At 36.4% G+C, this 65362-nt stretch overlaps 1 protein-coding gene across 1 annotated transcript; it reads left to right on the forward strand.

The window, feature by feature from the left end:
- Positions 1–3557: 3557 nt before the first annotated feature.
- On the forward strand, positions 3558–55565 carry DHX15 (DEAH-box helicase 15; the record flags this gene model as incomplete). The annotated part of the gene is made up of 13 exons (XM_034670961.1): positions 3558–4007; positions 8371–8564; positions 25518–25677; positions 27961–28179; positions 33290–33457; positions 40383–40469; positions 41910–42059; positions 42461–42569; positions 43067–43258; positions 46138–46260; positions 51396–51586; positions 53619–53788; positions 54988–55565. Coding segments are annotated over 13 exons (2331 nt in total), but the record flags the coding sequence as incomplete, so codon positions are not given.
- Positions 55566–65362: the final 9797 nt, after the last annotated feature.

Here is a 65362-nt window from a genome sequence, read left to right on the forward strand (position 1 = left end):
GGAGATAGCCAGCTAGAGAGGGAACACAAGCAGGGGGAGTGGGAGAGGAAGAAGCAGGCTCATAGCGGAGGAGCCTGATGTGGGGCTCGATCCCATAACGCCGGGATCACGCCCTGAGCCGAAGGCAGACGCTTAACGACTGCGCCACCCAGATGCCCCGATGAACGTTGTTTTTAAAAAGTCTTTGCATGTTTATTCACAGATACAAACTATAATATTTAATATCAGTGAGACGTTTCAGTATGGGTTGTTTTGTGCTTTGATTTTTATTTACTAAGAAATGTGTCATAAGCTAGCATAGATATGCATTATCCTTTTCATTGGCTGTATAATATTCCACTCATTAATGGGTATCATAACTTAACCTACCCAATTTTCTGTTCTTTGGTGTTTAGGTAGTTTCCCAATCTTTATTGTTTTACAAGTGAAAGGGATGGAGAACATCCGTATGTGTACATATTTGCACACTTATATTGTTAAAAGTTCCTGAAGTGAGATTGCTAGATAAAAGACAATGCGTTTTTAAAATATTCTGATTCTGATAACCAGTTTTTATATCTTCATTAGCAGTACTGTAGTGCCTGTTATTCCATGTAGAATTTTATCATGGTATTGTAAATTAAAGGGAAAAAACCTTCAGTGATAAGCAATATTTATGAGGCATTTACACTGTTCCCGGCACAGCTTTAAGCACGTTACATATATTAACTCATTTAATTCTTGAAATACTGCACAAGACCTATGAATAGCCACATTTTATAGACGAGGAAAGAAGTAACTGTGGTCATAGAGTTAGCTTAAGTGCTGAGCCGGGATTGAGCTGAGACAGTTAAGAAACATGTGCTTAACAACTGTGTCATAATTGTGTCTACCAGACGGAATTGTGGCTGTGTGATCAATAAAGCACTGCTTTTTACTCAGCTTTTAAGCATTATATCTCAATGAGTAAATCTTTTTAATAATAAAATTCCTATATAATGAAAGTACCTGTTTAAAAAAAGAAGACAGGCAGGGTGCCCGGGTGGTTCAGTGGTTTAAGCCCCCAACTCTTGATTTTGGCTCAGGTGATGATATCGGGGTTGTGGGATCCAGTCACGAGTTGGGCTCTGCGCTCAGCCAGAGTCTGCTTGTCCCTGTCTGTCTGTTTCCCTTAAATAAATAAATAACCTAAAAAAGAAAAAGAAAAAAATATGCACAGTAGTATACATGTTATTTATGAAGTAATGGGTTTGAGAGTGCCCACCGTAGCTTTTTTTTAATCCTCCCTCCGCCATTGAAAGTAGATAGTTTGAATCATAGGCAATATTTAAGGATGTTTGGATTTGCTTTCTGCATCCTTCCTGTTGCTTTATTTTAATCTCACACTATTTTATTAATACCTTTGTCCTTGCAGGTAGTAAATTGAGGCTTACATCTTGCCAGTGGCTATACAGCTGTGATCTCGGTGCTCCTTTTTTACTCTTTTTATCCCCGTTTCTCAGTCAGCAGTTAAATCTTTGTGTCCCTAGAGTGTATTTTATGCTCTCTGTGCTGTAGTTATTTTTGGTAATGAAGTTTCTGGTGAAGTAGGCCCTTGAAAAACATCCTTGTATAGATACTACTGTAACAAAGCAAAGTGTTAGATTTACTTTGATGATCACTGTCCATCCTCCGTATTTTATAACTCTGGGAAGGTTAGGTTCATATGTTAAATGCCTGGTGCTAGGAGTATAGAAGTTCATTAAAGTTCTGTTTTTGTCCTGTTGTCTCTTGATGGCCATGTAGTGGTCGTCTGTCCCCCCTCACTCCTAGAGTACTAGAAACATGAATCCTTTGCATTTAGACCAGGTGTTCTTTAAGGGTTCTTTTATGTCCGGTGACCTTTAAAGATACCTGGTCTTTGAACCATTTATGGCTACAGTGCTTCACACTTTGCTGGGCACACTTCTGTGTACCCTATTAGAAACTTTTTCATTCACGTTTGGGCAATATAAATAATTAATGAGCACCTTAGACCAGAGGCAGAATGAGATAAGCAAAGAAAGGATGGTTGACAGCATATTTCAGAGATAGGCCAGGAAGCTGTGAGTTCTGAGACTTGATTTTGTATGTTTATTAGGTTATCCTTCGGGTTTTTTCCCCTTTGACTTCCTTTCTCTTTGTGCACGTGGGATGAAAGGCTTCAATCCTAGCTTGTATGTCCTGTGATTCTATAGAAGGTGAACAGTGGGATGGGAGAAAGGAGGATCACCTTTCATTTATGTATTTTATATTTAAATGAAAAGTATGTATGTACGACTATAAGAAAGGATGTATATGAAAGGTGTGTGTGTGTGTTTATATACGTAATAAAGCTTTTCTTGAAATTCCTATGGAATACAATTATATTTTAGGAAGGACAGAATAAAATACAGTTGGTTTGCTTACCATTTCTGTGATTGGGGAACCATCCTAACTCCTGTTGGCTCTAGAGTTTTAGCTGTATCCTATCAAGGGTTTTGTGTTCTGCTGATGTGCTATTATAGAGAATGAATGGTTGTTCCTACTCAGCTACTGATAATTGGTGCATGGGAAATTTGTATGTCTTTTGTGTCTTATGGATAAGGAATAATGACGTGTTTAGTGGCTTGTCGTACAGCTGTATGTTGCCTTACTATTTCAAGTCTGGGTCCAAATACCTTGTGGCAGGTTTGCTGTAGGATGTGATCTGAAGTAAATTGGATTAGTAGATTAAATAAGCAGAGATTATTTAAAAATTATTAATGTATTAGGAATCATGTCTGGTAACTGGAAGTAGATACTAGAATTGAATACTTCAGGTTGACCTAGATTCAATATAGTGGCCATTGCATGATTTTAACATTTTAAAACAACTTACTGTTGTTCAGTGGAGCTTGTTTTTAATGGTTACATTTCACTTGATGGATGTCCAGAGTATATATAGGTTTACAAAGTTTTGCAGTTGCTCTTAAGGATATTATGCAGATGAAAACAAAAGAATGAAAGTGTTTTAATTCACTTTTTCTATAGGACAAATATATGCTTATTACAATTGGGGAAGTGCTGTAAAGTGTAATTTGAAAGCAAACTCACCTACAGTCTTTTAACTCATATTTGCACTACCGTTAGTGAAATAGAATTGTCTTTGTGTCCAGAAGCAGTTTTGAATTTTGAACATACCTCTTCCTGTAACTTGAAGGAGAATCTGGGGAAAATTGTGATGCCATCCTTTTTTTGCTTTATTTACTCCTACCTTTTCCCCACCTTGCCCTCAGTCTTTAACTTCTGATAAGTAGGAAGGGATTTTACTTTACCCAATCAAGTCCGAGTTCTCAGACTTGTGTTATCTCAGCTGGTGATTAAAGGTGTGGAAGGAGACTGTCCCTTAACAGAATTTGAGGTCTCATCAAAGAGGGAAAGATGTTTATGGGTGAGGCATGGAGAATTCTTCATAATAAGGTCTTTTTCGTTGTTGAGTTTTACATTGGTTTATTCATTTGTTTGTTGGACATTTCTGTTCTTTGTGACTATAACACTGCCAAGAACATTTTGCATAAAATTCAGAATCTGAATTCTAAATTTTTATTTTTAGGAAGGATCGAGATCGTGACCGGGATCGTGAAGATCGGTCTAAAGATCGAGACCGAGAACGTGATAGAGGAGATAGAGAGCGGGAGAGGGAGAAAGAAAAGGAGAAGGAATTGCGAGCTTCAACTAATGCTATGCTTATCAGTGCTGGATTACCACCTTTAAAAGCTTCCCATTCAGCTCACTCAACCCACTCTGCACATTCAACACATTCGACACATTCTGCTCATTCAACACACACCGGACATGCAGGACACACATCACTTCCACAGTGTATTAATCCATTTACCAACCTACCCCATACTCCTCGATACTATGATATTCTAAAGAAACGACTTCAGCTCCCTGTTTGGGAATACAAGGATAGGTTTACAGATATTCTGGTTAGACATCAGTCCTTTGTACTGGTTGGTGAGACTGGGTCTGGTAAAACAACACAGGTGAGTTATTATTGTATACCGTGGTACATACTGTATTAATGTTCGTGTTTACTAAATGTTGCTTATTTGATCCTGGTAGTCCTTCACATGTTCTGTCTGGTAGAACATCCTGAAGAATAGCTGCTTTGATGTTTAGCACTTCTTAGTGACACACACAGTGGGACTCTTGTAGGGAGTGCTTCTTTTCCTAGTCTGTTTGGTTAGCATGAAGTATGGCAGAATGATGCTTTCTGACCACTTTGACTCTGGGGTGGTATACATTTGGAGGTACAAGTTTTGTTTTCCATTGCTTGAGTGTAGAGATTTGAACCATTGGGGCAGTTTTGTTTTTGTTATTTTTGTTTTCTTTGTTTTGAACCATGTGAATATTATCCTTTTTTTTAAAAAAATGGAAGAGCTAAATAAAGTCTCTTTACCCATGACCTCCGCATCCATCTAGTTACACACCCCCCCAGACACATAGCAGTAAGTACTAGTGTCTTGTAATATCTCTAGGATATTTTTCAAAAATGGATAAGGCATTGTTTACTGGGCCCATGTTAGAGACCTCTAGGCTGCTTCTAATGGTTGTTTTTCATGAGCAAGTGGGTCCAATAGAGTTTACTACAGAATTTGAATTTTTACAAATCTGATATGTGAAAAATGGTGTTTCAGTGTAATTTTTAATTTGCATTTCCTGCTATGAGTGAGGTGTTACCATATTTTCGTATGCTTGAGCCTGACTACCAGTTCAGAATTTCTAAGAGATTACAAAAGTAGTAGTCCCTAGCCACAGATTTTCAGAAAATCTGGAAAGTCCAAGAAGTGTTGAAATGAATTTAATAACTCCTCTTACATGTAGAAATCATTATTATTGTATCGTATTTCTTCCTGACTTGTTTTCCATGTTTAGTACCTGTGATACATGTTTACAATTGAGCATACTGCATATGCAAGTTACTTTTTTTTTTTGTAAGTTACATATGCCACAAACCTATCAATTTGGGTATATCATGGAGACATTTTGAAGGCTGTAATGGCAACCAGAATAGAAAACTTGAAAACTTTAAGACTCAGTGAATATGGTTTTTCTTTATAAGTGAAAGAAAACTTAGTGTTGATGTTAGGAACCGAAACTGATAGGTTTATTTTTATCACCTTACGGAAATTTAAATAATATGTGAAAAGATGTAGCTTTAAACTTATTTTAAAGATTTAGTATTTTAAAGAATTATTTCAACTGGCTTATCTGCTTTGCATAGTATTTATTTAATTAGCAGTTGGATAAAGCTAGGCACTATGTCCTTTGTGTGTATTTGTTTCAAGAACACTACAAGAGGTTGTTAATCACCATTTTACAGATGAGCAAAATGAGCCTTAGATTCCTAAGAATCTTAAAGGTTTAGTGGGTTGCCTTTGGTTAGGTAGTAGATTTAGGTGAGCTCAGTATTTAAAGCTTTGTCTCTTTGTTTTATAGACAAAGTTATATTTATTTCATTCTGCTCTTCTGTGGTCTTACGTGGCTAACCTTACTTTGGAGATGAGTTTCTTTAGCAGCAGTTAATGTAGAAGGTCAAGTCAGTTCAAAATGAGAGGTTTGTGATTATTTGGATGAATATTGTGGTTTTTTTTGTTTGTTTTTGTGTACTTAGGATTGCAGGGCATTTGGGGAGTTCAGAAGGAAGCGGAGCAGCTTAAATAGTGAATTTCACCCAAATGTTTTTTTGGCATGCACCTGTTAAAATTTTTGACTGAAAACGATTAAGAGTAAGCCATTTCTGGTTATCTTTTTGTGCCTGTCAGAAAATGAGACCCTCCAAACAAAATCTAAAGTATTGACTCTAACTTTTGACTGAGACTCACGGTAAAAGTCATTATTTTACATTGCAACTTGGTATGTTCATACTATATCCATATATAAGAAACTAAATCCAGTTCAGGGTGAACGGAGGCACAAGTTCAGAGAAGAGAAAGCTTTGTATGCCCTGGCCAGCATAGGGGGTGTGTATGAAGAGGGAGATGGGGCAGGTGAGACTGGAACAGCAGGCTGAGCCTCGTATCATGCTGCAGATTGGGGAGCCATCAGAGCTTTTTGTTAGGGATTGTTACAAAAATGTCCTCTGTCTAGTGAGAATGTTGACAGACTACGTAGGAAGTCATAACAAAAATTTGACTCCGTATAAGGTAGTAGAATGGAGAATAAACAGTAGACTGGAGTTAGGATGTTAATACTACTGATGAGACATGGGAGGATTAATACGTGTTGGAGGAAGGTGTGAAATGGTTTTGGTTTTGAACTTGTTGAGTTTGGAATATCAATAAAATATTCATTCCTCAAGTGGAAATGACCACCAGGTTAGAATGGGAAACACAGTTAGGATTGTCGATGTATTATAGGTAAAATTAGTAGAAGTCAGGAGAATAAATGAGACCAGTCAGGATAATGTGTAAAATAAGACTAGAGGGCTGAGGATCAGTTTTTTGGGACGTAGCCTCAAATGGAGGAAGAGAAGAAGCTGAAAGGAAGGAATGATCCTTGGCTTGAAGGCCAGTACGCTGTGTATTTCAGTTCCTGCTTCCCTTCTTAATGCTGTTCTTAGAAATGTGGATAGATGCATTGACTGTGCCGTTTTCCAGATTCTGTCTGGAAACCATTGAACGTTCCTGAAACTTTTTCAGAGGTCCTGGAATTTTCTTTGTATACGTCCAACGAGACAAAAATAGTGCAACACATTCAAATTTGAAGCCGACAAGAGAATCCAACAGATTAGACATTAGAGATACGCAGAAATGCAAAACAGTGTACTCTTCCTGCTAATTTTTTCTTTTTCTTTGTTGTTTGGAAGATGTAATTATTTTTCGTAGAAAATATTTGTGTTAGCATAGAATGGGTTTTTATTGTTAGGAACTAATATTCTAAAAGGTTTTTAGTTTTAATTTCCTCATATAGTAAGTCTATTAGTTATTTGGCATCCTTGGTTATTTTAAGAGCATAAAGAAGTCCTGAAATCAAAAGTTCAGAAACTGCTGAATTAGCCAAAAATATTTATATCTTGCTTTTAAAGTGGGAGTAAGTTATCCATTTCTCTGGAGTGAATTTAAAAACTTTGAACATTCTTGCCTTGAGAATTCCAAAATAGTTTTAAATAGTTTTAACTGAATGGTAAATGTTTCTTTGAATTTCATTTTGTTTGGTCTTATAAAGTACATTTTGCGTTTGTAAGAGGCTTGCTGAAATGAAGATAAATATATAAAACTTTGCTGGAAAACCACTTAAACTTTGGTTTGGGGGTTTACAGACCTAGAGAGACCCTTCTCTTTTAGGGTGGTATTTATTTCTGTTCCTTTTAAGTCCTTTAAAGATAAGCATTGTTACCTTCTTAGAGAAGGGACATAGTCACCCCCTCCCCTTTCAGATACTCGTAAGTGAAAACAGTTATCCCCAAATTCCAGAAGTAACCTAACTAAAATGTAGTAATGGTATGGCAACCAGTATTCTTCTGGTGCCTTTGTACAAATTCTGTACCGGAACTCTCCTCCCCCACGCCCCGGCATTTTCTGTAGCGTTTGAGTTTGACAGGCTTTCGGATGCTTTGATGGAGAGCCATCATGACTTTAATGTAGTGAGTGGATTCCCATTTAATGTAGTGATTACTTAGATTTTTCCCATGGTTGTTATCCAGGTAAGTGAGTGAAGAGCCATGAAATTAGAGGTTCTGTTAGCTTCTATTGGTAATGGAACAAGGAGGCAATGCGCTGTCGTCATGGCAGCCAACCAACTTGTGCTTGTTGGTGTTTTTTCTTGCTTTTCTAGGTGCCATTGAATTTGAGATTGACAATTACTGAAATCGACTTTTAAGATGGCACCTAAGGTGTTCTTTTGTGCCTCCCTCTCCTGAAGGCCAAAGAATAGGGGTTAGATTCTGCTAGCTTACAAACCGAATTGGAATTGACTTAAAAGGCATAGGTCTATAACCACAAGGGGTTGTGATTTCTATTTTCACCTGCATTTTGTAATTCAAATTGTATAAGAATTTAATAATTTCTGAGAAAATTTGTGGAAACTCACATTTGTTATAAAGTAGAATTTTTCGTAAGTTGGGTTTTTTCCAGTGTATGTTTAATGATGGAACAGCTGACGCTGTAGAGCATGTTGAGCACAGCTCAGTGGACCTAGATTGCCGAGGAGTACACAGTGCGTCATGCGAGTGTGTGACCCCTCCTTGGGTTGGAGAGCTCATGATGTGAGTGTCTAGTCTTAATACTTTGGTGTGCCTAATTGATTTTTGTTTTAAATTATTGGAAAGCAATAAAATACTACATGTTAAATATACCTGATGTGCAGGCAGAGTAGAATTAATTTAAATGTGAAATTATTTGATAGATTCCTCAGTGGTGTGTGGAGTACATGCGATCATTACCAGGACCCAAGAGAGGAGTTGCCTGTACCCAGCCCAGGAGAGTGGCTGCAATGAGTGTGGCTCAGAGGGTTGCTGATGAAATGGATGTAATGTTGGGCCAGGAAGTTGGTTACTCCATCCGATTTGAAGACTGCAGTAGTGCAAAAACCATTCTTAAGTAAGTACTATCTTTAAAAATGCATACTTTGTTTCTCTACTTTTAGTTTTCTGCCACTAGATAGAGGGCTTTGCTAGGGGAGTTGGAAATCATCCAAATTTAGAATAGTCCAGAGAAGACCTTCTTAGACTTATTCACTGACTTTTTAAGATGGGTTCTCTTTCTTGATAGTAATATATATAGCTGTTTCAGTAAACAATGAGCTTCAAAGGTCAGGTTTTAGTTATTTGGTGCTGTAGCTTAGGTGAAATGTTATATCATTTAAATGTGATAGAAAAGTGATACATCTTAGTAAAAGATAGTTATTTTTAGAAAGAATGATGTGTGGGATGGGATAGAAATTATTTGGGAGATAGGGCTTTTAATGTTAATTATACAGTTATTATTGTACATATGTTAGGAGCTAAAAGGAGGACTCTTGTTGTGTAGTACACTCTTGGAGTCTCCTCAGAGTCCTTTACCATTTCATTTATAACTGTGGTGCACAATTGACTACCGCATTGAGCTTCTTCCTCATATTTTATCTGTCCTAATTGTTTTTCATCTTACACTTATATTCTGCGTAAGTTGTGAGACATGTTGCCTGATGGTAATTCTTTTGAAGATCTTCCCCTTTTGTTGCTTCTGTTTATTCTGTATATATGTGACATTTAAATCATTTTAAAAAAATGATTTCTTTATCATGATGTAATCTCCCTGAGGTTTTTAAAAGACAATTTTGGAACAAAATGTTACATGGGCAATGAAATGAGTCATTAATGGCAGAAATATATACAGTCTTATGGGAAAAATAACATAGGAATTTTCAAATGTATGCAGAAGTACAAAAGTATAATGAACTCCCATGTGTTTATCATGCATCTTCAACCATGGCCCATCTTGTTTCATTCATATCCAGACCTTTCCCTGTCCCATATAATTTGAAGCAAATGTTAAACATTATATACTTTGATCTTTAAATATTTCAGTGTACATAGGTCAAAGATACAGTTTTTTATATAGCTGTGATGTTCATAAGTTTAAAAACCTCCTTAATAAAACATCCAATCATTCTTCAAGTTTCATGTCAATTTTTTCTAGTTTCTTTGATAAGTATTATTAGAACTTCAGGTTAAAGAATTCAGTATCTTTTAATAGCAGCTGGACAATTACTTATTTAAATCAGCTTGTCTTTGACTTTAAGGCATGTTTTTGGTTTATATCTTAAGTTTCATTGAGTACATCTTTTTAGTTTAGTGATAATCATGTTCACTTGTAATTATATAATTGATGAAAGAATTACATAAAATCATAACTTATAGATTTCGTATTAATTTAAAATGCAGATAATGTCAAGGACTTGACAATAAAGGACAGATTTTACTCATCTTTAGAAGAAATAATTATTTTGACATTTGATTCACTAAGTATTGAATGTTTCTTGGCAAGCCACTGTTGAACAGGAAAAACGGAATTTGGAAATTGGGAGAGGAAAGTTACGTAATACTGGGTCAGAGTGTGTGTGTGTGTGTCCGTGTGTTAGGAAGTGGTAGGCTTTCAAAAGATGTATGCTTGTGAAAGATTTGGTTTAGTTAATAGGGAATGACAAGTAACATATAAATAGATTTGATAGATCAAAATGAATATGTTTTTCGCATTGTGATGTTTTCTTATGAAATGATTCCCAGAGGCTATAACTAAACTTTAAACAAAAAAGCCCACTTAATTCTGGACAGGGCAAGCTTACTGGAATATCTTCTAGAATCTGAAGAGCTAGAAGCTCACCTAATACTGTCTTTAAGTGATACTAAATCCTATTTAATAATATGGAACGAGTGATAGTTTTGATAGTAGGAATGCTGCGCCAAATGCAGTGTTGTTATGAATCCCTGGATGTATTTTGTGTAGTCATCTATCAGCTCATTTCTTGAGAACCCCAGATGTTAAAATCAGCTAGAACCTTAACTTAAGGAGAATCAGTTACATAGTTATTTGGGTAGAAGAGTGAATACCTAAGACAGCTATCAGTCTCCTCCTTTATTCTCATACATAGTTGACCTTTGAGCCACGTAGGGGGTAGGAGCAAACCTCCCCTCCCCCCGACAAATCTGTGTCTAACTTCTGACTTCCCCACAGGTTACCTACTAATAGCCTGCTATTCACTTCACCAGTAACAAACAGTTAACACATATTTTGTATGTCATGTATGTATTATCTACCATATTCTTAAAGTAAGGCAAGGGAAAAAATCATAAGAAAATAATTTATAGTCCTATACTGTATTTAGTGAAAAAAATCTGTGAATAAGTGGATCTGTGCAGTCATATCTGTGTTGTTCAAGGGTCAGGTGTGGATATAAAAATGTGTAAGAATCCATTATTTAGCCAGAAAAAAAAGGCTTCTAATTTTTACCAGAAAGAATGGTAAAGAGGACTGACTTCTGGAGATTCTGCCTGAGGGACTCAGAATTCAACCATACTCTTCCTGATTTCATTGTTGACAGTAAACAAATACTTTTTTACTAATTAAATTTGTTTGAGAGTACTTTAAATAGTGTATCCTTAAATCATCTCTATTTACATTTAGAGTCCAAAGATACTTTTTCTGGTGTTTGGAACACATATCCATAAAGTCTAGATTCTAGATCTAATATTGTGCTATTTTCAGAGAATTGGATCTGGTATAAGTTAGTGCACTCTGTTAGACTACCTTTAAAAACCTGTCCAGGGGCTCCTGGGTGGCTTAGTCATTAAGCGTCTGCCTTTGGCTCAGGTCATGATCCCAGCATTCTCGTTCTCGGATCGAGCCCCGTATTGGGGTTCCCTGCTCAGCGGGAAGGCTTCTTCTCCCTCTCCCACTCCCCCTGCTTGTGTTCCCTCTCTCACTGCCTCTCTGTCAAATAAGTAAAATAAACAAAATCTTAAAAAAAAAGACAAAACCCAAAAAACCTGTCTAGTCCCAGTAGACAACTTAGTTTCCAAGCTGCCACAGCTGTAAATCGTTTTTATATTTCATTTGTTGTGATTTTTGCCTGCTCCCATCACTTTTCTGAAGTATTGCTTTTGCAGTATGCTTAATGTTCCTTTTGCTGTTTTGGCTTGGAAATTACGGGAAAAAAAAAAAAACACCGAAAAACAAGTGAGATAGCTAAAGAAGAGCACACCAGTCAATGGAAGATGTTGCCAACTTTGTTTCTAGTTAGTGAAAAATATCTTAATTCACGTTAAGGAAAAAGAGATGATACACTGTTGCAGTGGATTTTAAGAAGCACTTTGGAGTTGTGACAGATTTTAAGAAATCTGTTCATTTATTTTGAGGGAGCTGATAATTTTTTTATGGAATAAAACAGTTTGATAGTCTTGAACTTTCAGGCAGCCATAATATCTGAAGTTGGTAATTTTGTACCTAATTCAGTTATTTCCTTTTTGTACCCTGTCCCCCAAGCTGCAAATTCTGAGATATTTGGATATTGAGGGAACCCAATAATTTACATAAGTAATGTTTAGTTAGTCGTATAGTTAATTGAGTGCCTTCTGTGTGTTGGACAGTGCTAGCTAGATAGAGTACTAAAAAGTAGATCTGGTTCTTGTCCCCATAAAGTAAATAAAATTTCACATTGTGATTAGGCTTCTGAAGGAGAATACTGGTGTTTGAATGAAGGCATGATTTGAAAATTCAGTTTAGACTGGAAAAGAGAAGATGGAATAAAGGCCTGACTTGAAAGGAATGGTTCTCCAGGGTAGGGATTGGGGTATGGCGAGCAGAGCTTTCTTGGCAGATGGAACAGCATTTTTTTTTTCTTCTTAAAGATTTTATTTATTTATTTGAGAGAGAGCGAGCGCAGTCACATGAGCGGGGAGAGGGAGAAGCAGACTCTGCTGAGCAGGGAGCCAGATGGCAGGGCTGGAGTCCAGGACCCTGGGATCGTGACCTGAGCTGAAAGCAGACACTTAACTGACTGAGCCACCCAGGCGCGCATGGAACAGCATTTTTAAAAACTTTTTTTCTGAAGGGGGAGGAAAAAGTACTTTTGAGAAGACAGTGCAGTTTGTGTATTCTTTAAAGTATCCAAATGATTGGGGCGCCTGGGTGGCTCAGTCATTAAGCCTCTTTCTTCAGCTCAGGTCATGATCCAGGGTCCTGGGATCCAGCCCCATGTTGGGCTCCCTGCTCAGCGGGAAGCCTGCTTCTCTCTCTCCCACTCCCCCTGCTTGTGTTCCCTCTCTCACTGTCTCTGTAAAATAAATAATAAAAAAATCTTTAAAAATAATAATAATAAAAATAAAGTATCCAGATGATTTGTGTAAGCCAGCATTTCCATGCCTGATCACTTGAGATGATACAGGACTGTTTATGGACAGTATGGATAATTAAAGATTGGTTTCTTTCTCTTGCCTAGTTGGAGTGTAAACTCTTTGGAAACAGAGTTTGTGTCTATATCTGTGTATTTGCCTTGTGCATGGAACTTCAAAAAAAAAAAAAAAAACCCAGAGATGGAAATGGCAACAGAGGAGTGTGAAATTTGTCACCTATACTGTAGACTGTGGGTGAATCTTCAACATAAATGTGAAAAACTGGTAGCTTTTTCATGAAAAGACATTTTCCCTGATTTCTTGGTGGAGAGGGTATGATGATAGGGTGATTTGGTGTATATAATTTATAATTTGCCTTCTATTCTGAATCTTCTGCTTTTGGGTGTCAGATTTATTTCAGTTTTGGGAACTGTTACAGGCTAAGGAATTTGGGGGTAATGTTTATGAAGCACAAGGTGTTGTAGCTCCTTTCTTCAAGGACCATTGTTTTGTAAGACCTGCACCATCCTGAGTTGTTTATTGTATATATAGCTTTAGGACAGGCTGCTGGAAAAATCAAGAAAAGCTAAGGACAGGACATAGTTTAAATCTATTATCAAGTGATAAGGAGAAATGAACAGAACTTGGGGTCTCAGGGTGTGATAAATCCCTTGTAAAGCTTGAGGGAGAAAAGTTTTGAACTAACCAGCCAAAGAAGTGCTGTTCTACATAACCTGAATCAGAAACTTCCTACATTTTTTAATCTTTAAAAGGCCAATCTTGACAAAAAGATGAAAGAAAATCTAAAAATATTTAATCAATGTGAGATTCCAGTACAAACTCTGCTACAGTAAGGAGTTGGCTGGTATAGGACCTTTAAGGTTGACACTGGGGAGGGTTTAGCAGGCATTGCTGTAGCAGGTTCCTGTAGCAGACACTTTGGGGCCTGAGTTAGAAGCACCAACTGCATAAGGACTACTTAGAGATTCCACAGTGGGTTTCCAAGAAGGCAACCTTGTTAAAAGGATGAGTTGAGAAGAGAATCAAAAGGAAGTATATTGACTACAGACTAAGATTACAGGGCTGAGAGTTGTGTCCCAGCTTTGGCACTTATTAGCTGTGATCTTGGCAATGTTAATTAACCTCCCTGTGCTTATTGCTTTTTCAGAAGATAGAGCTGATAATAACTACCTCATATGGTTGTTCTGAGATAAAATATGTTAATTTGTGTACAGCCCTTGGAGTAATTCCTATGGCCCAGCAAGTGCTAAGTCAACATTTCTACTTTTGCGGCCGCTGATGGTGGTAGATTTCCAGTTTGAGAAATTATTGGATCTTATTAACCAGTTAACCCAGTTAATTAAAAAGAGACATAAAAACAACTTAATAAAGTTCCTTTTAATGCAGCACTTGAATTACAGTTTGGGGGTTTTAACTTGAATTAAAACTTGGACATTACTTGTCACTATGAAATGAATGAATGAATCCAAATATTCTTTTCGGGCTAGAGGTAAGCTGTGGAAATAGGCCTGGTACTTTAAAGACCATTAATTATATAAACATTAATTATAAACTAATTTATTGAACATCTGTTGTATAGTAGGCTTTATTCTAATTCGAGTATAGCACTGGGATTAGATAAAGGTAGTTTTACTTAATCCTTAGAAAGGGGTGGTATAATAAAGAATAAATGTGGTTTTTACCACTTAAGCATTTCCTGTCAGACTGAAAACTCATCATCGACGCCTTAGAGTTAGAATTCTTTGGTTTTTGTTCATTCATAAAAGCTAACTTGATTTCCTAAAGGTATGTATATATTATTACGTTTGATCCTTGTGTTTATGCTTAAGGACTTGCAAGGGTTTAGTTATAGAATGCTCTTTATTTTGCTTAACGTCTTAAAAATATTAAACCTGTGCGTTCATACTAGCTTTCCGTAAATTCTGTTGTGAGGATGACAGGCATTTCCTTCAAAACTTGTGAAAACTTGAGGAATGGGCAGTGTATTTTGAAAAAGTAATTTAGTTGCCTTCTGTTAATTTTGTAGGCATTTCTTTTGCTTGATTATATAGCTAACTGAAACATACCACATGTGTTTTAGCTGTTTTCCCAAATAAAGATGTATGCTTTGAATGCTGATCTCAGAACTATGAGGCTGTCTATACAGGTTATAAGTAGGGTTTACTGTGTTGTTTTTTTTTTAAAGATTTTATTTATTTATTCGACAGAGATAGAGACAGCTAGCGAGAGAGGGAACACAAGCAGGGGGAGTGGGAGGAAGAAGCAGGCTCCTAGCAGAGGAGCCTGATGTGGGGCTCGATCCCATAACTCCGGGATCACGCCCTGAGCCGAAGGCAGACGCTTAACCGCTGTGCCACTCAGGTGCCCCAGGGTTTACTGTTTTGTTTGCTTTCTTTTTGTCCATTTTTTTGGTATTAGAAATGCATTGAAACATTGTAGATTCCAAATTACTCAAGGTAGTGTGGTACCTTTCCATGTGGCTCTTCACGTCTAGTAGTTCTTTATAACCAATAGTATGGATAGGTGGTTGTGATTGTACTAAGATTAGTGTTGTTTGAATATATCAAGTTGAACTTGACCCTATATAAATGTTTGCTTACCCCTTTACAAATGAAGGGAACATTAAGTACACAAAGGAACTGTTAGTATCACTAGTTCTTCTCTGGCTTCTTTGGGGACTTAAGCTGTGAAGCAATTAAGAACGTATTTTGATTCAATCACATGAATTACATAGATGATTTCACAGAGGAGAAGGTATTTCATCTGAGCTGAGAAGGGTGGAGGGACTTAGATAGGCACATTAACTCAGCTAGGTTTTAAGTAGAATAGAAGTTCCTAGGCTACCTTGGTTCACAGCGTCATGCTTAATGTCTCAGTAATTTTTCATGGAATCCTAGGCCTGAAGAAATGACTCAGAATTCCATTTATTTATTGGTTCGGTCCTAAAAACTTAGTATTTATTTCCTAACAGCTTAGTAGCCCTTTATTATTATTATTTTTAAAGATTTTTTATTATTTATTGGACAGAGACAGCGAAAGAGGGAGCACAAGCAGGGGGAGTGGGAGAGAGGGAAGCAGGCTTCCCGCTCAGCAGGGAGCCCGATGTAGTGGTGGATCCCAGGGTCCTGGGATCGTGACCTGAGCCGAAGGCAGACACTTAACGACTGAGCCACGGAGGCGCCCCCTTTGTAGCCCAATACCACACATACATTGGAAGAAAAATTTTATTTCATTTTTAAACCACCATTATCTACTAGTGTGATGTCGTTTTTTAAACTTTGGAGTTGGACTGGACACTGGCACCTTTATTTACTCTTCTACACTGATACTTGCCTTACATTTGCTTTTTATTAGAGTGGCTATCAAAAGTTGAGCCTTGCAAAGATAAATATCTTTGAAAGGAATATGCATAATGAAGTACCTCTGCTTGTAGTTCTGTGGTGTTACATGTTGAATATGGAAAACGATAATATAAATTGTTTTGAATCATAAGGCAAGAACATAATTATTATTCTCGGGAAATAGGGTATCATTTAACAAATTGAATCAATTTACTGCAGCAAGTGAAGTGACCTGTTTATACCCAAAGAAGGAAGTAGTTTACTCTTCTCTTGACTGGGTGTATAAATAGATGTTAAAGTTCTACAGTAATCTAAACTTGGACTGTGGTAGGGGATCATACATAAGCTGTCCTTTAGGAGATCTTAATATTGAACAACCAAATCTTGTTTTTTTTTAACTGCTGTGTCCACGTGGATCAGGTTTGTAAAGTTTTTTTTGACATTACTTCGTAGAACTATATAAACTGAGAAATAGAGTGCTAGCATTGTGGACCCTGAAGACTAAGTTAATGATGATTCCAAAAATAGCCAGATCACCTAAAGAGGTAAATAACTCCATTTTAAACTGACTTATGTGTACTTAGATGATCAGTTCTTTATTTTTGTACCTATGGCATATAGAAATAGCTAATACTGGAAGAAATTTTTGGAGGAAGGTAATTTGATGACTGTCAGTAGCTACTGAATAAGTATAATAGCATTCCCTGTCAGCATGTTTAAAAGTTGGTAATTGACCATTTCATGATGTTGGCATTGTTCAAGATGGGTAGGGTGTGGGTGTTCAGGTTTGACTGTATCTATAATAGTAGTGATGAAAAGAGCTGTATTTTATAAAGTCACTATACTATATATAGTTCTTTTCTCCTAATACAGTTCCTGGTAAGTGCAAGCTGTTTTAGCTTTGTCATTCTTCTGTTTCTTTTACTATTGTCGTTCAAAAAGTATTCCGATAGGGGCTGCTTTTATTTTTAAAAAAATTTTATTTTTAAGTAAGCCCCAACATGGGGCTCAAACTTAAAACCCTGAGATCAAGAGTTGGCGTGCTCTACCTACTGAGTCAGCCAGGTGCCCCGTCTACTGATAGGGGTTTTAAACAAAAATAGGTTATATAGTGGGGGGGGGGTGAATAAACATATATATTTTTTGGTTATGGTCTATTTTAGAAGTCTTGATCCACTGTAACTTAAAGAATACTAAATACTGTTTGTGCGGGCATTTTAATGTGTAGTTTTTCTTTAATAGAGGCACTCATATGACTTGATTGGATTGTAATGGGTTAACCTAACAGTTTTAGTGGTAAATAGTAAAAATTTATACGAACCTTAAACTTTTTTTAAATTGTAATTTAAAACCTGTACATTAATTCATCAGTTTTTAAATGTAGGATCAACACCATGTCTTCGAATATGGGCCCTTTGGAGTTCAATTAGGCAACTAAAATGTCTAGNCAAAGTTCAATTAGGCAACTAAAATGTCTAGATCTTATGTGGTATTTAAACTTCACACGTTTGCAGAATACACATGTGTTACTTTCCTGGAATTCAAGAGAATCTAATTTTTCAAAATTCTGGAATTCCAGACCCCTTTCACTTTTTTATAGTTAAGTCACACATTTGATAGTATGTGTGTGACTTATCTTTTTCGAGCTTTTCTAAAGCATGTAGTAGGAAATATATATACAATTCTTTTTTCTACGCTGAGAGCTTATCATGTCGAATATAATTATGTTGACACAACTGGTAGGGACAGAAATGTGGCTCTACCACAGTATGTTTTACAGAGGGTAAGGTTATCCCAAGGATTTATTAGGTAGAGGTTAGTTAAGAGCATAGTGTAGAATTCTATATTGAGTATTTGACAAGTGCCCTACAATTGGTATACTAGGTGCTCTAAATACATTCTTTTGTTTAATTTAAACAAAAGCCACCATATTCTCATTTTACAAATGGTGTATTAGAGAAGTTGATCTTGTTCAAGATCAGATGCGAAGATCAGGGGCTTGAACCTAGGTTTGTCTTGCAAATGGACATNTCTTAAAAAAAAAAAAAAGAATTCTATATTGAGTATTTGACAAGTGCCCAACAATTGGTATACCATATTCTCATTTTACAAATGGTGTATTAGAGAAGTTGATCTTGTTCAAGATCAGATGCGAAGATCAGGGGCTTGAACCTAGGTTTGTCTTGCAAATGGACATATTCTTAACCACTGTATGTGGTGTTACTCCTCATCTCCATGTACTACTTTTACGTGTAAATATTTGTAAAGTGTTCCTAGGTCATTTGGGAAGCGGTAAATCTAATTACTCAGATTAAACAATGCCAGTCATTTATAATAGATAACTTCGAAGCAGTTACCAAGAATTTCTTTGGGTCATGCTGAGTCAAGTTTTGGATTCTTTAGAAATGCAGTTTTGATTTAGCTGCATGTGCAGTTATGCCAGAATAAAGCCTATACTTTGAAAGGTAACCAAATCCTAACAGTATTGCACGAGCACTGCATAACTAGGATTTTCAGAGCAGGTTAACTTCTTTATTGTTATAGCAGTGTTGGTTCAAGACATGGTTGCTGGGGCGCCTGGGTGGCTCAGTCGTTAAATGTCTGCCTTCGGCTCAGATCATGATCCCAGGGGCCTGGGATTGAACCCCGCATCCTGCTCCCTGCTCAGCAGGAAGCCTGCTTCTCTCTCTCCCTCTGCCCCTGCTTGTGTTCCCTCTCTTGCTGTTCCTCTGTCAAATAAATAAGTAAAATCTTTAAAAAAAAAAAAAAAGACATGGTTGCTGATTTCACTTATATTTTTCTAGAACAGTAAATATAAAGTTGCCTTNGTAAAATCTTTAAAAAAAAAAAAAAAAGACATGGTTGCTGATTTCACTTATATTTTTCTAGAACAGTAAATATAAAGTTGCCTTATTCTTTTTAATGACTGTATAGTTTGTTTTATTCTATTGGGGGGGCACTCAGATTTGCAGTTTTTTCTGTTAAAAACACTGTCTGCCCTTAGTACCCTCCTAACAAAACCTTGTACACACATTTTTTCACACATGCACACATATATATATCTGAAATAAATTCCCTACAAATGAAATTGGTTGGGTTACAGAGTATGTTTGAATTTTATTAGATTGCCAGATTGCCTTTCATAGAGATTTATCTACTCTGACCAGTAAGGAAAGAGCAAATGACTGTTTCTGTATCCTTGCTAACACTGTATTGTGGAACTTTTTTTTTCTTTGTCAGTTTCGTAAGTGAAAAATGGAATATTATTATGGTTTTAATTTGCATTTCTTTTGTATGAAATCGAGCATCTTTACATGTATTTATGAGCCAGTTTTGTTTCTTTTTGGGTCTCAGACTAGTGCTTTTCTCATCTTTCCAGAAATATTGCTACCTGCTTGACAGTCATTTGTAAGGTACTATTTTAAAATGCATCCCAATCACAGAGAAGGTAAATTTGAAAAAATGTACAGTCTTATAGGATTAATGAAACTTGGTGTTTGTTCGTCTTTCTATAGTTAGTTGGCCTTTTTTGTATTGATTGTAGGAGCTTTTAACAGAATTAGCATTCTGGATATCAGAAGGCCAACAAAATTGGCCTTCTGGATTTAAGTTCCAGTTTTTGCTCACTTTGCCATGTCTTTGCTTTGTTTATCACACTTTATGCCTTGTAGAAACTTGAATTTTATACACGTGTTTTTAGTTAATTGAATTAATTGAAGATGTATTTAGTGTATTGAACAATTATTTGAATCCACGTGTTCTAGTGTTTTGTTTTTGTTTTACACATCTTTGATCAATCTGGAATTTTTTTTTTAGAGAGTTACAAGGTTTGAGGTAGGGATTTAGGAAGGTTCATACTCTGTCTCTCTCTTAACACATTCCTACACCGGAGAACATAACACTAAGTAATTGGGGATTTTTTCCCCACATAAACAGTTTTTCGTNTAGAGAGTTACAAGGTTTGAGGTAGGGATTTAGGAAGGTTCATACTCTGTCTCTCTCTCAACACATTCCTACACCGGAGAACATAACACTAAGTAATTGGGGATTTTTTCCCCACATAAACAGTTTTTCGTTACTGAAAACTTAAGCATTACTTACTGACATTCATTAAAGTTATGAATAATCTGATAACAGAGTTTGTTAAAAATTTCTGGTGTACATTTTGGGAAACATTTTCACCTTTTTGTGCATCTTTTTTCTTTATGATTTTTTCTTTGAACCAGATAACTTAAGAAATTTTTCAAAAAATTATAAATATATGTATACACAAATTGAACAATACCTTTGCAGTCTGTTATGTTTTCTCATACTTTGTTCACATTGGAATTGGTGATATTGGCTAGAATCAGGGTTGGCAGTTGGCTTGTAGTTATACTATGCCATTTGCATGTGCCCATTGCAAAAAAATACCCAAGCTAAGTTCATACTACTCAGCACACTGAATTTTTTTGTTTATTTTATTAATTAAATAGTCATGGTTGAAAATACGAACTGTTTCTGACTTACTCTTCAGGGATCTTTTGCTGATTTAGGCATCTGTTTAAACTGCCTCTTGTTTAACTTGATTGAGACTAGTGTTTCTCATACTTTAGAAAGCATCAGAATCACATGAAAGCTTGTTAGAACAGATCACTATGCCTCATCTTTGAAATTTCTGATTAAGTAGGTCAGCGGTAAGACCCAAATTTTGTATTTCTAACCAGTTCATGGGTAATACAGATGACTTTTTAAGCAAGTCTTTGTTTCAGAACGGAACACTGGATAATAGGAAGTTCAGTCAAATGTAGAGTTCGACTCTCCTGTGCAGTTTTCGATTATTAGTCTATTGTTGAAACTTCAAAATTAGGCGATCACAAATTTATTGTGATACCCTATTTTTGTGACTGATGCCTTAGTCTGGTTAAATATTCCGTTAGTATGTAGAAGGTAGTAAAACTTAAAAGGAAAATGGCTATGGCTTTTATAGGATCACCAATACCTGATTCTGCCTTTTTCTGTGCTCTGTGTTTGATTACCCCCTCTTTTTTTTTAAAGCGTAGGGCTTCATATATCTAGCAGTATAGCAAGTCATCAGGTGGCTTTCTTTCCCCCTCAGGGTTAATAAAGACCTTAATTTCACACACAAAAAACTCCATGCATAATTTAAAAAGAAACAAAAACAAGGAAAAACCGTAAAGGATACAGGGGAACAGTTCTGTTAAAACACAGGTAAAGTGCTGTTCCATATAAAAGAACAGAATCAGAATCAAGTCACTCTAAATATAAGGAAAGAAAATCACCTCAAATACTATGCCAAAGTTGCCAGTAAATCTGGTAATGGCTTAATTAGGCAAAGCGTAGGACCCTCTTCTGTTTTCCTGTAGTATAGGTAAACAACAGTGACAACAGACCGGAGGAGAAGCCTAGGTGGAAGGACAGACCCAGAGAGGGAGGGAAACCTGGGGAGGATAGGTGTATGGTCTTGCTCCCAACCTCCCCTCTGTTCTTGAAATAGGCCAGGTCAGTTGATTGGTCTTCATTATTTTGACATTTGATCTGTTGAACTTGGGTCTTAATTAGAGCTTCATGCCCTATTTTTTTTGCCAGTGAATATGTCTATACTTCGAGCCTCTTAACGTACTTTTAAGAAAAGTCCAGTGTTTTCTAAAATCAACAGCCTATGTTCGTACTGGCACACTTTTTATTTAGAACTTCAAAACTTCAGACATACAGCACACGTAGAAAAATTTATTGTATATAAATAAAACAACAGCAGACTCCCTGAAGTCTAGTAATGAAAGCATGCCATAAAGAGTCAGTGATTGTGGTGACACACAGCAAAGAATTATCCCAAAACTCTCAAGGCCTAACAAACTGTAGTTTTCCAATAAAAAACACGTATGTTTTTCAGATGTTAAATAAGATATACCAATAGAGACAAAATTAGAATTTTGAGGTGACTCAATGAGAAAGATGTTGGATGGCAGAAATCTGTTCGGTTTGGTACACACTTAAAGATGAGCATTTCTCAAGTGTTAAAGTAAGACAGGGAGGAGGAAAAGGACATTTCTGCTTTGGGGGACACTTAATGTGACTTGCATCTGGTACTGGCTGGTTGAGTTTTTAAAAAATCTCTCTTTATGTAGAAGATCTAGATGTACTTGGGAGGTCTAGCTCTGTTTCCTGATTTAAAAGGCCACGTGGGGCCCCTGGTTGACTCAGTTGGTTAAGCCTCCAACTCTTGGTTTTGGCTCAGGTCATGATCTCAGGGTTGTGAGATCAAGCCCCGCTCCGGCTCCACGTTCATTGTGGAGTCTGCTTGAGATTCTCTCTCCCTCTGTCCTTCCGATTCGCATGTGTGCGTGTGATCTCTCTCTGTCTCTCTCAAATAAATAAATAAATCTTTAAAAAATAAAAGGCCACCTAGGGGTTGGGGGTTAATTAGGGCAAAAAAAGTTGGGCTGACTAAGAGCATCCCCTGCAGTCATTTCAGAGGACAAAGAAAGAAGAGTAGTACTTTTATTTGTTTCAGTATTACCTCTTTTCAGTAGATCACAAATGTGCGTACAAACTAGTCTTTTTTTCTGTATGTTTCCAACCCCCCACACCAGGCAACTTTTTGCTATTGTATTTATATATGGACATTTTTCTCGGACTTTAAGAAGATTGTGTTAGTATACAAGGGGCCCAGGATTGGGGATCACAACACTGATACTTAAGCTATTTAACTGGTTTTGAGACCCTGGGAAAGTTACCTACTAATAGTAAATTTTCTACACTGGAAAAGCAGCAATATTGATTGTACTTTTAAAAGAGCTTTCAACTTTAATCAAAATATTTATTTTAGAGAATGCTTGCATGCAAGCCTGTTTGGGGGAGCAGAGAAGAGAGTCTCAAGCAGACTCCCTGCTGAGTGCAGAGCCCAACTCAACTCGGGGCTCCATCTCATGACCCTGAGATCACCACCTGAGCTGAAACCAAGAGTCGGACGCTTAACTGACTGAGCCACCCAGGCACCCCTACAAATGTAATTTTTCCCAAAGCTCTCTGTTGTACAAACGGCGAACTTCCTTCATTCCTGTGATGCAGGACAGGTTAACAGTAGCAACTCATAGAATTGGATTATTGTATGATGATCAAATATTGAAATAGCTGTTAGGAGTCTGTCTCTGGATTCTGGAAGTTAGAGGGTTTAGTTGACCATTTAACTTAGTACATATATTATGCATGCTTTCTAATAAAACAAGGCAAATAATACTAGTTCATTAACCTACAATATCAGTGTTCTGCCATTTGCAACATTTCCCCCTCAGAAAAATATAAAAGAATGAGTATTTGGCTTAGCTGTGCTTTTAAATGCCTCTGCATTGTTGGTAGTTGTGTGAAGCTTGAGGAATATAAGGAGGAAAAGATCAAAATAAAGAGGGTGACTTTTTCTTAAACGAGTTTCAGGGAGTTCTCAAGTTAAAGCCTGATACTTTTATCAGTTCTGTGACTTTGTCACATTTTTAATATGTGAGATTGAGGTCCATTTTTACAATCTGAGGGTCTTATAAACTGATAGCGGTTTGGTGGTGGTTATTGCCTGTGAACGCTTGAACTTGATCTGGCTGTACATATTCTCCTCAAATAAGTGATGTGCTATTGTTGGAACTTATGTGTACTGGGTTTATTTGCTAATTAAAATGTCTTCAAAAAGATTACACTGGGATTCCGTGTTAAATGAGTAAGCTTGCATACCGAGCAACATGGTGTAAATTAAATAGTATTTAAGCAAATACTTATTGTTTGGAGAGTGACCAGTTTATATATTTTTTTCTCCCTATGAAAGAATAGACAAGAGCTTTGTGGAATCTGAGGAAGTTACTAATAAGTAGATGAAACTGTATTATTTTTGCTACTGAGATATTGTGCAAAAGGTTTGCCTATCTCATGTCAGTAATTAACAGCTGAAGTCGGGAGAAAGAACTTAATGTCCTCAAATAGATCAGAGATATTTCAAAGCAGATAGAGGCTATAGTGTAGCTGATTCATGTGCTGTGCTGCACTGTCGTTAAGCCATTGAGTCATAGTTTAATTGGCACTGTTTCTTCTTTCATGGTCTTAATATAAAATAATCTTCAGGTAATTCTGTGTCAACTGCAGAAATATAGTTTACTTTAAAAAATATGGCCAAAGAAGAAATAAGCCTAAAATATATAGAGTAAGGATGGGTTTGTTTGCCGAAAGTCGTACTAAATTTAGAATTAAGTTCAAGTGAAATAAGGAGGATTCACTTCCTCTTGTACATTGTCAGTTTGGTCAGCTTTAACAGCTGTAGCAAATCGCATTGGCTAAAAATACCAAGTTGGTCCATGAAAGATTAGGTTAGACTAACTTGTGAAAAATAAAGACCCAAAATAGTGAAGTTAGAAGTGATGCCTTCACACTTCTATAATGCTTTTAAATTTGTGAATAGGAACCATGAATTGAATGAACTGTGACTTTAGCCTATGCGGGCGGGCTTTGTTTTGTCCACGTGCCAAACTAGGGATAGTTGTTTTGTGTTAGTGACAGTAGCAGCCAGAATAGAATGGATAGGAGATGGCTGGCCCATAACACCATTTGCAGACCACCCTTCTTCTGAGTGCTGGGTTAGCTGTTCTGTCTTGAGCCATCTCTAAACCTTGTTTCCCTCTCTGGTTCATTGATTTAGTGGATGTCCTTTGCCTTTTCTCTTTCATATATATCAACATTTCTATAGTGCTAATGCCACCCCTTATTCCATGAATGTATTCCTTTTTGTCCTTTGCCATCATGTCATTGAATTGGATGGGACTGGGGGAAACAGAGATGGTAGACTTTGTGCTGTTTCAGCCCTTTTGAACCGAGGAAGCCTGTTGTTAGCTTAAGTGGGGAATTACTAAGGCTTTAAAGAAATGTACATTTGCATGTGGTCATATTTTAGTGATGTTATAAAACAACTTCAAGTGGCTTTTTAGGTTTGTAGGTCGAACATTTATGTTTTAAATTTTGTTTTTAAGAATCTCATTTAAGTGATGCATTTTGCTTTGGCTTTGTATGAAACCATGTGATCCTTACATTCCATAAGCAGATTTAATCTTGTTTTCTGAATGCATTTCAGTATTACAGTCTTGACAAGATTTGATAGTGTATAACTTGTTTGATACTCTTAGAAATTTTTCTTCATGTTTAATTTTGTAATTGATTATGAAACAATAGCACTTTTGTCTTGGGAAATATTTAATTCTGATTTACCTGATGTCTTTGCATGTCATGAAGTTTAGTTTTAAAATGCTGTAAATGAACCTTGACCAACTTGTTTTTTGTGAATATAGGTATATGACTGATGGGATGTTACTTCGTGAAGCAATGAATGATCCCCTCCTAGAGCGTTATGGTGTAATAATTCTTGATGAGGCTCATGAAAGGACTTTGGCTACAGATATCCTCATGGGTGTTCTGAAGGAAGTTGTAAGACAGAGATCAGACTTAAAGGTGAAGTATTTTTTTTACTCATTTATTTCATTTAAAAAAGTATAAGTCAAAAACAGGGAATACATGCCGATCACTATAATCAACTATAAATTATCAATTGTAAAATAAGGAACCAGTAAGTACCTACATTGTTTATTTTTCTTTGTTTCTAATGTACGTAGCTGTGTCTTCATGTGTGTTTTGGTATATTTTCACTCTTCAGTAATGTATTTTTAAGCCAAATCTTTTCCATTTCTCACCCACCTGTGTTTTCTTGTGATCTAATAACATGGTGGTTTTATAATTCTGCTGCTCACCCTACCCTTTATTAAATACAGAAACCTCAAATCTTTGTCCTGCCCCAACACAAACGCACCGATTATAACTCGTCATGTTGGGTAGTAGGAACAGCTGTACCCAGAACAAGCAAGCTACTCCTTAGAAATATGTACACTTAACCTAGTTTGCTTGTTTTTTTTCTGTTATACGCTACTACCATGTCAGTGTTACTGTGTTGATAAGGGCCTAAAATGGACTGAATTTTCTGAACTTTTTGCCTTCCAGAGTTTATCAAGTGCCTCTTTTTGCTGTATGTATGTGTGCACATTTATTGGAGCTTAGACTCATTATTCAGTTGTTAGTATATGTGTTCTAGGGATTGTACAGTGGGCGGAAAGATTCTGGGTCTTAAAAAGTTGTTACCTTAGTATGTTTTTGCTTATAAATTAAATTTATGCTTTTAAAGAATTTATTTGAGGGGCGCCTGGGTGGCTCAGTCGTTAAGCGTCTGCGTTCGGCTCCGGTCATGATCCTGGAGTTCTGGGATCGAGCCCCACGCCAGGCTCTTCCCTTGGGAGCCTGCTTCTTCCTCTCCCACTCCTCCTGCTTGTGTTCCCTCTCTCGCTGGCTATCTCTCTCTCTGTCAGATAAATAAATAAAATCTTTAAAAAAAAAAGAATGTATTTGAGGAATGAGTACTGTCACTATTGATTAAACTTTACGAGCTGTTGAAGTTTTTGTCTTATTTTAATTGAAGTATAGTTGACACACAACATTGTTAGTTTCTGATGTACAGCATAGTGATTGGTAAACACAACTCTATACGTTATGCTTTGCTCACCTTGAGTGTAGTTAACCGTCTGTGACCATACAACACTATTGTAGTACCATTGGCTATATTTCCTATGCTGTACCTTTCATTCCCGTGACTGACTTACTCCATAGCTGGAAGTTTGAAACTCTTACTCTGCTTCACTCATTTTGGTCATCCTTCCATCCCCCTCTTCTGGCAACCACCAGTTTGTTCTTTGTATTTACGGCCTCTTTCTGGTTTTTGTTCTTTAAATTTCACATATAAATGAAATCAGGTGTGGCTGTTAAAGCTTTTAGGAAAGAAAGTCAAAGTAGAAATTACTCTGTAGTAGAATGTTTTATGGGGTGCCTTCTTTTTAAGTAAATGTTTAATGGGTGCTAAAATGTGTGATTTACGTGGAGAGAGGGTGACTGTATTGTCTTGTAGCCCTGCCCCGAACAACGTTTTGTTACTGTGGCTTTTTACAGCAGTGTAGAAAATCCCTGTTCAGGAATTTTTCTAAAGAAGTCATGCTTATTAAAAGTGATTTGGAAGAAGGGGGAAAATTTATCTGTGCCACTGATTTTTTTTTTTGTCTTTTTTCTTTTTCGCATTTTCTGTTTTTTCCTTTGTGCAAGGTTGTTATGTTCTGTCTTAATAAACATAGTAGTAATTATGCTTTTTATTAGTGTTGTTTCTTATCTGTCCCTTTGACACATTATGTAAAGTTTATGTAAATCTGTTATGAACATTGTATGAACTTTGGGTTTTAAGGTATTTTCATGAAGATATATTGTAGTTTGTTTATTGGATATTGGGTTTATTTCTAATTTTTTAAAATGTCAGTAACCGTTTTACTGTAGCTCAGCATTTCTGTATTCGATTTTTTTTAAGATTTATTATTTTAGAGAAGGAGGGAGTATGAGTAAGGGGAGGGGCAGAGGGAGAGAGAGATCCTCAAGCAGACTCCTTGCTGAGTTGGGGGGGGGCATGATCTCAGAATCCTTAGATAATGACCTGAGCTGAAATCAAGAGTCATGCTTAACCGACTGTGCTGCCCAGGTGCCCCTGCATTTGATTTTTTAAAATCAGTTTATTTGTATAAATATTTTTGTAGGTTTTTTAATAGTTGATATATATGGACAGCAAACATTACGTGTCTTTTTTCTTTAAGACCATGTAAGAATCCTTGAAGACAGCTTCAAATAATTTACTGTTGTTTTTTTTTCCAGGTTATAGTTATGAGTGCTACTCTAGATGCAGGGAAATTCCAGATTTACTTTGATAACTGTCCTCTCTTAACTATTCCTGGGCGTACACATCCTGTTGAGATCTTTTATACTCCTGAACCAGAGAGAGATTATCTTGAAGCAGCCATTCGAACAGTAATTCAAATTCATATGTGCGAAGAGGAGGAGGGAGATCTTCTACTTTTCTTAACTGGTCAAGAGGTATGGTCATTATTTGCTTCATTATTAACCTTTAGCATATTAAATTACACAGCAGCTTTTTAAATGTAAGACCTTGGCATATATTAACCATGTATTTCTTATCCCAGGTTTTAAGGCTTTTCTTCAACTTGATTGTATGTATGTGTAAAATATATAACCCCTTTGTCTCTGTACTCTATGAATACCCTCTTATACCATCGGTGTTTGCTAATTACCCTAAGAATGTTCAGTGCTTTTAGAATTTCAAGATTTAGCAATTGCAGTCTCAGCTTTGGAGAGACCTGGGTGGTAAGTAATGGTATGGTAATTTGCAGTTTTGCTGAAGCAAGAATTTGAACCACACAGCTGCTGTGAAATCAGATTGTCCTAGTCAGTTAGCTTGTGAGTGAACTTGAGTGACTTGGGTGCCCATTCAACATCAAAACAAATGTTTGTGTTTTGGTTTTGTTTTCCGTGTGTTCACTGAGGATTCGAAGGAATCACTGAAATTTCTTAGTTAGAATTTACTTCATTTTAAGGTAGACATTTTATTCGCTGGTGCTGCTTTTTTAAACTTGTTTCCCACAGTAGGTTTATAGGTGTGCTGTGAAATTCTCAAGCTAAAGTTCAGGAAAATGTCTGGTTAAAACCGTTTCAGAGAGCCTTTTACTGGCTTGTCCTTTGTTTCAATAGGTTTTATGAATTTTGTAGAACGTGCTTCTCAAACTAACATACATGCAGATCACTTAGAAAATTTGCAGATTCTGATTCAACAGGTCTGGTGGAACCTGAGATTCTGTATCTAACAAGCTTCTAAGGAATGCTGAAGCTTTCCAGGGTTGAGTGGTGAGGTTCTAGAGCAGTGCTGTCCCGTTAGACCTTTCTTCAGTGCTGGACGTGTTCTGCATCTGTTCTGTTCAATACGGTAGTCACCAGGAATGTTACAGCTTTTGAGTATTTTGAAATGTGGCTGGTGGGAGAAGGGATTAAGTTTTAATTTTACAACATTTTAATTAATTTAAATTTAAATAGCGACATGTGCCAACCCTCCTGTTTCAGTTTTTGTATGGCTCATGTGTTAAGAATTGTTTTTACATTTTTAAACAGTTGTAAGTAAGAAGAAAGAATGTGCAACTGAGATGATACATGGCTGCAAAGCCTAAATTGTTTTGGCCCTTGACAGTAAAAGCTCTGACCCCTGCCCCAGGAACATTGTTTTCTCAAGTGTGACCAGTGGACTTTCTGCTGAGGGGAGGAGAGTTTGTTAAAGCAAGTTCTTGTCCCTGTTCCAGACTTGCTGAAGTAGGTGAAATCTGATGTGAAATACAGGAATCTGCATCTTCAGTGAGGTCTGCGGGCCATTTTTATATTTACCTAGGTGTAAAGATCACTGTCCCAGAGGAATGTTTAAACCAGTATAATTCTGTAGTACATTAATGACACAACTGTAAACACTGTTGTGGGGAATTGTCCTAGTTCTCCCAGGTAGCAAAATCGGAAGTCTTCTGTGTGACTGCCTGCCTCCATTGGAATGTGAATTATTTTATTTATATTCGGTTTCTACAGGAATGCTTGATAACATATAATATTCCAGCAAATACTATTGTTTTTAAGAGCTATAAATGTTGAGTAATTCTTGTATCCTTACGTTTTTTCAGTATTTATGTGATCTATGATTCATACCCCCATTGGCTATAGTGCCTATGCTGTTGAACAGGGTTTTTCAACCTCAGCACTATTTACATGGTAGGCTGATCAATTTTTTTGTTGTGGGTTAACCCGTGCATTGGGGCATTGTTGGTCTTTACCCATTAGATGCATAACATTCTCTCCCCCCGTTGTAACAACCGAAATATCTGCAGTCATTGCCACATGTCCCCTGGGTGGAAAATCATCCCCAATACAGAATCACACTTGTTCTTTTGGGAAATAAAATGTGTTGCAAATTCAGTTTTACAGATAAACCTATGTTGAGACTAGTCTTCCTTTTTATGCATGTTGAATGGAAGAATTTTTATATATTTTGTAAGCAAGAGTACCAAATGCTCTTTTGATGGCATATAAACAGTATTTATGCACTAATGCAATCTTAGGCAGTTGAGGTATTCATTTTGTCCTTTTGTGCCTGGTCTCTAGTTTTTTTGCTTCATCTAGAGTGTTGCATAATATATTTTCTTAAACGACATTTAAAAAGAGCCGTTATATTCAGATAACTAAGCATATTAGAATTTTATCAGAAATATCAGATGGTCTCATGGTGAGGACTTGGGCTTTTTCTATGGTTTAACTTCTTATACTTGGTATTTTCGCAGCAATCCCATAGTTGGGGAAAGGAAGGGAGCAAGCCCCATGGTTTTTATAATTTGTGCTGGAGTATCTGTTTTCCAATAAAGTTATTAACTGTAATTGTGAACTAGGTTTGCATGTGTCCTGTTATATTTTTAAATCACCTTTGGGTGACTAGTCTTGAGTTTGAAGATTTTTAGGGAGAAAGGAGCAGAGTACCTAATTAATGTATTTTGTTTCACTGATTGTGTTTAGTGGAGCTGACTTAAAGATATATGAAATATTAAAAATTAACTGTTTTTCATGTCTGTGAACCTGTGTATACATGGTCAGTTAAATGGTAGATTCTCAGAATTCAGTATTCTTGTTTTCATAAATTTTTCATGAAATTTTAAAATGATTTTTAAGAGCATTTTACCATTTTGACTACATGAACAATAATGCATCTGTAGTAATCTGAGTTAATTTGGGAGTAGGAGATCAGTCTTAATTGGTGAAAGGTTGGGAATGATTTGAATTCTAGAATATTTTTTGTGTTATTTTATGTTAATGCATGAAATCTGGACTTGTGATTAAAAATTACGTTTTGCCTAGTTGAAGTCCTTAGGGGAGCTACACTTCTGAATTAGATAAGAATGATTATAATTGAAGTATCAGTTGTTTGTCAGAGGTTACACGTGAAGATGTTAAAACCATTCTTTAAGCAGCACATTCTTTTATCTTTAATTTTGCTGAGTAAAATGTCTTTTCCATATGCAGTGAGTTCAGCTTCCTCAAATTAGAAGTCCAGATTTATTTACTCACATACATTAATGCTTTTGGAGCTGCACATGGTTAAAACTCCTGAGCTTCTGTCTTAGTCGTCACTATTGCTCGTGACCAAGCAGCCCTAAGCACAAGTAAGCACAAGGTTGCTTTATGTTGCTGAACATCAGTGAGCTTCGTGCTCTTCTGAACTTCCAGTGTTGACTGTGGAAATTTGGTAAACCTTAGGGACAAATTTGTTGCGGTTTTAAAACTACGTGTTTAGAACCTTGCTTGTGTAAAAAACAAGTGGTGTGGGATTTTTTTTCCTCCCATCTTTAGAGATGTCTTGTATCCCATGCGGTAGTGAATTTGTTTTAGCCGTATACGTATTTGACAGATTGGAAAGGCTAGTCCCAAGTATAAAGTTGGAACTGTCTTGCTAAAATTCTAGATTCTGCAAATGTACCATTTGGGGCACTTCGTTTTCTGCGATACGAAATCTGGATGTTTGGTGACTTTGGACTTTTTTGTTTTCTGGTCAAATATATGGTTAAGTTAGCTAAATTAAAAATATTCTGAATATTGGCAACAGTTTTTCTGTGTTTATTATTTTATTTTAGTAAAATCTAATTTGAGTTTATACTGGAATCTTTTTGATTTGGAGGAGATCTAATTTTGTATTTGCATACCAGCAGGGGGCATTCTAATCTAGATACAGCATTTATAAGCTTTTTTCCCCTAAAAATACATGTTTTGTTATTTTTTTCCTTTCCATCAATAGCATTCTTTCATTTTCTTTTAGAAGCTTCAGATCTCAAAGGGAACTATGGACATGGAATCCTTAATAGTAATTTCTACATGATAATTTTCAAGACCCTTATTCGTTTTTTAAGAGAACTGTGTGAAAGGGTGAAAAAAAAATTTTTAAGTATCCGAAGATAGTATTTTTTAACATGGAAACAAAATTACACTTTGATTTAAAATCATTTCAAGGAAAGGGGCGCCTGGGTGGCATAGCGGTTAAGCGGCTGCCTTCGGCTCAGGGCGTGATCCTGGCGTTATGGGATCGAACCCCACATCAGGCTCCTCTGCTGTGAACCTGCTTCTTCCTCTCCCACTTCCCCTGCTTGTGTTCCCTCTCTCGCTGGCTGTGTCTCTCTCTGTCAAATAAATAAATAAAATCTTTAAAAAAAAATCATTTCAAGGAAAATAATTTTAGTTTAATGTAATAAAAATACAGACTACATTTACCTGATTTTTTCCTTTTTCTTTAATCATTCTGATTTTCGAATAAGTTTTTCATTAATCATTCTGATTTTTGAGTAAGAGATAATTTGTTGATAAGGATAGCTTCTGATTGGGTTGTGCCTTGGACAGGCTGCCAAATCATTTAACATACTTCTGAACTTAACTGAATTAATGCTTCAGTAAAATTTAAATTTGTTGTCCCCCACCCCTTTTTAAGTCCCTTTGCTACTCCCATAGAGCCTCCACCTTCCTCTCTTTGTCTGTCTCCCACACTCTTGAGTATTTATTGTGAGTCCTCTTTAAAACCTGGAGATGAATGCAGATGTGTTGGAATTATTTTCTGTGGTCGGGAAATTTTTGAAGGTGCTGTAAGTTATTTGGGTTAGCCTACTTCTTAAATGTCTATGTTGATACTGTAAAGGTGTTTGTTCTCATTAGGCACAATGAAGGAAATCTTCCATATAATTACATTAGTGATACGTGATGTTAAAGCATAATCGGCTTATTTAAAATATCTAGCACATCAATTTCTTTAAGATTGTGAAAATTTAAAAGGTTATGAGTGCAGTTAAATATTCCTGGGTGAGAAGTTTTATTCTAGTACAATTTTTTGAGAATTAATTAGGACGTTTGACTGGAAGAAAAAGTGTGGAATGCCAATAGATGTCTATTTATTTGAGTACAGAAATCAAAATTTCTTCTATAGTTTTGGAAATCCTGATGAAGTTTACTAACTTAGTTTTGATTTATCAAATTCAAAGTAAGCTGCGTAGAACTAGGATTATGATAAATACTGAAATGTTTCAGTGTGTGTTTGTTTTGTTTTTACGCTCAGCCTTTTATTTTGTAGGAAATTGATGAAGCCTGTAAGAGAATAAAGCGTGAGGTTGATGATTTGGGCCCTGAAGTTGGTGACATTAAAATCATTCCATTATACTCTACACTTCCTCCTCAGCAGCAACAACGCATTTTTGAGCCTCCGCCTCCAAAAAAGCAGAATGGAGCGATTGGAAGAAAGGTTAGCATGGAAATATTCTCTGTAATGTTTCATTAACACAGAACTGTCTGTGAGATATGAAACTTCATTAAGGACTAAATTATGGGTGGTGGTAATCTGAGTTGCACACTGCAAAATAATCTGTATTTCAAAAGTAAATTGAAAAAAGTGTTATTTTGTATTTTGCTTATCTTTTGACCTTAGAGTAAGAGCATGTGCTGTTTTCTGTCCCCACAGGGAGCCCCTCCTTAGTAAATGGGTGGTTGGTTAGGGTAGGTCAAGAAAAGCAGGAGATGATCTAGTGTTGTCTTTCTCTCCATTAAGTCATTTGGCAAAAGTGAAGCACTTTTTTCTTCAGTGCCTTGGCTTCAGCCAGAATTTTCTTAAAGACCTAACCAAATGTCATGTCTATAGGTATGAAATATTGACTGCAGGGATTTCTGATAGCAGCACTCATCACGCCTCTTTGCATAAATACGTGGGTTTCTTTGGGGCAGGAATGTAGATTCTCTTAGTATAGATGTCTGCCTGGCATGGGAAGGGGCAAGAGTTTTCTAAACCTGTTTCTGGGCTCTTTGTTGGGATGGGAAGGGAATCTGAGTTGCAGTTTGGAACAGAACAGCCATGCTTTTATTTTTTTGAGAGATGGGGGTTCTAGTAGGTTTTTTGAAAATAAAATTACATTTGAAAAGGTTTGAAAAACATTAGTATAGTGGAGTTAGTCATTTATTAGGTTAAATAGTAGCTGAGTATGAATTTTGTAAAAGATTATTAATCTCTGGTTTTAAAGTTTTCATTTTTTTAAAAGTGTGTATTATTTATGTCATCACTCTGGGAGATTATCATCAAAGATTAAGCTTTGTGTATACAGGGTACTAATATATCTAGAATAAACTAGTCCCTCATGGTAACTGCTATAAATTCCTTGAGTATATTTATGTAGAAAAAACTCTTACTTGAAATAGTACTTAGGTATGATTTGTCAGTCAGATTTGGAATTCACTGCTTTCTTGTTTCTATATTCAGGACTAACAGATTCTCACAACTTTTTATTTCAGTCTTCTTGCTAATGTTTATCATGATAATTGAAAAATTACACATTACAAAGATATCAGGTATCAGGGCTAATTGTTTCTTTACATGGCTGTATAAAAGTTAAATGAACCAAATACATTTTTCAAATTGAAGGAACTTAGCAAAAGGATATATAGCACCAGTCTAGTGGAATGTAAATTAACAAGAGATTGATAGGGGGAAAAATCAGCTTCTGAGTTTTTCATAGATCAGCTAGAGTAGTGAATATGACTTTTAAAAAAAACAGTCTGATCATAGCTTCATTATATTGAACTTTCCAATTATTTTTGTCATAGTGCTAGCTATCTGTAGAACATGTTAAAACATTTTCCTCTGTTATTTTATGTGCATTCTCAACTTTGGGGAAAATCTGAAGTTTTAAGTGATAGCTTTAGTATATAATTTTGAAGTTGATTTGTTGACTGAAAAGTACTTCTCTGTGGAGTTCTTGGCTTAATTCTGTTTCAGTGGATGTATGTAAATAAAGTAGCTGTTTTCTTAAACATCTCTATTATTAAGAGGAGCAGACAGATAATTTTTCTTAAAATGATGTACGCTTTGTATATCTGCATTTGTTTTAATTTTAAGATTTTTTTTTTTTTACCACTGAGTAAAATTGGTGTTAAGCAAGATTTGCCATATTTGTGTATCTTTTCATATAGTTCTTTTCATTCCATTTTTAGGCTACTTTGTGAAGTATGGACCCGAACTTATTGAAATGTATTTCACATCTGAGTTCTTTACTCTGTTAATTATTAGTTTACTGGAAATTTAAGTTCAGTCTAGTGCTAGTCCAGTACATGATACATTTTGTAGGAACTACAGCTTAAGCCCATGAAGTAGAATTTGTTTAACTATCGCTTTTTGTGTTCTTGTAAATCCTAAGGACATTGAGGAGAATTTTGTCTCACTGAAAAGAGTGACTCAGCAGTAGTTGGATGTATGTGTGGTGATGGCCACAAATGATGAGGGGACCACTGGAGTCCACAGGGCATGGGCTCACCTTGGTATCCCATCCTGGGCTTTCAATTCAGAGTCAGACCAAGGGCCACAGTGTTACTTCACCCACTGATGGTGTTTCATTGAGCTAAAACTACAGGACCTCTTGCTGGGAAATCATGTTCTCTCTTGGCATGAGTCACCTTCATCTTAGAGGCTGAGAACACTGTCACACACACAGACGTGCACACACCCCCATCTACCTCCCCCCCTACCCGCCCCACGCACCTATGATCCCAGGAAGAGGGAGGGAGTTGGTGTGTCAATCTCATTATGTGAAAAGGAAAAAAAAAAAACAGCTTTGAAGCCTGGCATGTTAAGGAAAAATGATCATTTTTATAGAAGCCTAGTTCACAGAGGAGGATTCACTCATCCAGTCATGGTTTTGGTGCCAGACAGGGAAGCTGCCTGGAAGAAGGTAGGAGTGTCAGCTGAGAACTGGAGTGAGCAGAAACGTGTTCTGGCTGGGTGCCGACTGGCACTTAAGTGGAACGGGTGACTGGCAGACCCATGGCTCTTGCTGGGTTAGACAGAGCCATCTGAAGGATTGGTGGGACTGTAGGGAAGGAGGAAGGGGAGGAATTAAGATGCACACAGGTTATGTGAGGGAAAGAGGCTAGCTACATAGTGGAACAGGAAGAACCGGAAGTTGATTGCTATTTTCCTATGGTCTTAAAAAAAAAATGCCACAGCTTTGATAATATCCTGTTTATATTATAAAATACAGGACTAGAGGCCAAGGCTTGCTGCTTCTGTCATGAATTCATTATTCTGCCAGTTAGTAGAATAGCGCTTTCATTCATCAGTGTTCAACTGTCACTGTTTGATATTCACAATGGATTTAAAAGTACGAAGGAGTGTTGAGGGATTTATGGTCTGCTGACAGTTGTGTAAAACCAAATATGATTTGATTCAGTTTTTTGTTAAAGTTTAGGTAGCATAGAGTGTAAGAAGTTAAAATGTTTGGAACAAAGAGAATATTCAGTAAGAGTTTTTAAAATTCTGCCAAAATAAGTGTGATTCCGTATTTCTATTTGGACACCTTTTGTGAGGGAGTGCCTAGTTATCTTACTCATTGTATAATTTGTGCAAAATAGAGTTTATAATATGATTGTGGTAAAACTAACAAAACAGCCTTTTAGTATTAAAGTTTTAAAATGTAGGTATATTAAAGGTAAAGTTTTATGGGCATTGGGGACTTAACTAGCATTCCTTTTACAAATAGTTACTGAGTTCCTTTTATGTAGGCTCCTAACATAGCACTACTGGTGAACTGTTACAAATTTTTAATGATCAAGAAAGGTTGAGAATGTGTATACTTTTGTGAGGGTAGATAATTTTACTTGTTTTGATTATGTTGACATTCAAATAGTTGAGTTTAAGTTGAAGCTAAATTTTTGTATAAGCGTTAAAATTTACTCATCAATAAATTACTTGTGTGCATCTTTTGAGTAAGTCTTATAATTGCTGTTTTATAGATTTGGTATTATTAAAATCCAGCAACTATTCTTTGATTTTATTTAATTTTCATTAATTTTCTCCATACAGATAGCTAATTTTTCTGTAGCTTATCTTACAGTTTACTAATTAACATGGCTCAAAGCATACACTGCTCAATAAAACAGAGAAATGGCGCTTGTGGAGATGGTCCTATAGTTTTAAAGAGAGGCTTAATGGTCCACTATCTGAAGATAACTTAGTGTGGTACTGCTGGGACGTGGACAGATAAAGAAGTTAATGTCCTTACTGAATTGGCGACCCCCCCAGAGTTCCCTGGGGACTAAAAAATCCAAACTAGTTGAACCTAAATGCCTTAATGTGTCCAAATAGAATTCAAGTAGAGCAACTCAAGTACTCTCAGTTCTGCTACTTTGAAGTGGAATTATTGAAATAAAGTAGATTTCATTGCAAGGCATGTCACTGAGGGGGAAGGGGATAAATCTAGATGAAACTTTAATCTTAACACACTTAACATAAACACATAAAATTGGCAGTGATGTCAAACTTTTTTCCACAGGGTTTATTCTATATTTAGGGGTTATTTACCTGAAATAATTGCTTGGTCAATGAGGTTTGAACGCTTCTTAAGGCTCTTTGAACACTTACTGCCATGTTACAGTCTAGAAAGCTTATACCATTTATATATATATTCCCATTGGTCATCTGTAGGTCCCTTGACAAATTCAGGATCACTTTGTGTTCTGACCAGATCCTAATTAGATCATGTGCCATTTAACATCTAGAACATGCTGACGGGTTGCATTAGTCCACTACTAAGGTTTCAAAGGAGCTAGATAACTTTTATCATCTCATTTATTTGTTCTTGTGCATTATATGTTTGTGTTTTCTTTGGTCTCAGCTGGTATTACTTCTCCAGCTCTAGTAATAGAGTCATTAGAAGAAGCACCGTGAAAGTCCTACATTTGTTATGTGAGTTTTTTCCCTTTCTTTGTCCCCAAATCTACCTCCCATGGTTTCAGAACCCTGCCCTTTTTCTCATAGATACTTCAATAATTGTTAAATCAGTATGGTAGATAAGTCGTACTCAGAAAAATTTTTATTACCTTAAAGCAGTTTTTCCCAGTTTACTTTTAGCCTTTGGAAAAAAAGCTTTGAAAGTCATACTTCTCGAAGGTCATTTTTAACACTTCTGCTTTAGAGTTTGGTAATGCAGGTTGGCATAATCTTGTGATTCTTAAACACTTGTGGAATCACAAATCCACACTTCCTTACAAGTATTATATAATTTGTCACACACCCAAAGACACATGCACACCAAGTGAAATTATTTTGTAAAGAAAGATGATTTTTAAATAACTCTAAGGAATTGATCACATCAAGAAATTTTTATCACACTAATTGTATTCTGTTCTAGAAGATACATGTGAAATATATTTTTTTGTTTCCTCCACGGCTCTAAATATATATCCAGAACTATAACAGTTTCACCCCAGAGTTCCAGAAAACCATAAGACCTCTTACATAATCACAAGCTTGTAGCTGGTTCTGTAATAGGTTTATAAGAACTTTCTACATTTATTATCTAATTTTATTTGTTAACTTTGTCTTAGCTAGGTTAATATTCAGGAATTATAAAAGGAAATTAAGGCTTGGGAGTGTTAAAACCTTTCCACTATAACTTAGCTACTTAGATTTGCTTGCTGACTCTGCCACCTCCTCCTAAATGCATTGCTCCTTCCAGCACAACACACTTGACTTTGTAGAAGAATATTAAACTCAGGATATTTATTCAAATTCACCTGTCAACCGTATATGCCTTGTTTATGTTTGCTGGTTCTAATTATTGAACCGTGTGCGTGTCGTCTAAACGTACTGAAAAATGTATTTCAGTAACATCAGACGACCTGTGTTTATTATCCATTTGCTACTCAGCAATCTTTGCACCTGCCCAGTACAAAAGGGAAGGATTTTGGCATCAGACATGGGAAGGACTCTACAATTATTACCCTGTCAGCGGCTGTCTAGTAAGTTTTGGCAGTATGAGTCCTTTTCATTTCTTAGATGTGCCTATGGGCATTTTTGCTTACATGCCCTAGTTGAAGCAGAACCTTCTGCTGCTAGTGTTCTTCCCTTCTCTCTCGTGGGAGATCCCACCTTACCCGTGCCAACTCGCCTAAGTGCCGTTTTCTCAGGACGTTTCCTTGGTCTTTGCTGTGGAAGTAAACCCTTTCGAAGTCTCAGAGTGCGTCTTTGGTGTCATTTACACTGTCCATGTCTGATTTTCCTTTCTAGGCTGTAAGAGTAGGCCGTATCTGATTCATCTTCTGTGTCATTTGCTTGCATATTACAGGCATTTTCACTTAATGTAATGGCAGTTTTCTGTTCCTGAAAATCAAATGTTTGGGGGAGAAAATACTAATGAGAATCCCATTTTCTTATTGTTTAATAAGAAAAATTATGTGACATGTTATTCTCAAACCCCAGCCAGTTTCCTAAAATAGATCTAAGATACATTGTGCACTTAACGTAAACCAGCGATCGTATTAGCATGTAAATGCTGTAAACATTTTTCCCTGGCAGTAAAAGGTTCAGATGATTAACAGTTGCTTTGTATGCTGTGACATCGTCTTTGAGACTGTACACTTTTTTTTTTTTTTTTAAGATTTTATTTATTTATTCGACAGAGATAGAGACAGCCAGCGAGAGAGGGAACACAAGGAGGGGCAGTGGGAGAGGAAGAAGCAGGCTCCCAGCGGAGGAGCCTGATATGGGGCTCGATCCCATAACACCGGGATCACGCCCTGAGCCAAAGGCAGACGCTTAACGGCTGTGCCACCCAGGCGCCCCGAGACTGTACACTTTCTAAAACAGCTGCATTCGATTCTGATGATCTGCCAGTTCTTCTTGGATTATAATTTAAGATTTTTCTCCCCCCATGCCCTCCTGTGCTATTTTGTTTAAAATGTTGAGTTTTGGTGATACAAAGTTTCCTTTGCAAATATTGCCAGAAATTATTGAAAGATATACATGTTGTGTGGACTTTGGATAATAACCAAAGTAGTGTTCAATCAGGGAGACATTCTATAACTTAAGCTTATACTGTCTCATCGATATTTTTCTTTTGATGCTATCCTTATATTTACGTAATCAAAACACATAATGTGATTGAGTGAAAACCTGAAGTAATAGCTTTCTTTGAAAAAGGACTTTGCTGTGATGGACTAAATGAAATTTTGACTTAAGATCTTAAATATAAGTTTCTTTATGTTGCATTGGCCATTGAGGATGAAACCTTATTTTTAGTTTACTTACTGAATTGAAATTCATTAGTGAAAGTTCATGGCTACTTTTACTGTTATTTCAATTTTACTTGATTTATAATATAATTTATATACTGTTTATTTCTTAATAGGTAGTTGTGTCAACTAACATTGCAGAGACATCTTTGACAATAGATGGTGTGGTATTTGTGATTGATCCTGGATTTGCAAAACAAAAGGTACATACTTTAGTTGTATACTTTATTAAATTGGTGTTAGCTTAAGAGTACTTACTGCCTACTCATTTAGTGACTGCAATTTACTTTTTAGAATTATTTTTCTGTTGTCTTGTGTTTTGTTTTCAGACTTTGGTGATATGAACCCTTTTTGTTTGTCTTTAGCTAGCTCTCATATATTAAGCCCATGCATAATGTTTAATCCTAGGCTTTTTTTTTTTTTTTTAAGGTTAATTCGGTTGTGTTTCTTTTGTTGTTGGTTTTGTTTGTTTGTTTGTCTCTCTGTAGCAGTGGCGAGTGTTTTGGTTTCTGTGTTCATTTAAGGAGTATGGGGGTGGTATTAAGAGGGATAGGATTGTCATTCCTGTAGATTGGTCACTTACCCAATGAAATCCTGGGGATGTTGTATAATTCACATATTTTTGATTACATTTGGTTACATTTTTGTAGTTGTAACTGGAAGAATTTGTTGCATGTAGTATTCATGTTTCTGATGGAAATTTTTTCTCTTTAAACTGGCAATGTAACTGCCTTCTTCTGGACTAAGTTCAGAATATTTTTCTTGATGTTCACTCTGAACATTGGGTATTGAAATTGATAGGCTCTTTTCAGGCAAAAGCCTTCAAAACTGTGTCCACTCTATGAAATTAAGGTAAAACTGGTAGAACTGAAATTATTTTCAATTAGGAAGAGTAAAGGTGTTAGAAGCTTTGTGTGTAATAGATAAGAATAAGAACCTTTCCATGTTAGCTTGATTCTTCAGAACGATGGAGTCAGAATATTTGAAAGAAAGTTAAGACCAGTTCTCAGTTTCTGTCTCTGTGATTTACAGCCTTACTCAGTACTACTTTGTTTATTTTGAGATTAGCTGTGGAGTTTGTGTACTTCTTTTTTTTTTTTTTAAGATTTTATTTGTTTATTCGACAGAGATAAGAGACAGCCAGCGAGAGAGGGAACACAAGCAGGGGGAATGGGAGAGGAAGAAGCAGGCTCATAGCGGAAGAGCCTGATGCGGGGCTTGATCCTATAACGCCGGGATCACGCNGGAGTCAGAATATTTGAAAGAAAGTTAAGACCAGTTCTCCAGTTTCTGTCTCTGTGATTTACAGCCTTACTCAGTACTACTTTGTTTATTTTGAGATTAGCTGTGGAGTTTGTGTACTTCTTTTTTTTTTTTTTTTAAGATTTTATTTGTTTATTCGACAGAGATAAGAGACAGCCATCGAGAGAGGGAACACAAGCAGGGGGAATGGGAGAGGAAGAAGCAGGCTCATAGCGGAAGAGCCTGATGCGGGGCTTGATCCTATAACGCCGGGATCACGCCATGAGCCGAAGGCAGACGCTTAACCGCTGTGCCACCCAGGCGCCCCTATGTACTTCTGTTAGATTATAGTTTTGTGGTTAACCGAAGGAAAAATTCTTACATTATTTTCATTCCACTAGGTGTACAATCCTCGAATCAGAGTTGAGTCTCTTTTGGTGACAGCCATTAGTAAAGCTTCAGCTCAACAGAGGGCTGGTCGAGCTGGGCGTACCAGACCTGGGAAATGCTTCAGACTTTATACAGAGAAAGCTTATAAAACAGAAATGCAGGTAAGGGGTTTTGCTGTATCCTTCCTTTGTGTTTGGAGGGTTAAGTTGAATTTGTTACCAGAAGAAAATTGCTTTATTTACTTCATCTTGCCTTTTGGCACCATAAGCTCCTTATTTTTTTCCTTGAGTGGTAGATTACTACCAGTACAGTGCTCTGTTACAGTTCTGCGTTGAAGTGAACAGTGGCAATAACACTTGTGAACCCTATAAAAGATAGTTCACAGAAAGTGTCTGCTTCCTTTCTGGTATATTCCACCAGTATTTTTCTCATGTGGATCCGTGGTTTAGAAGTAATGCCAAAGTAAATAGCTAAAGAGGCAGAGAACAGATATGTTTTGTTTCCTGGAGCAAGAGGATTAAGGCATGTTTAACAGAATAAACATTTTTGTTTTTTTTGCTAGGATAACACCTATCCTGAGATTTTGCGTTCTAATTTAGGATCAGTTGTGTTACAATTGAAGAAACTTGGTATTGATGATTTGGTGCATTTTGACTTTATGGATCCACCAGGTATGAATTCTCAAAGCATATTTTAGCAAACCTTTTAAACAAAATTCATTGTCTCTGCATCTTATTCATTACACACATACCCCTTATTTTTTTTCCATCTAGTATGCATCAAGAAAAGTCTCATATGTTAGCATTAATGCTAAAAGAGTGACGACTACCTGAGAAAGCTCTTTTTAATTTGTTCTTTCCTTGGAATGACTAAATTATTCTGGGAATTACTGACTGGGCTGGAAAATGAGAAATTTCCATATTTTTTTGTTGTTGTTAACAGTCACTTAATTTATGTAGGAAAATGACAGTTTTAACAACTGTGCAAGAAAATTTTGCAAGTTTATGTGATTCATTGTTTGCTAGATCTCTGTAACAATGTGATGACAGTTTGAGTTTTGAGTTTGGTCCACTGTAGAATGAAAAATGAGATTGCTTCTGATAGTTTGTACTTTATTACATTTTTGCTTTTTAAAGCAGTTTGTCTAATAGATTGCCTTTTCCCCCAGCTCCTGAAACTCTGATGCGAGCCTTAGAACTTTTGAATTACCTGGCTGCTTTAAATGATGATGGAGATCTGACTGAATTGGGATCCATGATGGCAGAGTTTCCTCTAGATCCACAGCTCGCTAAAATGGTTATTGCAAGTTGTGACTACAACTGTTCTAATGAGGTCCTATCTATTACTGCTATGTTGTCAGGTAATAGAGGGAAAGGAACTAAAAAAAGCCCAGCTCTTCACAGTTTGGGTGGACTTCACATTTGGTTTTGTTTTTTAATATTTAGTATGATAGTCGATTTTATAGATGGTTTTGAGGAACTCATTTTGTTTCCTAAATATCTTGTAAATAGATTTATAAAGACATAATTTTTACAAAAGTAAAGCAATTGTGCACAAAATATAGTAAAAACATTGGCTCTCTTGAGTGCGAATAAAAATTTCAATAAGAAAAGAACAAGTCTGAACACAATTGTAACTGAGTTCTTTGGTAGGTTCATCAGTTTTGCGGTTTATTACTGAAAGTACAAGAAGAACTTTGTTCTAGTACTTGGCACTATTAAGTGAGCCTGGGACAAACCCAAAGTATCATTTAACTTGAGTTTTTCCTACATGTATAAATACGTATTCTAGTGGCAGTCAACTAAACATGAATTTCAAACTTAGTATCAAATAAATAGAAGTAGTAATGTGTAATTGTAGGCTTAAAATCTAACCAGATGATAATTCTTTTACAATGGCAGAAAACACTTGATGAAAGAAATATACCAAATAGATAGTATTGCTAATTTTGGAAATTGGAGTGTTAAGCTGAACAAATCATACTGTTTTTAGTAGCAATAAAGTGTAATCCACAAATGGATTATAACTTGGAAATTAGATTTTCCAAGAAGAAGAAATATGATTAATAATTGTACACTGATTCTTACAGTTAAAATTAGAAGACATTTCATGTTTTTACTGATGGTCAAAGTACTTCATACTACTAGTTCCAGTACTGAGGAGAATGATTTCAGTTTCAGAGTGGTTTATTAGTCTTAATTATAACTTAATGCCTCAAATAATTCAAAATCTTATTTGGAATTAAAGGATAAATTGAAAATTTTCTAAATATAAAGTTTTGGCTTAGTTTAGATGTATGGTATGTTTTAATGGTGTGAATTTTTTGTTTAAGAACTAGCTAAAAATGTTTTTTTGCAGAGTTATGACTGATCAGACTCAGAGCAGATGGGCAGGGCAGTATCGAATCATTTTAATAAAATTGTAGTCTCACTTGCGGAGGTGGTGGTAGGTTGTTGTCTGCCTTTCTTACATGTTTTTGTTAGATGCTCCCAGTTGGTATTTACCCAAGATTTTAGTTTGCAGAGAAAGTGTGGGGCAAGAATTAACAGATTGTGTGTGTATTTTATTTGTTATCTGCTCAGTTTTTATTCTTCCTGTTTCTCTTATCAGGCATACTATATAATTACCATCGTTTGAGTCTAGATTACTAGCTCTTTAAAAAACTGGTCATTGTGACGCAGTTGAAATCTTCCAACTATATCTCTTATTTGTAATAAGGAGCTCTGCACAACACAGGGGTTTATTAGCACATCAAGAGAATGGACATTTATGTGTAGCGGTTATTAAGCATGGCACTTGTGGGGGGAAATGCTAAAGAGTAAGGAAGAAGTCATGGAACAAAAACAGTTTGCCGAGCTTATACTGCTTTGTTTTTCATTTAAATAGTTTTTGAAGTTTTCAGGTCCTGATATAAATAGTGCAAATCAAGGGCCTTCTAGAGTGCTTCTTATTCCCACTGTTAATTCTGGGAGTTAGTTCACATTGACTTTCACATCTTTGAGAGGTTCTGTACTTCTGTGAATTACCTTGCTTCAGTTACGTTAAGCAAGACATTTAATATTTATTGTGATCATGTGTCATTGTCTCTATTTGGCTTCTTTGGTATCTTTTTAAAGGGGAAACTGTGTGGGAAAGTAATTTGATACTGTATTTGATTTTGTTGTTGATTATTCCCATTATCTTCTATCTGGACTGATCATTTATACTTTTTTATATTGACAAGGTTTTAAGAGCTTTAAAAATGTGTTGACAAAGTCCCAAGCTGTTAAGTATTTTTACTTTCATACTGCTTTTATGACTATGGAATTGCTAAAGTGAATTAAGGAAAGTTGTATTTTAAAAATGTAGTGCACGCTTTGTAACAACTTAAAGTTTTATGTGAATTAACATTGAGGCTCTAAACAAATACATATTTTGGTGACCCCTGAAATAATGACTGTTTCAGACTAATTGTCAACTTTTTAAATATTGGATTTTATATTGAGGTTTTGATTCAAATAGCAGGTTTTTTTTTTTTAACTTGGGACGTCATTTTCTAATCTTTTTATTAAAATGCTGGAAAACTAGGCTGAATATCCCCAGCCTTTTTGAATTTTCTTAATTCAAAGGCGGTTTAACCTTCCACCACTACTGCTATCATCAAAACCCAAGATTTCATGATATTTTTTATGTTTACGTATGCTTCTGCTCACCGGTGCTAATAGTGATACCCACCAGTTGGTAATAGCCATAGCACTAGGGAAAAAATTACTGTAGAAATGTGGCGATAGACTGGTTAGAAAGTTGTTTTTAGCCCTGCAGTGGGCAAATACAGCTTCGTAACTTCCATAGCCATTCAGCGGATTCAGTGGATGGCCTTGTGAAAAATTCCATTTGCTTAAAGGCTATTGACACCATAATTCTGGTTATTGGTAGAGCTATCGGCACTGGTTTTTGAAATAAGTTGAGCTTTCTATTTCTAGTATCTTGATGGCCTTCAGAATAGCTGTTTGATGCCTACTTTTAGATCTAGTTAAAATAATCAGGTACTCTGTAGCTTTGAAACCCTCTTGTCTTACAGATGTGGTTAGGTGTTGATGTACCAAATCAAGGTAGTAAACAGTCCAAGATGCAGTTGGAGGCCATCCTGCCCTGCCCTATGCTCTGTGAACTGACCTAGCTAGGCCTTGTTCCTCTATCTGTGAATGCGTGACTCATCGATATGGGCGTTTGTGTTGGGCCCATACCAACCTTGTTTAGTCCCACAGTGTTTTGTTCGCCCCACGGAGGCCAAGAAAGCCGCAGATGAAGCCAAGATGAGATTTGCCCACATAGATGGAGATCATCTGACACTGCTGAATGTCTACCACGCTTTTAAACAAAGTAAGTGTAAGTTAGATTGAAGGCACTCTTTTGTCTAAATGTCACTTGCAGCATATAAGATGTTTCTTCATCTCACTTTCATTTATTATCTGTGACAACTTCACATTAGAAACCCAGAGGTACTTCAGAAAAAACTCCTGACTAGCATTTAAAATAGAAATTGTCTGTCCTTTCCAAAGTTGTTTACGCTTATAATCAGGGAGAAAATACCAATTACAGAAAGCTGGAAAATACAGAGCAATAAAAACAAAATACTAGTATATAATACTTACCAGTAACCTACAGATTTTTATATACTTTCTTTTCCTGTTTATTTTCATTTTATGTGAATACTTTTGTATCATTTATAGAATCTTCATTGCTTAATAGTTTTACTAATAAATAGCTCTTTAAATAAATATACAACTAACAAAATAGAAAATTGGGCTGCAGATGTGAATGACCATTCTCAGGCTACAAGTGGTCCATAAACATGAGGAAAGTCAACTCTACTTGTTGTTCAAGAGTATTATTATTGAGAGAGACCATTTTCTCACCTATAAAACTGGCAAAGGTTATAAATAAAATAGTATTTAGCTCTGTAGGAGTGGGTTTAGTGAAACAATCCTACACCAGAGATGGAAATAGAAATTGATGTGGTCTTTATGAAAAGCAGTAGATTTTATATCACCAAGACCTTAAGAAGTTCATACCCTTTGACCCAGAAATAATCTGTGAAATTATCTTTCAGTATCCTGTGGACACAGATATAATTAAAAATTTCATTTCAGAATTATATATGATAGTAAAAAAAGGGGGGGGGAAACTACCTTAATGCCCACCAGTAGAAAGATGGTTCAGTGATTTATGCTATAGCCACATGATGAAATGCTGTTCTAGCTTTATTTTATTTTATCTTACTTTATTTATTTGAGAGAAAGCGATAGAGCACAAGTTGGGGGGCGGGTGGGCAGAGGGAGAAGTGGACTCCCTGCTGAGCAGGGAGCTCAGTGCAGGGATCCCAGGACCCCTGGGATCATGACCTGAGCCGAAGGCAGACGCTTAACCGACTGAGCCACTCAGGCGCCCTGTTGTAGCTTTAAATCATATTTTCAGAGAATATTTAGTGACATGAAAAACCATTTTCCATTTGTTTGAGAACAAGGAAATGCGGGGGCCCAAATTCAAATTTTTCACCTCTTGTTTTATTTGTAACTCATTTTTGTTTATCTCCTAAAAATCTCTTTACACTCCTAAAATAGTCTGTTCATTTTGGCACATCTCTTTTGGAGTGCGGGTGAATTTATGTATCTCAGAGTCCAAAAATGCTGCAGAGCCAGTAAGTGGAGCAAAGAGCATAGCTGCCAAAGTGCTGCACGTCTGTGTCTTACACATGAACTTGCCGTGGGTTGAAAAGAGTTGATAAATACCAGGTTAAAATAAAAAATGAGTCCAGGGCACAGTTTACTTCAGACGTTTATTTTAACCTCTTGTGTCCAGTGTATTGATAAGGCATCATGTTAAAGACTATTAGTGATAGGTTAGGTCAGTCCAAGAAATACACTGTATTCCTGTGTGTGCCAAACTGTATCGTGGTGGAGCTGTGTGACCGCCAGACACATAACCTGTTAACTGACTGTGAGACTGCCTGCAGAGGGGAACGTCTTGAGAAGGAGCAGACTCATGTCCATCTTACTCTCAAAATCCTTTGATATCATTAAAATACTGTTTTAAGTGGAAATTAAAAGATTTCTAAAGGAACAGCATGGATTTTTACCATGTAGGTCTCGCAAGATATTTTAATGTTCTTTTAAATTAGGAGATTGTATTATTTTGTTGTTTAAGTTCTGATAACTGGCACAGCAGACACGTGTATTTGGATTTCATAAGTTGCTTAGAGAATAAAGTTTAGGTTTGATAGCAGAACTGTGTATTTGGATTTTAAATATGAATGTAACAATTCAAGTTCAATCTTTGAAATTTGAGGAGTTTATTATTTCATGTGATAAAATTACTAAGTAATGCTTATTCTTTATGTACATATTGGCGGTGGGAGCTTCCTGTGAAAATACTGAACAGTAGGCATCTATAAAAGCTTTATCCTACCGCTTCTTAATAGGGCTAGCAGACGGAGTGTCATGAGTTAGAGTGGTAGCATGCATTCTCTAGATGCTTGATCCTTGTCTCCCGCATGCCTCTCACTGCCATAGGGATGGTAAGCTGTTGGGTGGTTTTAGACCTTTTACTCTATATAATTGTAATAAATAAGGTCAGAGGAAACAGAATGACTGCACATTTGATAGAAGTGTCCCCATTAGTCAGAGGATTTAGCCTTTAATTACTGCCTGTCATCTTTTCAAATATAGGGAGCTATTTAAAAAATAATACCAGACTTCCAGATCTCTACATAATATTTGGACTTTTCATATCCCTTTATTGAATTTGGAATGTTTTCACTAATGATTTTTAAATGATGCTATGTTATGTTATTAATTGAAACATTAAGTATGTTTACAAAATAGCAACCATGTTTCGGATACTGGTCAAGAGGAACTATTTCATTAGAGACAATGGTCAATGGTTGATTACACAGAAAAGCTAAAATTCATCTTGATACTACTGTATGTTGAAGTAATATTTTTTTAAAAAGATTTGTTAATTTGAGACAATAGTGCACGCATGCACGCATATGAGCAGAGGGCGGAAGGGGTAGAGGCGGAGGGAGAGTCTTAAGCATACTTCCCGGTGAGCTTGGAGCCCAACGTGGGGCTCCATCGCAGGACCCTGAGATCAAGGCCTGAGCCGAAAATCGAGAATCTGATGTTTAACCGACTGAGCCACCCAGGCATCCCTGAAATAACACTTTTGAGAAACAACTAGATTTAATTTATTTTGGAGCACCTTGATTTCTTTGTGTGTATGTCTGATTTCACTCTGAAATGGTTTGACTTTAGATCTTAAAAGTAGTTTTACTGTATTGGTTAAGAAATTTGTAGCTAACATTATTTTAAGAAAATGATTTCCATTTTTAGATTTTATTTCTCCCATTTATCAAATTATTTCTCACAAATTTAGAAAATACAGTAGTACTACCAGATAGTGTTTATCTTGACAACTTAAAATTGCCATTTTGTTACTCTTTAGGGTATGAATTCTGAAATTTAGGACCTCAGAAAAGCTATACTTCAGAGTCTGCAAATCGGCTGCCCTTTTCAAAGGGCCCCTTTCTTACTGTCTCAGTGTGGACATTTCCATTGCCTTTCAGCTCCGTACATTCACCAGCATAAGCGAGGATGCCTCTAAAGCATACTTTCTTCTCTTTGTGTTCTCTCCGGAAGATATTTGGTGCTTTGTTTTAAATGTCAGTAAGTTCAGATGGATACTTCTTTTCATTCTAGATGGGTTAGTTAATGGACTTGAACACATCAGTTCTTTAATTTAAAGATCCATTTTACTACCTCACCTACCCACCCACCCTTTCTGAATTGTGGCTGCGTTTTATCATGGGCAAATATTTGTTAATATATTTGTTGTTCCTTCGAAAAGCAATTAAGAAAATGTATGTTATAATGGGTAGAATCCTAGAACTGACGAGAGAAAAATGTGCCAAAGATGAATGTGTATTACAGAAACTGCAGGAGGATTAACATAGTTCTGATTTTAAGGCCCCCCCCCCCCCGTTTCATGATAACCCTCTTAGGTTTATTTATCAAAAGGCTTGTGAAGTAAATGAAGAAGTTTTCCATTGTGACTCTCCGGGGCATAAAAATGTCACTGTATAATATTTTATATTCTGCAGCTTGAGCTCTTTGCTTAAATGAGCAAACAGTGGATTGGTTGGAAGCTTGTCAAGGATTCATCAGTGGAGAAATATCCCTTTGATAATAAATACACGCATTGAAATTATTTGAAGCGTTTAGCTTTGTTTATTAATAATAGTAAGACTTGTTTATTAAACATGAGTGGGGATTCCAGACATCCTTATATAAACTACATCACTTGTATTTTATTTTTTTATTTTTTTTTTACTTTCATAGTCTAGATCTTTATTTTATATTCCAGTTATTTTAATTCCAGTTGACATAAAGTGTTACATTAGTTTCAGATGTTCAATATAATAATGTAACACTTCCATACATCACTCTGTGCTCATCCCTATTCAAAGGGATACATGCATCCCTCTGTTTATAGCAGTAGTATTGTACAATAGCCAGTATATGAAAGCAGCCGAATTGTCCATTGCTTGATAAATGGATAAAGAAGAGGTAGTGTGTGTGTGTGTGTGTGTGTGTGTGTGTGTGTGTGTGTATGTGTATAACAGAATATTACTCAGCCATAGAAAAGAATGAAATCTTGCTATTTGCTACAATAAGGACGGAGCTAGAGAGTACAATGCTAAGTGAAATAAGTTGGAGAAAGACAAATACCATGTGATTTCACTCATGTGAAATTTAAGAAACAAAACATGCAAAGGGAAAAAATAAGACAGGGACAAATTCAAGAAACAGACTCTTAACTATAGAGACAAACTGATGGTTACCAGAGGGGAGGTGGTTGAGGGAGGAGTTAAAAAAAAAAAAGGTGGTGGGGATTAAGGAGTGCATTTAACCACTTGTATTTTAAATCGTTTGTCCACCATTAATAGGCACATGGGTTGCAGTGAAACTTTTAAACTTTTAGCTGTAGGTTTGGTGCTCTAGCCCAGGAGTAGTTAAATAAAAACTGCAGTAGTCATTTGAGTTTAGTTTTATAACTTCTAAATTGTATTTGGTAATCTTAATCTAAGTCTGTCCTTTCTTTGAAAATGAGGAAGACATGGCATTTTATCGAATTCCCTCAACCCATCCCTGTCTGTTAGACTATATTAGAAACAGCCAGGTGGGTGTTCATGGGTAATCTGACTTCAGTTCATTAAAAATAGTTTATTGAAAAGCCAGTAGCCAGAAACCTTAGTGCTCTTTCTGATTTTGAGCTTCACTACAGATTTTTAGGAAAGTTGATAACATTGTGATTCTTCTATAACACTGATGTGGGTGGTTCTCCTTTCTGGATTACTTAGTTTATTCTTAATAATGATTTTCCTTTTTAATTAGATAATATACCTGTATGGATGATTCATGTCCCTTCTTTTTTTTCCCCTCCCTCCAACTTTGTAGATCATGAATCGGTTCAGTGGTGTTATGACAACTTCATTAACTACAGGTCCCTGATGTCAGCTGATAATGTACGCCAGCAGCTATCACGAATTATGGACAGATTTAATTTGCCTCGTCGAAGTACTGACTTTACAAGCAGGGACTATTATATTAATATAAGAAAAGCTTTGGTTACTGGGTATTTTATGCAGGTATGTGGATAATACATGCATGCTTAATTAAATGTTTACATAGTATTGTTTGCTTTCCTGTAACAGCCCTTTGAATCTACTTAAACAAGTTAAAGAATGCCTCTGAATATTGATTTTAAATGTTACGTCCAGATTCTCAAGAAATTTTATGTGTCTAATGAGTAATAGATGAACTTGTTAAATGACGAAGTTAGTAATCCAGTTATGTAGAAATCAATTTGGAATTACTTTTTAATTAAAAGGGTCTTTTTTATACCAGATGATATGTTGGCCATTTTCAGGTAGGATTAACAGCTATTTCTTCAATGTAAATTTCAATTCTTGGCTTTTGATAAATGTATTGAAAAGTGTGAATCTGTGTAACTGGAGATGCAGGATTATAAACTCTGCCGAAACAGGGCAGTTGTCTGGGTGGATCCAAAAGTACAGTTCATTTTCCTCCTTATGTAGAAACTAAAGACTCCAGAAATCAAATATTCAGACAACTGTAGAGTGATCATTGATATTTATAACTGAGACACTTGGAGGCTGCAAAAGCCAAAAATGTCTTTTAAGTGATAATGATGAAAAATAATTTAAAATGTTTCATTTAGTTTTAAGTGTGTTATGGTGGGGACTGTACTAGCTGAAGTACAGCTTGTCAGGTGAACATAGTGAACATTTATTTTAAGGGATTTTAAACAAATTATGTTTAAAAATTCATTCTCTGGTGGTAAAATTGAAAACAGATCAATCCATTTCTTGGGGTTGGATTGATTTTAGTTACCCCTTCTATCTCCTGCTTGTTTTTTCATTCTCTATTTCGGCTATGTCTGTTAAGCAAGATGTGGCCTGCCTTACGGCCAAATGAGCTGAATAAATAGAACGGACCCAAATGAACAAAATCAAAATAAGAATTGATTGGTGCATAGTCTGTAGTTGAAATCATAGTAACAGTAAGAATTTTTATTGTAGCATCTTACATATGATCCCATGCACATTAGAATTAGGAAAATAATAGAGCTAGGTATGAAAATTCATTCTTTAGACACTTTATTCTTAATATCTCTTTAGTATGTACCAGTACATGGTGGCTTCTTTTTGACATATTCTTAATTTTGCGTAGTTCAAAAAAGATTGACAAAGCCATATTCAAACATTACGGATTTCTACTTCTCTGAAGATTAAACTTTGTTAGAAACAGGGCATGCAGTGTAGTACCTGGCTCCTAGGTGCTTAGTAATTATTTGTTGAAGGAAATTGAGTTCATTTTCTGTTATTTATTAATAATTACTCATTTCTCTCATTCGCACACATTCTTCATATTACTATAGTTCTAGAATTGGAAAAGGCATATCATCATCTGTTTCAGTGTTTGCTAATCCAGTATTAGATAAGTTCCACCAGTTGATGTGTTTGATTATAGAGAGAAGAAATGGGGGCAAAAAGCACGTGCACCTTTGTCCACTCCATTCTTTTTCTTATAGTCTTTTCTTTGTAGACTACCTTTTGCTTTGTTTTTCCATCTTAATCGTGAATGTTCTAGTAGTTGTTCATCTAATACATAGTTGCCACCTGGCAGTAGAGAACCTACTCCAGGTAGTTTAAGGCAGGAAAGGACCAGATAGTGTATATATAAGGCTCTGTGGGCCCATTAGGTCACTGCTGAAACTGCTTAGCTCTGTCTGCCCTCGCGGTACAGATGTGGCCATGGGCAAATGGGCGTCCTTGTGTTCAGTGGAACTTTACTTATGGACCCTGAAATTTGAATTATGTGATTTTCACTCGTCACCAAATATTCTTCTTTTGTTACCCCCACCCCCCATTCTTTAAAGATGTATGAACCATTTTTGGCTGACAGGCCTTAACAAATGCAGGCAGTGAGTTTGCTGATTCCTGCTTTTATCAGGCAGTGATAAATAAGTGTAGCCATCAAATAAAAAGCAAAAGATGAGGCCTGCCTGTTCTCATTATATAGGTAGCTTTACACTACTTTTGCTTTATAACTAGCACTTCAAAGGCATTGTTTTAATTTACTGGATTTTGGTTTCAGGTGGCACATTTAGAACGAACAGGGCATTACTTAACTGTGAAAGATAACCAGGTGGTTCAGTTGCATCCCTCTACTGTTCTTGACCACAAGCCTGAATGGGTGCTTTATAATGAGTTTGTTCTTACAACGAAGAATTACATCCGGACGTGTACAGATATCAAGCCAGAATGGTAAGCACCACCCTTTGTTCTAATAGTTTTTTTAGCATTTTTGCTCAGAATGGAATTTGGCTTTGTTGCACTTGTCCTATCCTGGAACTTAATGTTCTTTCTCATCAGCTCGGGATATGTGCTCCAATGTTTAGGTATGGGGCTTTGACCTGATGGTATGGGTGATCTCTTAGAATCTTTGCTTTGCTAAGAGGACAGTGGGATTGTTGGTATGGGCATGGGCAGGATTTGAAGCCAAATGTAAGATTACAGTTTTCTAGCATCACAAGTGTCTTTGGAGCTATTCTCTTGTTCTGATCAACTCAAGTTTCATAGTACTGTACTAGAAACAGTCTGCAGCTCTGAGCTGTTAATATGTTGATGCTTTAGAAAGAGTTAAGCAAACATAAAAACTACACATCTCGTATCTAAGCACATTTGATTTGCACATTGTTATCGGAACGGATTGTGCTATTTTAAGCAAAATTACAACCCCTCCTCTTTTGTGTGTCTGGTTTTTTGTTTTGGTTGGTTGGTTGGTTTGCCAGAATCCATTCTGTGACTTCTGAAAGGAGACGTAAGCCAAGAATGGTGGGGCTGAAAGCACTTTTTTTAGTTGATGTCACTTGCTAGATATTGTGAGGCTTCTTTCCTACACAGATTTATGACTTTTGACACTTGTGTAGGACATTACCATTTTATCTTAAATGCTTTGTTGAGAAAAAAATTGTATGGCTAAACATTAAAAAAGATTCAGTCAAGTGAATTCTTTGGGGTATAGATCTATATTTATGGTTATTAAACTTCGAAAATGAGAAGATCCAATCATTTGAATACAAAGATGTTTCTCATCTAGAACCTGTATTGCTATAACCTTGGAGAGGTTGGTCAAAATAGTGTCCTAGACTGAAGAAATTAATAACCTTATTTAATATCTTTATATTAATGTAAAAAAAGGTTTTTAAAAGGATTTGTCTTGAGGTTTTGTGGGTTTTTTTTTAAGTTATGGAAAGTCCAACATCAGAAAATTTATAGCTTACGAAAGTAGTACACTTCTAAAACGAGTGTTTGTATGGATTAGGCGTTTACAATTGTAATGTTGATTTGGATTAGATTTGCCTTTGTCCATCAATATTATTAATGAGTAATTCCTATCCTATTAGCAATTCCAGTCTTTAATTAAATGTTAATTTGGTAATTTTTCCCCCCCTTCTGGACAGGTTGGTGAAAATTGCCCCTCAATATTATGACATGAGCAATTTCCCACAGTGTGAAGCAAAGAGACAGTTGGACCGCATCATTGCCAAACTTCAATCCAAGGAATATTCACAGTACTGAATTCAGTGCTTAGAACTGAAGTAATTCAGAGGACAGCTTTAAAAGATGAATGAACTCAAAAGTTCAAGTTGTGCTCTTCACGTTGGTTCAATAATGGCCTTTATTTGAAAGCTTTTTAATTTTTCTTTACAGTAAATATTCCATTCTGATTTCATAAATTAAACATTTATGCCTCCCTTTTGTGTTGACACTGTAGCTCATACTGGAAAAGTCGATCAATGTTTTGCAGTTTATTGAAAGTAGTTCTATATATAACAATGTTATAAGCATTTCTTTAGAAATGGTTGAAAATGCTTCTAAAATGTGATTATCGACCATGGTATGCATGATCGTTGTAATTGTTGACATTCCTTTTAGAAGTTGTGAAATGTTACAACTTGTGCTTATGTAGACACAATCTCCTGTCTCAGTACAGAGGCACTGACTTCAATAAAGTCTATTTATACTAATTTCAGCCAAAGCACTTTGATATCTTTGTTCTAGTCTCTCTATGGCTTCTTCTCTTCTCAAATGTGGGGCTTTTTATTTTTTTAAATTGTAAGTATACTATGATTACATATTTAGCATCTTTCCACAAAGGCTACTACTCCTTAGATAAAATAGTCATTAAAACAATATTTTTAGGAAGATAGCATGGCACTTTGTTAGGTTTATCTGGGTGTGATCTAATGGGATAAAAATATATAGTTTTCATTCAAAATTGGATCTTGAAGGACAGAATAATGAAAGAATAGCTTTCTCTTCATCTTAAAGTTTATTTCATAGGGCTGATTATTACCACGTTTTTAGCAGATCTTTTTATTATACTTAGAGAAACCTTCTAAATACCCTACCCTCTGAAACAAATGTTTGTTTATATTAAATAAATGGTAGGGAATGATGTTATATTGTAGATCTTTAGTCAGTTTTACCGAAGTCTCAGAGTTGGGTATTTTATGCAGTGTACAGAGTGATTAGCCAAGTCCGTTGAAATGTGAACTGACTTTCTGTTTCCTTTAGCAGGTAGTAGACAAGTTTTAAAAATGCTTTTTTAACAGCAAATGAGGTGTTTGGTGTGACCCTTCAGCGGGCTTGTAATAAATCAGTTCCTTTCACTTGAAAAATAAATACTGTACTTCTTAATTTCTGGACTCCCTTCTTCTCTCCCCCCCCCTTACAAATATTTAAATGTTAAAAGAAATTTATAGGTGTGTTTAGTTGGAATTTAAATATATCTTGTAGCATATATCTTATGTGGTTTAAGGGAGTTAGTTGGGCAAATTAGTATTTTTCAGGTGGTATACTTTTTAGTATATAGGTAGCTGTTATTTAATGATGCTGGTGGCTTAAGAGTTAATACACTTCTCTAAGTGACTAATGTTATTCCCATGGGATGATTTACATGGCGAAATAATATTTTAGGTTGCATTTAAATTGAGTAAAAAATTTTTCTACTTTAAGTATCGGCAAATTATCTGCTAGAATTTTTTTAGATTATGTTAAAGTCTGGGCACTTGGTCCGATTGTTTCCCCTAAACAGGCAGCCTTTGCCAAAGTATTATGTTGCATTTTTTTCCAGTTGCATATTTTTATAATCTGACCATCTATCTAGTTTTAAATAGATCTCAGTGTACTGTATGTGTTGTTCAACCTCGTGCTTTTTAAAATTGGACCATTAGGTTTTCTTAAAGAGAAACTTGACTTGTAGAACTCTGATGGAAAGAAGGATGTTTGGCATTTGGCAGAGTTTCTAGGAACAGCAAGTATTCTTTCCATCTTGTAAGTGATGAGTGTGCACTGGGAGTGGCCATGGAAACAGTAGGGTGAGCTGAGCTCTTTCCTTCCCTTTCATCACGCCCACCCCACCATTCAGTTTTGCAAGGCTCGCCACATCTGACCAAAGCTTTGAGTCTTTTAAGCATTGATGTTATTGGCAAAAGTATGGCTTGTAAAATTTGTGTCCTCTAACCCCTTCATTATAGGTTTGGCAGCAGAATACAAAAGTGGTTACAATTTCCCTTGTTTGCATGGGTGGTTAAAACTATCAAATGAATCCTCAGTGGTACTGTAGAACAAGAAAATTAAATTTAAAAATTTTCCATAATATTCAGAAAATCTTATTTGAAGACTTTTCTGAAGAGGTCTCCTCGCCTCTCAGAATAGTAGAGCTGCTTTTTGTTGTGAATGTAGCATTAGAAAGGAAGGTCTTTTGACTACAAGTTGAGGAAATGAACACAACTTGGAGGAATAGGACAGGATAAAATATACCCCACAGTCAACCCGCTAATTCCACAAAGCAAAAAGCATATGACTTAGTCTTAGAATTTCAGGTTTATAAGGTAACACAAACACCTTGAGATTCTCTTCTGAATAATTTTAATGGCCATCCCCTCTGCTCAGATACTTTAAAGAAAACCATTACTTTCAAAGACATCTTAATAGTTCTGCTAGAAATGCTGAGCTAAAATTTCTTTCTCTGTGACTAATTGTTTCTAATTCTTGCTTCTAGAGCAAAGTTAGTTAAATAAGGATGTTTGTTTTACTGCACGATGCTATTTAGATATTTAACTGTCCTTTTCCTTTACTCTGATTTAGGCTGAATAGCCTGTTTTCCCATGACCCTTCTCTTCAGTACCGTTTCTAGATACCCGGAACATCCCTGATTAACGTCTGCTAGATATTCTCTGGATTGTAGTCAGTAGTGTGGTCTAAACTGGGCAGAGTGTGGTGGAACTTGTATTTCTCAGGGGACCAGACATGACATCACTTTTGTTAATGCAGCGTATGATTACATTAACCTTTCAAACATCCACAGCGTACTTTTGGCTCATGCTAATCTTAGCATAAATTTAAGGCGTCCAATTATTAGGTGATAGTTTTGGGTATGACTGAGGTCTGGGAAAAGACCCTTACAGACCGTGGACAGTGTTCATCTGTAGAGACCTCACTCCACGCTCTTAAATGCATCTCTGTATCGCTCATTAAATAACATTTAAAAAATTACAGACATAAGAACAATTGCTTCCTAAATAATTGGGATAGGACTATCTCAAGTACATGTTTTCTAATAGTTCTAGAATTCTTGTAGTGTGAAACTAACCTACACATTGTTTCAAATGCAGTTTTTATCAGTACTGAATTTAAAAGTAAAGTTGACAGATTTGGTGTGTACATATTTAAACAGTGATTTGAATTTTACAGTTTCTTTTTATATTAGAGAAAGTAGGGGAGGAATTGTGTTCCCGGGCAGTTTTGGTGGTAGCTAGCTAGTACTGGACCTGTGGCCAGAATGGCCCTGTAAGATAAACTGTTGCACAGGCGGTCGGGCGGTACTGTGCATTGCCAGCACAAACATGTGTATCGAGAACTTGTTGCTGCGGTGACTTCTGATTCCTTCTGTTGGTATACACTGGCTAGATGTTGGGAGCTTTCCTGTTTCGCTTAACCGAATTCTCTAGCTCGGACTTGGAACTCGCTCATTTCGAGGGTGTCTGAGCCTCACCTAGCAAAAGCAGTTCTCTGTAGCCACCTCTGTTAGCAGTTGTGTTGCTGCGTGTAACCCTGGGAGTCGATTAGATTTGGCAAGTTTCTCAGATATGTTGTTGTTGTTGATAATATGTGGGCTTTTACTCTTGTTTTAAAAGATGCAATTTTTTTTAGAGTCTTCGTTTGTAATTACAGTAGGTCGTAGTAAATGGAACCCGATGGAGAACTCCCAAGTCATAAACTTGGGAAAACCACATTTAAATAACTTGGTTTTTTGTTGTTGAGTGAAAGGGTTTGGATATGGAGAAAACTTGTGAAGCCTGCTTTTTACAAGAAGTTGCACGGTTAGGATGGAGATCAAGAAAGAGAAAGGAGACATTTTTAAAAGAAAGGGACTACCTTCACATGTTTTTAGGCAAAATTTCAACTAATGTCTTGCGAGAGACTGGATTTGAGGCCAAGCTTGGTGGTGTTAGCCTTGGGAATGAGAAAATTTCCTTAGATTAGGGCAAAAATTTCCTTAGATTAGGCCAGTTAAGGGACCTCAGTTCAAATGGCCTCTTATGGAGGGTGCCAGGGGATCCAGTTCAGGTGTGTGGGAGAGGAGTGTTGTGTGAATTTGACAGTGGATTCCTTCTCCTCAGGCTCCTCTCCTGTGGGTTCCAGCCGGGGAGTGATACACAGGGAGAAGCCTGTCCATCTTGAGTATGGCTGATGAAGGCACGGAGAAGAGTGGTGGCGTCTTTAAGATCTTTTTTTTTTTTTTTTTTAAGATTTTATTTATTTGACAGCGAGAGGGGGAGTGGGAAAGGGAGAGGCAGCCTTCCCGCTGAGCAGGGAGCCTGATGCGGGGCTTGATCCCAGGACCCCAGATCCCGGGATCATGACCCGAGCTGAAGGCAGATGCCCAACAACTGAGTCACCCAGGTGCCCCAAGTGTCTGAGATCTTGTCATTAAAAGAATCATTGAGGGGTGCCTGGGTGGCTCAGTTGGTTAACCGTCCAATTCTTAGGTTTCGACTCAGGTCATGATCTCAGAGTCATGAGATTGAGCCCCGTGTCGGGCTTCATGCTGAGCACCACATCTGCTTGGCGTTCTTTCTCTCTCTCTCCCTTACGTTTGTGTGTGCTGCGTGCGCTCTTTCTCTCTGTCAAATAAATAAATCTTTATTTAAAAAAATATAAAGAGTGGTTGATAGCTGTCCCTATAAACTCATTTAGTATCCGTGAATTTTCTTCATGCCTTGTGCTTCTGTGATGTTTGGTTAGTAGCATTGGTGAACATTGTATACACAGTACTAGTTGTGATGTCTTTGCTGAGAAGTATCTTTGTTTCAGCTTATATATTTGTTTTTCATATGAATTGTTAGGCAATTGAAATGTGGCATGCTCTCAATTTTAGGGAGTGGCTTATTTTAAAATCCTTAATAAGAATTTATTTTAATGCTTACAGAGGTATGTGTTGTTTTATTTGAGATTATATAAAGAAGTGGAATTACTAAGGTTAGGTGGTGGGAATATTTCAGCTTTATGGCACTAGCTCTATTTAGTGCCGTATCAAAGAACCTAGTCTTTGATTCGCAGGGAGGATTTACCTACCAGTGCTAACATTCTTTAAAAGGGAAACATTTTAATTTTTAAGGAATGATAAACCCATGCAGTAAATTGTAACAAATGATTGGAATTTCATCTCTGGGTTGTGATAATGTATGTATGACATCGCTTGATAGTATATTTGCTCTTATAGTACATTTGCGTACAGTCTCAGTTCTCCTTGATACAAAAACATACAGACTATTTTGTAAAATAACTTAAAAAATGTTAAAGCTTTATATTTGGCTGTTTTGTGTAATCATTACTTCCCCAAATTAATTATATTAATGAATTTTTTTGTAATTTGATATAGTTTGTTTTATTATTTACATTTAAGAGGGGCTGGACTGATAATGTTGAAGGTCTTTTTGAGCTTTAAATGTCTGCACTTAATTCTGGAACATTTAATTAACCTTAGAGAAACAGCACTTTGTACAAAAAGTAATAGCGACTGCTTTAGAGTTGTCCTCTTTAAGCAGTGTTAGGATCAGGACCTCCTCATGTCAGTTTTGGTTCAAGGTATTTCGTTTGATGGGTAAGAACACATTTCCCCATTTTTGTTTTATTAGTATGGAGAAATGTAATATTGGGTATCTTTTAGTGTAGAGGAAGGACTTTGACACGAATTGATGGCTCTTGGATAGTTGTGGTCATGTTTTCACTGGGAAACAATAAGGTAGACTGAAGGCAGTAGAAATGATCAGTCATGTGGAGGAAAAGAGGAAGCAGTCAATAGCAACTTTTAAAATAGTTTATAGGAACTCTTCAGAGTCCGTTATCAGAGCAGAACCGTATAACTCTGTGGTATGTTGTGTTATTTCCATTTTTTTAAATTAATTTTTTTTTAAAAGGAGAACTGAATTCCAAGGTCATGTCACATACCGGCAGAACTAGCTATTCCTCCTTTTACCTGAGGGACCCTGTCCTAAATGTTTTCCCTGAGCTGTAAGCAGGGAGCTGGGATATGTAAAGCTTGGTTGGGAGTCCTTGATGGGCTGCGTGGTCCTGAGACTGTGGTGCTTACCATAAGTTTAGAACATTTTCCACAGTATGTAGTAGGCACATTTGTGACCAAGGTGGGTTTAGTTTTCCATTTTGGTTGAATGTTCATAAGGAAATGGAAAGGGAACTTTACTGTGTCCCTGGTCCCCTCTTCCTTAGGTAGTGCCGTAAGGGTCTAAGGAGGACACCTGTTTTCACCTACTTGTTTATTACACTGGATTTGCAATGCAGCCCTTTCTTGGTTGTGTTTTTAGAATGGCTCAGCGAACATAATCTGAAGTCTGAAGTCAACATAATCCAGAAGTCACTTGTTTGGTTTGGGGATTAGAAATATTTCCAAACCAAAGTGAATTCCGTTTATTTCCTCCTTTTATTCACACTAAATTGCTTTTCCCCAGGACTTGGAGCCATTGTGAGGATAGATCATCTTTCCCACTTCTGTACTTTCAGTCTGAGTATTTGAGGTTGTTTTTACTCTGCCAGGCAGTGAGTTCTGAAGAGCTGGAGCTATGTCGCATGTCTCTATGTCTCTAATACCTACTAACCCTGGGCCTGGTATGCAGTAACTTTTCGGCAGATATTTTAAAAATACAACTGCTGTGGCTTTCGTATGTTGGGTTTTTTATATCATTGTTCCCTTCTTACTGGTAGTGGTAGAACTTAAGACTCCCTACTGTTTTTTACCCATTAGGCTAAAAACCAGATTGCTCCAAGGGTATGCAGTGAAATGGGGCAAGAATGTGATGTAATGAACTTTTGTAAACAGAACGATCAGATTTTATTTTATTATTATTTTTTTTTTTTTCATTTTCTAGTCAGGTTTTAAAACCCATCTGTGCCCTTTTCAGGCAGTGAGATTGTGGATCTGTGATTTACCTCACCTGCTTCCTCATTTGTAAGGGGCTAATTATTGTGACCTCCTTCAGAGATCTGTCTTGCTTACTCCCTGACTCCTAGGATTCTTAAGGTCACTTGGAAAGAGATTGCCCTGTATAAACATTGATACTGCTGTGACCAAGACAAGCAGATCTGAGTAACCTGAATGTTTTCCCTCCTTGATTACATGCTTAGGGGAGGCTTGTAGGGAAGTATCCAGAAAGAATGTATTGAAAGGAATCACAAGCTTTTTATGGATAATCCACATTGTATTTATGAATTGACAGAGCGTAGCATCTCTGACAGTATTTATAGATACTGTGTTTTAATCTCTTGAAGTCATTATTTCATTACAAATAAATGACCGAAGTATTGGTCTACAAGGTGAACTTGGCATCATGCACTAAGCATCTAGTTTAAGTTTCCAGGGGGAAGGTCTTACTCGTTTGGGCCTTCTTTTGTAGTCTGATGACAAAGGTTTTGGCACCACTAGGCAGACAGGAGAGCTGGTGTTCAGACTTAAAGAATTTGGCATAAACATTTATTTTCTTGTGTAGCATTTTTTTCAGTCTCATGAAGAAGGGAAAAAATAAAACTTAAATGGCATAAGTAGGGAAATTAGTTTGTTATATACTTAAAACTAAAAATACTGATAGCTTTTATACTGATAGCTTTTGTGTAGGTAGTTGTAGACAATTACTTTTTCAAAATACATTTACTTTATGAAAAGGAATATTAGGTGTTTTTGCTGAACTCACTAGCAAATATAAACACCATTGATCATATGTTCATATTATTATTATTATATCTGAACAATACAAAGACTAATAGTGAGCTAAAAGTTTTCCATGGCTGTTGGATTTTCCACAGAATTTCTAGGCCTGCTAGATTTATCTTTTTAAGTTATTGTTCAAAGTTTCGCTCCTTATTAAAAAAAATAGAAAGTTTAGGGAAACAGATAAGTGGCAGTTCATCACTTCCCAGGGCCCTATCCCTCTTTTATTTCCAAGTCATTATCTAGTTTTTGAATATGGCATTGCCACCTTGATTTTTTTTTTTTTTTTTTTTTACTGTTCGGCACTATAATAGTTGAGATAAGTCCTTAGTGTTGAGAAAATCCTGAATCCTAGAGCCGGGGGGTTAAAAGCAATGCAGTGACAGGCTATGAAATAGTGTTGTCATAACTTATCAGTGGCTAGTAAATAGGGTAGTTGCCTTCTGACACCATTTTGAGTGAAGGCAGTTTAATTGCGTCGCCTCTGTTTAGATAAGCATTTGGGATCCACAGTCAAATGTATGAATGCTGTGGTTTAAAGTATTTCCGTTACATAAGATTTGATTTCTTAAGTGATTTTTCTTTCTTAAGTTCCACTTTATATCAAAATTTATTTTGGACAATGTCTTTCACTGTGTACCTGGAGAAAGGAACATCACCAAGAAATGTATGTAAATCCAGTGACTGTAAGAAATTGGAAATTTGCAAACACATGATTGACAGTTGGTGATTTACCCTACCCCCATGCTTCACCCCTTCCCTGCCCCCCCCATCCTATGGAAACAATTAAACAATTCCGATTAAGAATTTGTAATTTTTAGTTGTGTTATTTTTCCTTGAAGAAGACTCCTTCCCTGTTGAATGAAGATTCTAGTTTCTGGGCATATCACATTCACGCTTCCAGCCTCATTGCTTCCTGCAGCATAAACAATAAACACTTAAACCCCACTAGCATTTGCCTGGATACTCATAGAGGAAGGCTGCAGCTATTTGAGCTAATTTTTGCATGCTTTGTCAATTCAAATTTTCTACTAGGTTGAAAATCCACTTTGGTTTGCATTGGTGATGGGTTTTATCCTGTGATGATTCAACCTTTTCGATTTTTGAAAGAGAGGAGTTTTAACCTTAGCAGTCATGTAGCACTTTAAAATTCAAAACAAGAGTTTAACTCTTTGACTCTTAAAATGATACTGTGTGTTTTGTTTCTATGGAATGGGAGGGCCAGATGGATAGTAAGTTTCTGTTGCAATTGCAATAGCTGTCACAAAATCGAAGAAAGTGCTGGAAGGGACCTCAGAAGTCCTTGATTTTAATCCCTCATTTCCAAAGAAAACCAAGGCCCTGAGATAACCAAATTCTCTTCAAGGTCATTCCGTTTGTTTTTCTGTCTCTTCATTCCAAGTCATGGCTTCCCTCCCCCCCATATGCATTTACAGACAGGGTGGCTTTCTTCATTGCACCTGATTTCCTGCTTTCCCCAAATAAACAAAAATGGCTATTGAATTGTGCCAGTGGCATTAAGAGAATGGGGGTAATAGTTATCAAAACTTGTGTGTTTGCGTTATTTTAGTGATTTAACTATGGAGTAAGTTTTAAACTTTTGCTAATTTCACAGGTTTTTTTTTCCTGATCATGTGATTCGGATCTGATAATGGCTGTAAAATCTTGACCCTTTATAACTAAAGATCAAGTTTGTTTATTTTTCATTAAATTTTTGGGTAATGCATACCATTTCTTGACTTTCTTAAGGAAAAATCTGTTGATCTCTGGAAGAAAAACACATTTCAAACACATTTTGATTTGCCCTGCCATGTTTTGAACACTACTTTCATGTACAGGTCTTGTGCTAATTAAGCACTTAATGTGCATTGAATTTAAATCCATTTTTCACAACAGCCCAGCCAAGGAAAATGAGGCCCTGTGAGGTTATGTAACCTGCCCAAGGTCTAGGACTAGTGAGAGCTGGGTTTTAAACTTTCGTAATGGAGATGGAGGGTGGGAAGAGCAGACCCCAAAGCTCCATTAACTTACCTTTTCAGCCATGTTCTCCCCATAACCCACCTCACCTCACTCCAAGCCAGTGCGAAGCAGACCTTCATCATCATCTCTCTGGGCCACTTCAGCCACGGTCTCTTGAAAGCCCAGGCTTTGTGTAGAAATTGGTTTTACTCCACTTTTCCTCCCATCCCTCCTGTCCCTATCTTGCCAAGTTTGGTAAATGTCAGAGTATACCCAGGCACATCATCATTTGAATTTTCAGTCCCTTCCTCCCATCCCCACCCGAGGGATTTCCCCTATTTCCTGGTATGCCCACCTGGGCATTTTAAAATATCTTGGTAGGGGCGCCTGGGGGGCTTATTAGAGCATCCACCTCTTGATCTCAGGTCCAGCTCCTGAGCTCAGCTAAGGTCTTGAGTTCAAGCCCCGTTTTGGGCTCCATGCTGGGCGTGGAGCCTACTTAAAAAAAATTATCTTGTTTTATATATATATATATATATATATATATATTTATTTATTTATATATATATATATATATATATATATAT

This window comes from Ailuropoda melanoleuca, chromosome 11 (assembly GCF_002007445.2).
Source record: "Ailuropoda melanoleuca isolate Jingjing chromosome 11, ASM200744v2, whole genome shotgun sequence".
Classification (NCBI taxonomy): Eukaryota; Metazoa; Chordata; class Mammalia; order Carnivora; family Ursidae; genus Ailuropoda; species Ailuropoda melanoleuca.